At 52.5% G+C, this 69,778-nt stretch overlaps 2 protein-coding genes across 3 annotated transcripts; one reads left to right on the top strand and one right to left on the bottom strand.

Annotated features, from left to right (window-relative positions):
* The first annotated feature begins 41,795 nt into the window (after positions 1–41,795).
* LOC144274224 (C-type lectin domain family 2 member E-like) lies at positions 41,796–53,890 on the top strand. 2 transcript variants are annotated; one of them, XM_077832872.1, is made up of 6 exons: positions 41,796–41,950; positions 47,181–47,744; positions 48,478–48,594; positions 50,006–50,175; positions 51,836–51,939; positions 52,180–53,890. In XM_077832872.1, exons 2-6 carry the CDS (start codon positions 47,558–47,560, stop codon positions 52,307–52,309), a joined length of 708 nt encoding a protein of 235 aa, XP_077688998.1. In that variant the 5' UTR covers positions 41,796–41,950; positions 47,181–47,557; the 3' UTR covers positions 52,310–53,890. The 2 variants fall into 2 exon arrangements, with proteins under 2 accessions (XP_077688998.1, XP_077688999.1); XM_077832873.1 differs by lacking the exon at positions 41,796–41,950 and adding an exon at positions 45,564–45,584.
* A 1,389-nt stretch (positions 53,891–55,279) lies between these two features.
* Positions 55,280–69,000, bottom strand: LOC144274172 (killer cell lectin-like receptor subfamily B member 1B allele C). Its single transcript, XM_077832807.1, has 7 exons — positions 68,916–69,000; positions 64,510–64,605; positions 59,003–59,221; positions 57,956–58,110; positions 57,264–57,376; positions 56,510–56,638; positions 55,280–55,550 (listed from the first exon to the last, which is right to left on the bottom strand). Exons 1-6 carry the CDS (start codon positions 68,998–69,000, stop codon positions 56,515–56,517), a joined length of 792 nt encoding a protein of 263 aa, XP_077688933.1. The 3' UTR covers positions 55,280–55,550; positions 56,510–56,514.
* Positions 69,001–69,778: the final 778 nt, after the last annotated feature.

Raw genomic sequence — 69,778 nt, 5'->3', positions numbered from 1 at the left:
TGTGTCCAATGTGGCTGGTGTGCAGTTAAGTGTTGTTCTAGGGCTTTGTAAAGAGAGGCTGGATGGCCCAGTGGTTCAGGCCCTGGGCTGGCACTCAGGGGACCACGTGGAGTCAGTTCTCAGCTCTGACACAGATTCCGTGTGACCTTGGACAAGTCACTTAGCCTCGCAGGGTACAACGGGGCCCTGATCTCAGCTGGGGCAGGGACTGTCTCTCCCTGTGTGTCTCTGCAGCGCCCGGCACAACGGGGCCCTGATCTCAGCCGCGGCAGGGACTGTGTATCACTGTGCGTCTGTGCAGCACCCGGCACAATGGGGCTCTGATCTCAGCTGGGGGCTGCTGAGTGTTCCTGCAATATCAATAATTACATGAATGGTCCCATTGACTTGGGAACTACTCATGTCAGTAAAGTTACTTATGTATGGGTGTTTGCAGGATCAGGGCCTTTGCTCACACACAGCACATGGTAGGTTTCTCAGTTAGACATTCAGTCCAATAAAGAAGCTTGTATGTAAGTTATGCAGTGAATGAGCCATCTGTTGATCCCTGAATTGTTCACTCTGCTCCACAATAGCTTGTAGGAACAGCAGACGAGCTACTGCAGTAAGACTATTGTGAATTAACAAATAGTTTTTCATAAATATCAAATATCTCATGAAGAGCAAGATCAGACTGGATAAGGTCAGTACAAAGAAACTCCTCACAATATGGGTTACTAAGAACGAATGGGAAGCCTTCAAGAGAATCCAAAAGGTTTGGTTTCTACAGAAGTAAAACTGAGTAACAGTAAAACCAAGAGGGAAATAGCAGACGGCTCTGTGGTGGTGAGGAAAGACTAAGTAAATGGGAAGTGAAATCAGCTATAAAAATAACCTATAACAAGTGGGGAAAAGGGGAAGTTGACAGAAAGGAATATAAATGAGAAGTTAGGAATTGTAGAAAATTGATAAGATAAGCAAAAAGATACAGGGAGAAGTCTATGGCCAGTGGAGTTAAAGACAACATTGAGTTTTTAGAGGGGTAGCCGTGTTAGTCTGTATCAGCAAAAAGAACGAGGAGTCCTTGTGGCACCTTAGAGACTAATACATTTATTGGGGTGGGGAAGGGGCGGGGGCCATGGGGAAGAGGCGGAGCAGGGGCTGGAGCAGCACCCAGCTGCCCAGGGCACCTGGAAATTTGGTGCCCCAAATTTCCTGGTGCCCTATGCAGCTGCGTACTTTGCGTATGGGTAGGGACGGCCCCGCCGATATGGTATGTAGAGTATGTCAATCGCTATTTATACTGAGCCATTGTGCATTCTTTATTTGATCTCCACCCACAGTGAGTTGGCTGAAATGATCTCTGCCAGTTTCCAACCCAGTCCACCCGTTGACTGAGTGAGGTGGAATGTAGGAGGACAATGGAGAGTTAGGGAGTGAGGTATGATTAATGTCTGAGTTTCAAGGGGCAAAGCATGCAGTTAAATGGTGATTTCTATGGGTTTATGTACTTGTCTGCGTTCCACTTCAATAACCTTAGAGACAAATTTTCTAAAGTGCTCTCCGTTGGTCTAACTGGTCTCATTGAAGCCAGGGTGGAGAGCGTTTGAAAATCCCACCTTTGATCTTTAGTTAATAATGCTTTTCATGTGGTCAATAAGTGATCCCGCTAGTTCTGAGAAAATACCCACCTGCAGCTTTTAAATGTTCAGGGCCGAAGGGACACTGTCAATATTAACTCAGCTTCCAAGGAAGCTTTGGAAAACAAGAAGCTCTTTTCTTACGCCCAACGGCAACGTTTCCACAATAGAAACCAAATAAAAAGATGTTATGGGTAAACAGCTGTGTTTGAAATGGAAACAACGTGGAGCTAAGAACCTGACAGCAGCACGTAGATACAAAACTAAAAAAACCTGCACCAAAACAAAACACTCTACACAAAACATTCTTCTCTTGTGAAGACAATGAGAGAGACAGACACGGAACAGGTGTAAGTCACATTGCTCAATGTGACTGGAAGGTGCTCAGATACAACAGAAGGTGCGATCAAGCCCCTTTATTTGGCAAAGATAGCCGCAGACAATGGAGGCATCTGCCCAAGGACTAGGCTGCCTGGCAGGTCACAGCTGCGCCATGTGGGCTGAGGTCCCTGGATACAAACACTGGCTCTAGCTTGTGTGTGTTTTGAGCCAGGAGCAGCAGTTGTGAGTGTGATCTGAAAGGGCGCAGAGAGATAGGGCTCCTTGGGCACAGAGCTCGCTGCAGGGGGAGACTTGGGAATTTTTGAGCAAGGAAACTGCTCGCCACTGTTTGTTGCTACTGTGGTCTGGGAAACAGGACTTTAGGCACAGTTTTTGTCTTCTAATAGAAGCAACTCTCTGGGGTCCTGATTGGCTAGTAGCTTGGACCAAAGAACGAAGAATGATAACCTGTGACAGAGCCAGGAACTGAACCCAGGTCATCGAGTTTTCAGCTAATGCCTTAACCAAAGACCACGTTTAAACCACTAGATGCTAACGAAGATCAATGCCGATGAACCAGAAAAGCCAACTATTGAGCACAAACAGTGGGGGAACATAGATATTTGGAACGTTGCCTCAGGAAGGGTCTAAAGCACAGAACTGCTCACCTGTCCAAAGTGACATATGTTCGTGACTGCCGACAGAAACGTAACACAGAAGTGGTGAGATTCTTTTGTTATCGGTTAACACGTTGCCCATGGACTTCCCAGAAAAAAAGAAGTAAACAAAAATGTATAGAGAACAAAAATCAGATATACTTGCCTAATTCCCCATTTGATGCTCACATTCATGATCATATGACTATATGGAGCCATAAAGTTCCCCACACTGATGGTCAACAACCAGCTACATTCAGACTGCTGGGCAGAGAAAAAAAAGTATATAAAATATTGTACCTCTTTAATTGTATCCCCCATACACACTTGGTTCTTACTTCTTGTCACAGAGTCCCCGGGCGATGCTCTGGAACTGCTCCATACAAAGCCAGGCAGGACTCTGGGGAAGTCTTCTTTCTGTGAGCAGACTGTCTCCAGGACACATAGCTCACGCAACTTCCACCTTCCTGGGTCTGACCTTGGAACATTCAGCATCCTCTGCCCCTCCGTGCGCTTCCCACAGTGAGTCTGGCCAAACCAGAGGGTCCTGCCCCCCAACTCCGCCGTCAGACGTGACTCTCAGCCAGCCAGTAAAACAGAAAGTTTATTGGATGACAGGAACATGGTCTAAACCAGAGCTTGTGGGTGCAGAGAACAGGACCCCTCACCTGGGTCCATTTTGGGGGGCAGTGAGCCAGACAATCACGTCTGCACTTCACTCCATGTCCCCAGCCAGCCCCAAACTGAAACTCTCTCCAGCCCCTCCTCCTCTGGGCTTTGTCTCTTTCCCGGGCCAGGAGGGCACCTGATTCCTTTGTTCTCCAACCCTTTAGCTCTCGCCTTGCAGGGGGGAAGGGCCAGGCCATCAGTTGCCAGGAAACAGGGTGTCGGCCATTCTCTGTGTCCAGACCCCTGCACACACCTGCCCTCTAGGGCTCTGCAATGATCATACACCCTTATCCCACCACCTAGATACCTAAGAACTGCATAGGAGAAACTGAGGCACCCCCGCAATAGTCAGAGGAAACATTAAGAACAGTCCCGCTTCGTCACACTTGTCATCTCTCAGTGTAAGTTTTCCATGTCTTCCTAGTGTTTGTACAGTGACTAACACAGTGGGGTTCCAATCCCCACAAACACCAGCATCATTCAGGTATTTGATAATGTCTGTAGAAGTAGCATATGCGTGTTTATGCATGTGCGTGCATGCGTGTGTGTGGATTGGTATTTCTATTGAATAGTTGAGTGTGTAGAGCATATAAATTTGACTTTACTGTACAGACTGCAGAAGTGATAAGTCTGTGGTATGTGCGGTGGGTATACAGGACTGTAAAGGTGTTAGCAGTTAGGACTAGTTGAACATTTTCTACTGAAACTGTTTTTTGATGGAAAATTGGGATTTCAATTAAATTAAATTTCACACAAAAAGGGTCTGTTTCCCATGGAAAATTTAGACTTTTTGTTGAAAAGCTGAACACCCAAAAATGGAAAGGTTTTGAGTTTTGGCTGAAACCCCAAATATTTTAGTTTGAAATTCTGCTGCAGTGCATCAAGGGAGCTGTAGTTCATCTGTTTCATGTCCCTATATGGGCAAGGCTCACCAGATAGACTTCATCTCTTGTGATGCACTGCAGCCATGGGTCTTCCATGATGCACTGAGGCAACTCCCCAAGAGGGGAGACCATGGTGCATCTTGGGAGATGTAGTTCAGTCAGAGAGCCCGGACTACAGAGGAGAATGGGATCATTATTATTTGTATTATCATAGCACCTAGGAATCCTAGTCATGGACCAGGACCCCATTGTGCTAGGCGCTGTACAAACAGAACAAAATGACAGTCTTTGCCCCAAAGAACTTACGATCTTATTACATGATGGTTACAGGAACTTTAAGTATCTGAAAGAAAACATGCAGTGAGAGACAGTCCCCGCCCCAGCTGAGATCAGGGCCCCATTGTGCTGGGCGCTGCACAGACACACAGTGAGAGATAGTCCCTGCCCCACAGAGCTCACAATCTACATACACAAGACACACATGGTGGGGGAAGAAAGAATAGTGCTGCCTTTGTATTGTACAGATGGGAAACAGAAGCACAGAGCGTTCAAGAATTTGGCCATGTTAGAATAATCCTAGGATTAAATGTAACATGAACAAAGCCCGGCGCCCTTGCCCATGGTACAATCATATTAGTTAATAGCTCTAGTGTAAAACACACCTTAACATATCAGGAACCAAAACTGGATTTCTTGATCGTAGTGCACGACCTTAGCCACACAACCATCCTGAGTGATAAGAATCAGGCTTTGTCATTTTTCTCATTGTATATTGAAATACAACAGTAAATAAAATGAAATGAAAACCCAGCTTCTGTCTGAAATGTTTAAAAATCTGCTACTGTTACATGTAGTGTCTGTGCTTCCTGAAAAATAAAAATTAGAAGCAATTGTTGTATCTACATTTTCAGTTTATATCGATTCTTTCTTTCATTCATTTCACTCCTCCCACCATGAACCCTTATCTTGCAAACCTTTAAAAACACACCGGACTTTGCTCACATGGATTCAGTGTGACTGCTCATGTGTTTCAGGTTAACTAGGCATTGTTGGCCAGCACTCATGATTTTATCATAAGTGTTGTGGTACTTGGAGGCAACTGGTGCCAGGGTGTGTGTGCTGGGTGGGGGGCGGAGAGGGGTAGGGGGCAGAGTGGAGGGCACCCGGGGGCACCCAGCTTTAGCAATTAAAATTTGAGGGAGGCCCAGGGGAGGGTCAATGATACCATCTAGAGGATCACATGACCCCCCACCTCCCCCTCCCATGAGGCAGCAGGATGGGAAGGTGATGGGGGTAGCATGTGTCACCAAGGGCATGATGGGAAGGGGACGGGGGCTGCACAGGGGTCACTGGAGGCAGGAGGGGAAGAGGTCACAGGGCTGCAGGATTTGCAATACCAGAGATAATTAGGGTGACCAGATATCCTGATTTTATAGGGACAGTCCCAATATTTGGAGTTTTTTCTTATATAAGCCCCTATTACTCCCTACTTCCTGTCTGAATTTTCATATTTGCTATCTGGTTACCCTAGGGATAAGACATCTGCCAGCTCGCTCTTTCCCCAGCTGTGCTGACTTTGCAAGGCAAAGGAGAGACAAGTGTCAGCGAAAGGAAATTTTGAGCAGTAAATTCCTCTGGTCTCTCCCATAAACGCCCTAGCCCGCACCACGCACAGGGAAGATCGCTGAGCATGCAGGGGCTGGTTTTAGAGTCAGAGTTCATTGCTGTGTAAGCGATTTCTCTATTGCTGAGGCTGCTTCAGCTATGTGGCTTTTGCCTCTGGGAGCCTGTTGTGGGCTGGGGGTGCTGCGGGGGAGGGTTGGGGTCTGAGCGTGACACTGTTTGAGCAGCTCCCTCTCCAGGGAGCAAACTGCGGCATTTCCCCCTGTTCCCAGCAGGGGTCAACATGGAGCTGCACGGCCCCATGGCGGGGCTGGGAGAGGGACCATTACCCTGAGGTAAAATTACCCTGATCCTCCATATGGGGCTCTCTCTGTGGGTTAGTGCAGTGGTGAGAGCCTGCACCCACCTCCTCCCTTCCCACTTTGGGGGTGGGTCACGTGTTCCTTGTCCTGCCCCCCATCTCTGCAGCAAGACATAAGTGTCCACTTATGCAGCTTAATCCTGTGCCCTAGGGTGACCAGATATCCCGATTTTATAGGGACAGTCCTGATTTTTGGGTCTTTTTCTTATATAGGCTCCTACTACCCCCCACCCCCATCCCAATTTTTCAGATTTGCTGTCTGGTCACCCTACTGTGCCCCCTTCCCTGATCCTGCCAGTCTCAGGCAGCCAGGGAGCAGCCCCTCTGCCCCATGGTGCCACTCACTGGGGTTACTGCTCCTGCCACCACGGGGAGCCCTAGGGGAGCGTTGCATGTCACGGAGAGGGCAGAGCTCCTTGTGATGTGGGTGGGAAACAAGAGCTTCAGCGGTGGGACCAAAAGTGCCCAGAGAATTCCTGGCCCTTCCCCTCTGAGTGGGGATTTCAATGGTCCCTTCATGCCTGATGCCCTTTGTTCTTCCTTTCCATAGCAACCTTTGCTAGCCCTGCAGATTGCTAGTCTATGTTCCAGCTTTGAACTGGCCAGCAGCCAAAGGCATTCATTATATAACCAGCGTTTGAGTTTGTTGCCAACACAAACTCCGAAGGAACCTGTCTGTCCTCATTTCAGTTACCAGTAAACAGGATTACAAACTTTCCAGGTATTATACAAGTCAGAACAGATCTCGTTAGGCGAGGTCATTCAGAACTCTTATCTTTGGAATGTGAGCACCGCTGGTTTCCCTTTCCCATCGCCATGCAAGAGTCCAGGGAACAGTCAGTAAAAGTGAAAGGCAGGGCATTTAAAATGGGGCTTTTTCAACTCCCTGGGGCAACTGGCCTGTCGAACTCCCAGCCACACGAGCTCATCATAGCCAAGGGCTTTACGGCCTTCAGACAGGGCACTGGACATTTATCTGCAGAATGGGGAGATCCTGAGGTACACAGTCACTACAATGCAAACAGGTTTGGGAGGGATCTACCCATCCTGCTTCAGGGCATGAGCAGAGGTGTACTGGGGGAGGGGTTGTGTCCCTCCGTGACCCCCTCTCTCCCTCCTTTCCTGTCCAATATCCTGGGTGATCCTTCTCCTGCCCCCGTTCATGCAGCAGGACCTTGATGGCTTGTGGGGGCTAAATCCTGCACCCCCACCCCTGGAGCAAGGCAGCAAGCCCATAGCAGCACTTGCCGGGCTCTCTGCTCCTGGTGCTCTGGGGGGCACCCTGGGTGCCATCAGCAGGGAGTGGGGTTAACCTGCATCAGCCCGCGCCCTCTTTCGTCACAGGTCCCCCCTCCTGGGTAGTTAATGGCCCCTCCCTACACGGCAAGGTTAGGAATGCACAATAGGCCGTACTGGGGTCTCTCTCCAACAGGTGGGTCTCCCTCAGCTTGGCTAGTCCCTTGAGGCTGTCCCTGAGCCTGTGTGCTGAAGGGGCAGATGCTCTATCCTGGCCTCTGGCTGAGCTCAAGGGCTGCAGAGGGGAGGCAGGATGGCCCAGTGGTTAGGGCACCCGTCTAAACCCTTCTGCTAGGAGTTAGAGACATGGGTTTAATATCTGACTCTGCTACCGACTCCCTGGGTGTCCTTGATCAAGTCACTCAGCCTCTTTGTGTCTCCGGTCCCCATGTGCCAAAGGGGGGTGGCTGCATTTCCCTCCCTGGCAGGGCACAGTGAGGGTGACGTGTTGACTGCGAGGTGGCCCTGGGCACCACGTTAGCTAGAGCCCCTGTCTTCTTTAGCCTAGGGAGCCTCAGCTCAGCAGGGCTCATTGGGAGCCTTGGGACACCCAGTGCAAGGGAGGAAAAGGGGAAGGTACCCCATAGGACCCGTCCCCACTGTGAACCCTTATTGCAGGAGGCTCTGGGCTCTGCAAGCCTGAGCAGAGAGGTCCTTGGAGCAGGGCCCAGATGTTTGTACAGCACCTGACATGCTGGGGGGCTGGCCCGCGACTGGGGCTCCTAGGTGCTCTGGGGACACCCAGAAATAGTAACACAGCGGGGCTGTAACTGAGCCTGTCCGTCTGGTTCCTGCCTCCCTTGACCGTCTCCCTGCTCTCTGGAGGGATGTGATGTTTGCAGCCCTGACACAGCCAAGCTCATCTGTCTCCAGTGATTACGTTGGTTTTCTGCTCGAAGCCGTGAACTCTGGATGCACCCGCCTGTTTTTCCGGCAGATTTTATCCCCAGCTGTTTATGTTATTTCTACTCGGCGCCGCACAGAATTCTAGGTCACCGGCTCAGAGGGGCCCCGTGGGCGGCTCCCCGCCGGCGGTAGCGGGGCAATGTTATTGCCGGGAGTGGGTGGGGGAGGCTCTGTGGCAGGGGAGATGCAGGACGTCAGAGCAGAGGTGCTCCTGGGGGGTCCCTTCTGGCCTGGCGGCCGGTGGCGAAGAATCGGGGCCGCGCACCGCTGGGGTGAGGGTGGCCTGGCTCTGCTGATGAGCGCGCTCAATGGAAGAGGAGGGTCCCGTGGATTCTGTTTGCCAGGAGCCGTGTGTGGTGCCCAGACCCCCCCCCCACCCCCCCACGCACACACTCACACAGCAGATTCAGATCACACCAGGCGAAGCTCGGCTCTGTGGGTGGCCTGGGAAAGGGGCAGGGGGGCTGCAGGAGGAAGCAAAGAGCAGGGGAAAGAAGAACCGGGTCTCCCAGCATTGGGGGCTGAGGTGGCAGTGGGGAAGGAAATGCAGAAACAGGGTCAGGGGTTTGGACTAAAGGAATTAGCAGAGGGTGGGAAAGGGGGCAGGGCTCTGGGGGGTGGGGAGGAGGCAGCTGCAGATGGATGCAAAGGAGATGAGAAGGGGGCAGTGTGGGGGCAGGGCTGGGGGGGTGCAGCTGCAGGTGGATGCACGGGGTGTAGGAATGGGGGGCAGGGCGGGGGAGGGGCGGTTGGGGGCAGGGCTGGGGGGGTGCAGCTGCAGGTGGATGCACTGGGTGTAGGAATGGGGGGCAGGGCGGGAGGAGGGGCAGTGGGGGGCAGGGCGGGGGGAGGGGCAGTAGGGGGCAGGGCTGGGGGGTGTAGCTGCAGGTGGATGCACGGGGTGTAGGAATGGGGGGCAGGGCCGGGGGAGGGGCAGTAGGGGGCAGGGCTGGGGGGGTGCAGCTGCAGGTGGATGCACTGGGTGTAGGAATGGGGGGCAGGGCCGGGGGAGGGGCGGTTGGGGGCAGGGCTGGGGGGGTGCAGATGGAGGTGGATGCACGGGGTGTAGGCATGGGGGGCAGGGCTGGGGGAGGGGCGGTTGGGGGCAGGGCTGGGGGGGTGCAGATGGAGGTGGATGCACGGGGTGTAGGAATGGGGGCAGGGCGGGGGAGGGGCGGTTGGGGGCAGGGCTGGGGGGGTGCAGCTGCAGGTGGATGCACGGGGTGTAGGAATGGGGGGCAGGGCGGGGGGAGGGGCGGTTGGGGGCAGGGCTGGGGGGGGTGCAGCTGCAGGTGGATGCACTGGGTGTAGGCATGGGGGGCAGGGCGGGGGGAGGGGCGGTTGGGGGCAGGGCTGGGGGGGTGCAGCTGCAGGTGGATGCACGGGGTGTAGGCATGGGGGGCAGGGCTGGGGGAGGGGCAGTTGGGGGCAGGGCGGGGGGAGGGGCGGTTGGGGGCAGGGCTGGGGGGGTGCAGCTGCAGGTGGATGCACTGGGTGTAGGAATGGGGGGCAGGGCGGGGGGAGGGGCGGTTGGGGGCAGGGCTGGGGGGGTGCAGCTGCAGGTGGATGCACGGGGTGTAGGCATGGGGGGCAGGGCTGGGGGAGGGGCAGTAGGGGGCAGGAGAGCTCTGTGCCCAATGCATCACTCGCTGGACACAGACTCGCAGGGCTGGATCCTGGCAGGTGCTGAGCTCCTCCGGCAGGGCTCTGAGCGCCCCAGCGCCAGGCGGGGTGGGACCTGGGGTGGGAGCTGTTGAGGTTGCTCTGTAAGGGCCACGCTTGCAGCCATGGAGCTGCCCGCCCAGCCTGGGGCAGTGCAGATCCGTGGAGGGTCTCTGCTCGAGCGGCTGGATGGGCCAACGCAAGTTCCTCATTTGCAGCCGGTGGGGGGCCTGGGTCTCGTGCAGGCCCACATGTCGGCGTGGCCCACGTGGGCCCCTCCCCTCTTTTTCCAGTGGCCCACGCGGGGCCCCCCCCAATTTTCCTGTGCTGCCCCCCCCCCCAGACCCCGGAGGCGCCCTGGTTTGTGCTGCATGGTCTGCAGTTTTCTTTCCCTGTTTGTGGTTCAAGGCCAGTATTCATGACAGAGAAACTCACAGTCAGATCCGCAACCTGTGGCTGAGGCCACCCCCTTAGTAACGGCTGTGGTGGGAAGTTGGCCTCATTTTATAAAAAAACAGGAGGACGTGTGGCACCTTAGAGACTAACCAATTTATTTGAGCATCAGCTTTCGTGAGCGGCAGCCCACTTCAGCGGATGCACGCAGTGGAAAATAGGTCATAGGCAGCTTTTTATAACAGTGGCTTGTCGTTTTTTCCATGTTTAATCATTTTCCCTTTTCCGTGTGACTGTCATGCGATAATAGGAAAGAGGAAACGAACGGGGAAGCGGGTAAAATGTGATGGTGACACCACAAAACTTAGCAGAGGATTCTGAGGGGGCAGGGATGGGACATGAAATGACTTGCGAGCTGGTCAGTTTCTAGTGGATTCTGTTCCTTTGATCTCGGACAACGGGTCAGTAAGAGGGACCGAACCCCAGACTCCTCTGCTCCCTGTGGGTGTTACCAGGGAGCTGGGAAACCAGCATTTAACCAGCTGGGAACATGCCAGGCAAGAGCTGCTAGCTCCTGGGGGTGGGGGGAGACACCCTTGGTGTCAAAGTCTTCCTGCAAATTCCCACATCTGCCCCTGCCAGCGGTTGTGTGTGGCCCCCCATTGTCCCCATACCAAAGGTGATAGGACAATTTAGTTGGGGATTGGTCCAGCTTTGAGCAGGGGTTTGGACTAGATGACCTCCTGAGGTCCCTTCCAACCCTGATATTCTATGATTCTATGAATTTCCTGCAGTATTTTTTGGGAGATCTTATTGAATTCAGCATCAGTATCTTTGGAGTCCTGTGTAAGCAATGCAATGTTTATGTCTGAAATGCAAAGGTTTCATGTTACCGTGGGCCTGGATGAGCAAAGGACTGTCCTGAACGACCTCCAAGGCGAGGATGAACTTTTGTGACATAGTGTAAAGTGGATTTCCTGGGAAGTATCTAGGGGGAGGTGAATTCAAACTTCTACCTCCCCTCTGTCTCAGCCCTTTGAAGCTCTTCCCAGAGGAGAGGGCAACTGTGTGCAGAGCAATTGTTCTCAGGGTCCCCAGCTGAAAGACCCAAACTCTTTATTCACAGATTCATGGGGGTGCTCGTTCTGAGCTAACAGCTGTTATGAACTTGCACCCCCAGGAAAACCTATCTGTGGGTTTGAAGGACTGACCCTGGCCAGATCTCTTGTTGGAGTTGTGGGGTGATCTCTGGTGAGCTGGTCGCAGGTCAGGTTCTGTCCTATGTTTTCTCTGTAATGCTTTTACCTTAAGAATAAATGTGCTTGCTTGGAGAGCGCTGGGTGATAACTTCACTATAGACAATGACACTGTTTATAGCCTCTGAGGAGAAGGCACAGCCGGCCTGGTGAGCCATTCTGGCTGGCTGGGGAACTTGCAGCAGAGGTAGGGAACTGCGCAGCCTGGAAAAACCCCAGTCAGGAGGGAGAGAGACCCAGGCCTCTGCCCAAGAGAGGTGGGGAGCCGGGATCCTAGAGTAGGTGCCCTTAGAGGACCACAGAGGGGGTATACAGGTGCAGTTACCCTGAACTATGACCCCAAAGTTTCCCATTTTCCCCCATGCTAGTGGTTCTCAAAAATTATGGGCCAGGCCCCTCAAAAACATGAAACTCTTGAAAAGCACAAGATTTCAAAAAATAAATAAAAGTTGGGTTCTGTATATTTGCATTCTGATTTCTGAGCCTTTGGGGTCATGTTTGCAAGATTTTCCTCTGGTTCCACCGGGGCTAGACATGTACATTTTCCCTTAAGGCAGAGGTCCCCAAAGTGTGGGGTGTGCCCCCCTACTAGGGCGCGATGAGACATTTGGGGGACACGGTGGGTCCAGGCCAGCCCCCCAGGGGGCAGCGTGGCAAAGAAGCACAACCCAGCCCCTACCCGCCCGGGGTTCTACTCCAGCCCAGCCTTCAGCTGTGGCCATGGCTCCCAGCCCCACTACGGCCCCCGCCCCCAGCCTCAGTCCGTGGCCATGGCTTGGTCCCTGGACCTGCTCCTAGCCCCATCCCCATCCCTGCAGCCCCCTAACCCCTGCCTGCATCTCCCCCCAGCCACGCCCTGCTCCCGGCTCTTGGGGGTTGGGCACAACCCTCAAAAGTTTGGGGGCTGCTGCTTTAAGGAAAACCGAGAGTCTCTCATTATCACATGACTCCAGGAGCTGGGGCCTTAAGGAAAACATCAAATATCGTGAGGTTTGCATTAAAACCGTGAGAGTTGGCAATGCTGATTCAAAGCAGCTTTCCTAGCTCCAGCCCATGGCACAGGGTAACAGTGGGGCAGTGGTAGAAACTAGAAAAAGCAACCAACAGGAAATGATGGAAAAAACCTCTTTACCTAGCTTTGCATTAAACTATGCAGTTTCTGTGAGTAAGGCAGCGTGGCATCTAGGTGAGGAGTCTAGAGCTATTTGTTGAATCACTTTGATAATAGGTGGGGAAATGCCCTGAATGAATGAAGCCTTACAGACAACTTCTTCTGCTGATGAGTATCCCATCCGCCTTCTGATTGGGCTGCAGATATGAAAGACCCTGAAAGGAATGCCAGCAGGGATTTCCCAGAGGCCTGCTATTGGGGTGAGACTATTCCGTATCCTGTCCCAGGATGAGAATCACCAGTAATAAGAGACTTCTGTTCTTCTCCTGTTATATAGATTTCACAGATTTTATGGAACCATTAGATCATCTAGTCTGACCTCCTGTATGACCGTGGCCTGAGAATTTCACCAAGTAACGCCTTTAACGGGCCCAATAGCTTATGTCTGCCTGAAAAATCTTCCAGAAAGACAACCCATTCTAGATCTGAAGCCATCCAGAATCCACCAGTTCCCTTGGCAGTTTCACAGAATCATAGGACTGGAAAGGACCTCAAGAGGTCATCTAGTCCAGTCCCCTGTGGCAGGACTAAGTATTATCGAGACCATCCCTTAACTAGTTTGCTCCAGTGTTTAACTACCCTTAAAATGTGAGCCTTATTTCTAACTGGAATTTGCCGGATTTTTATATTCCAGCCAGTGGTTCTTATGTGCCATGAGATTAAAGAAGACTTTGGTATCAGATGTTAGAAAGTTGCCGACAACCAGATTCAAACTTACAGTATATGACTACGGGTCAGCTTTAATAGCAACGGATCATCATCTTGGGCCACCTACTTTGAAAAGAAAATATATTCCAGTGTCCCAAATTTAGGCGATATCTGAGAAACAATAATAACAACAACTGACAGGAGTTGATACAATAGGAATGGAACCTGAGCGCTCAAGAACTAAACGCATGAGCACCTCCAACTTGAGCTAAAAGGTCAGACATTTGTGAGTAGGGTTCGTAATAGTTTATGTGCTCTATGGCTCAGCAGGAGAGGCACTTGCAATACAAGCTTATGTTAGTTGCCGCTAACCCTGCGTTGTTCACTATTATGGAGAGATAGAAGTCACGCCACAGCTAAGCTTGTAACTAGAGCCGGTCGCAAAAATTTAGATGCAAGAGTTTTCCATTGTTTTGTGGGAATGTGCTGAGTTTGATGGAGTTTTCAACAGAAAAATGTTTCATTTCGATAAGACGAAACGTTTCTTTCCCGCTCTGTATGCAGCGTTGTTTGTAGCCATGTTGGTCCCAGGATGTTAGTGAGACAAGGTGGATGAGGAATTAGCTTTTGTTGGACCGACTCAACTTCAGTAAAAGTTTACCTCACCCACCTTGCCTCTCATTTCAGCCCTCGCATTTTGATTCATTTTGTTTAAATGTAAGTATAATATTCATATATCAGATTAAATATATCTACAATATTTTAATATAGCAATGAAATATAAAAGTCAAAACAAACTGAATCAAAAAATAAAGTCGAAATGTTTTTACCTGATCAAAGTGATTCAATGTTTTTAATCAAAATATTTCAATTGTCCTGAATCTAAATTTTTTCACACTTTTTATTTCATAAGACATTTTTGAAATATTGGCTTTTCATTCCAATTCAGCAGAAAAAATTCCAAGATGCTGGAATTTCAGGAATTCTAGTTCCCGACAAGCTCTGCTTACAATTGTCATTCCAATAGAAACTTGATTTTTGTGCGCCACCAACAATCCTTATTTCTAGTTTAAATTTGTCAAGCTTGTTTCAGCCGTTGGTTTCTTGTTCTATCTCCCTCAGCTAGGTTAAAGAGTCCTTTAGTTCTTGGTATTAGAAAGTCATTACGAGTAGGACTCAAACTCATAGCATATGGCAGCTGTATAGGTTTGCAAGCGACTCATTGAGCCAATCACTTTCTCTAGAGAGCATTTATTTGTTCTAGTGTCCCGGTTTTAGGCAGACCCTGAGAAATAATAATTTTACTGAGCTCCTCCTAACCCTGGATCTTTTCAGTATCATGGAGAAATGAGAGTCAATCCATAGCTAAGCTTGCAACCGAGATTCTACCTGATTTTCACCCCCACATCCAGTCACAATGGCCTCAAAATGGGTAGGTTGGGTCTGGGTCCAAGGTAGAATAGTTCTACCAAGTTTGAAGGTAATCTGACATGGGGTTCTCGGGTTAGGACTCTCCCAGACCAGTGGGCTTAAATTATTGTAATGTATTTATTGGGCAGTCACTATTTGACAATAAATGCCTGGATCCCGATAGGGCCCCTTTGCAGTGATCTAGCATCGCAAAGGGTATAAAACTGCCTTGACTGGGGAAATAAGGATTCGCTCACCTTGGGTGAATCAGATGGTCTAGAACTAGAAGAGCTGCCCTATTCCACGCCCTCACACCCTCTGCACCCTTGTGTAGGGGGCATATGGGAGCATGCCCAGGGGAGGAAGCCTGGCTGGAATTCCGCTGCTCTCAGGTGATCTCTGGCTGGGAGAACCGCCCCTTTGGAAGATTGGAGTTGTGCAAACTTACTCCACCGGTTGATGCAGCCTCCTGCAGCCCTGGATGCAAGGACAAAGAGTGCCAAGGTAGCATCTGCTGCCTGCCGGCCAGTTGGGTCCTGCAGCTTGAGCCAAGTGGAAAGATGGCCCCATGGCCAAAGTGTTGGGTTACAACTCAGGAGATCCAAGTGCCAGCTCTTCTTCTCCCACAGGTGTCCTGGGTAACCTTGCTCAGATCGTGTCGTCTCTCCATGCTTCACCTCCCCATCTGTGAAACAGGTGTTATAATCCTTCTTCTGTCTACCTTAAATAGTAAATTCTTCAGGGCAGGGACTGTCTCTCCCTGTGTGTCTGTGCAGCAACTTGTACAACAGGACTTCCCAGTGCTATTGTAATTATAACGCTCCTTGGAGTGGGCCCTTCACTTCCATTCTAGTTTTTCTGAGTATTTTGTTATTGAGTGTTTTCCCCAACTCCTGGAGTCATGTGATTACGGACGTGAACCTGCCCCTCTGAGACCAATGGGAGTTTTGCCATTGACTTCACTGCGAGTTGGATCTATTGAGAATCTCAGGTTTGTTTCGTTTCAATGTAGGTGTTCAGGGCGCACCTGAGCCCAGCACCCCACAGAGCGGGTTCGCCCTGGGTTTATGGAAAAACGAATTAATCATGAACTGCAAATAGCCACCTGGACATTATAGTCCAGAACATAAACAATAGCCTTTCTCAGAGGTTCAAGGCAAATACTGTCAAAGTTATGGCCCTGACTGGCCAGCTTACTGGGATTAGGGCAGGGAGAGCCAGCCTTCCCCATCTTGGTTTCTACCTGGATTAGCTCTTCCTAGAAGCAAATAGCCCTTTAGAGCCAGCCTGCTGGGCCCTTATTGGCCTCCCCCTGCTCCCAGACCCTCTAGGTACTGGAGGACCAACTCTTGCTGGTTCTGCCTGCGGCTGATCATGGAGACATCTCCAGGCACACACTGGAGCTCTCAGCTTGCAGCATTTCCCTTCCAGCAGGACTTCTTCGGAGGGCAAGGTGTGCCCAGCCGGTAGGGCCTCAGGTAGGCGCAGCAAACACCTGGTGCGTCCTGTCACTGTAAATTTCTACCTCTCACGTTTGCTCAGAAAGGCTTGAAGATGTGATTCAAAGGCAGAGTGCAGGGCGGGTTCTTAAATAACCGATTCCAGGCCTTCCAATATCGATTTTCTTAGAGCTTAATAACAGAGCAGAGCTTTTCAAGGAGTCTTTGGTCTCCAAAGCCACTTTCCAAAGTCCAGCTTGTTCCCATAAATTTGTGGCTAAGGCCAGGTCTACAGGGGAACCTTGCCAGTGTAGCTGTGTTGCTTAGGGGTACGATTTTCTGTGATCTTTCTACACTGGCAAAAGCCCTAGTGTAGATGCTGTTGTACCGCCATCGACGTGCTTTTGCTGGGAGAGCTTTTTTCTCTTGGGGAACTGGTGTATGCTCTGCTGGCAAATGCCCACTTTGCCGGATAAACGACATCTCCACTTGGAAGGTGTGACTCTCCGTACCCCCAACGCAGCACCCTGGCACCCCCCTATTCACCACTGTCATATGACTAGGCGACGTTTTGTGCAAAGTGAGCCGTGGGAGGTATCATTTAAGAAGTCTTCATCTGTTGAACATTAATGTCCGGTTGGGTCGTACGTACTATCATTGTGCGTGAAGTTATGAAGTATTGCTATATGCATTACTGAACTACGTTGGGAGATGCCCACAGCCAGCCTTTCAGTAGTGACAAAGGGGCAACCATCTAGTCAGACAGGTGTTGACAGCCGATCGAGAAGAATTCACTCTCCCGAGGCTCCTTAGGGAGGGCACATACCTGAGGCGGACTGCCTGACCCCCATGTCACAGCAACGATCTTTCTAGCAGCTAGACGAAAGTATAAAAGCGGGAGAGTAACATCATCACTTGCCTCCCCCCACCCTGCCCCGTCTCAACACCTGGAAGATCATCTGGAAGAGAGAGACTTTGAACCAGGGAGATTGGTCCTAGGCTGGAAGGGAGTTCAGTCTGAGTGTTGAGATCATAGGTGCTTTCTAATTTTACTGGGGGTGCTTGACCCCCACTCTGCCCCAGGCCCGACCCCCACTCTACCCCTTCACTCAAGGCCCCACCCTGCCCTGCCTCTTTCTGCCTCAATACACCCCTCCCCTAAGTGTGCCCCACCCTTGCTCTGCCATATCCCCCACCCGGCGCCTCCTGCATGCCTCTGAACAGCTGATCAGTGGCGGGCGGGAAGTGCTGGGAGGGAGGGAGAGCAGCTGATCGGTGGGGCCACTGGTGGGTGCTGAGCACCCACTATTTTTTTTCCCGTGAGTGCTCCAGCCCCAGAGAACCCACTGAGTCAGCGCCTATAAACTGTAAGCTTCCTATCAGCCTATCAGCATCTATCAGGGTAAGAGACTGTTTGATTCAAATCTTGCTTAGTCTGTGAAAGTTAGAATTTAGACTGCAATTTTATGTCTATTTCATATGTAACCAACTCTTATCTCTCTGCCTGCTACTTATCATCACTTAAAATCTATCCTTCCGTAGTTAATAAATCTGTCCTACATGTTACCTAAAACAGTGTGTTTTGGGTTGAAGTGCTTGGGGAATCTCAGCCCAGATTAACAAGGGCGTTTGCGCGTCCACTACCTTTTTGTCAGTGGTGAAGTAACTAACCAACTTGCCCTGTCCAAGGGAACCTTGAGCAGTGTAAGATGGTATATTTCTGAGGGGCAGGGCTGGGGTGATTGTCTGGTGCCTCTCTCCGTGCGATTCATGAGTGTCTCAGGGAACATCCATGCAATTTATCTGGGCGTTTGGCTCCACATGCTGATGGCTGAGTGATCAAAGCACCTGGAGGGGTTTGCTGCTTATCACTGGCATAGCTCCGTGAGAGACAGCCCAGGCTGGAGAGTTAAGGGGGCACAGCAGCCCCACAGCCCCAGGTTGTACCCCGGGGATCCTGTCACAGCGGGTTAGCCAATCTAGCCATTCTGGTCGAGCTGTACTGGCAAAGGTTTTCCAGGGTGGACCTGATCTGAGTCACCCACCCAGAAAGCCGTGGGGTAAAGCGCATTTCCTCCTCCTGTTACATGTTCAAACTTAAACATGTCCCAACTGCAGCCTATGGGATTCGTTGAATTGGAACGTACACAAAGCCAAGGCAAATTCTTAGGAAGGAGCGTTGTGCAGTTGATCGCTAAATCAGTTATCTGTGGCAGATTGCCCCATCCCTCTGCCAACAGCGGTTTTTCCTGGAAGCCGTCTAGCTGAACAAACAGACATTGTGCAGCTGGCCTGTAAAGTTGTGCAAAGTTCCCTGTTTTATTCTGCCAGCGCTCAGGGCCTGGTTCCCTGCTGCGATCCGTCTCCTATGCATTGCTCACGCATTGCAAAGGGACTGGCAGGGCTGGACTTATTGGTGGGTGCCGTGGTCAGGGGGTGCTGTGCTCAAGAGGGTTAAATGAAAACATTCCACTAGCAGCCCCGCTCTGCCCCAGCCTGGCTCTGCACCCCCAGCCCTGTCCTTCAGCCCCAGTTCGGAGCAGGACGCAGAACGGGAGGGGAACAGGGAAGGGAGCTCGCATATAGATTAGTGGGAAGACAATCAACAGGCTGTTTACTCTGTGATAGGGAAGTGAACAATTGGCACACTGCCAGATAGGGGAAGAACAAACGGATTTTGTGCCCCTGTGCCCCCTCCCCCAAAGGACAAAGACCCCTGAACACAAGGGAAGTGCTGGGGGCTAACGGCTGTGAGTTGCACGTTCCTCTTAAGTAGTTTGGCCAAAGCTTTGTGGTTGTTACAGGCCAACGGCCTTCCTATACCCCGAGCCCCCTTTCCCTGCCATTGCCCCCTTTCCCCCCGACCCCGGCAAGAACTGAAAGACGGTTCCCACCCCTGCCAACCTGTGACCGGGAGTAACGCACAGAGCAGAGAGCGACAAGCCCGGAGGCTGTGGGCTGGATTCTCGTCAGCCCGGTGTACATCCAGAGCGACCCCACTGCCGTCCATGGGGTCAGGGCTGGGTTCTGCTCTCGGTGTCCCCCCCTGACTTCAGCGAAGTGACCCCGGTTCATAACTAGTGCAGGGCAGAACAGCCCGGGGCTTTCTGTGCAGACAGACAACAGCAGCTAGTTCTGCTGGTTCATCCCACAACGCTGGGGGCAGTTCATGCTGCAGACACCTCTCAGGGGTTGATCCTTGATCAAGAGCTGACAAGCGATTGCCCAGCGTTCCAGTAAATGGTTAATCGTTCTACCTTGGACCCTGACAAGAGTGAGGAGAACTGAGGGGAGCCCCGGAGGGGGAAGGACCTTTTGGGTGTGCAGCAGCTGGGACTGGGAGGCTGAACCGGCACTGGACTTGGACGAAGGGCTGGTGCCACGGAAAACCCAGAGAGGGCGTCGGGAGAAGACACTGGCTGGGCGGCCAAGGGAGTGGCCAATTGGTGGGGGTGGGGGGGGTGAGACGTAAAGCCCCCTGCAAGGCCCCCAGAGGTGAGGATACACCCTGACTGTAGAGGGCACGGAGGAGGTGAGGGAGCGGGGAGGATAGCTCAGTGGTTTGAGCATTGGCCTGCTAAACCCAGGCTTGTGAGTTCAATCCTTGAGGGGGCCATTTAGGGATCTGGGGCAAAAATTGGGGGATTGGTCCTGCTTTGAGCAGGGGGTTGGACTAGATGACCTCCTGAGGTCCCTTCCAACCCTGATAATCTATGGTTCTATGATCTATGATTCTGTGGCTGCTGCATGGCACATGCCAGCACCCGCAAGAGATGGGCAGCCCCTTTGGGACCCAGCGTGAGTCCCAGCAGGCCTGGTGTGGCCCCAACCCCCGGGGTCAGGCAGCTGCACTCAGCCCTGTTGTGGTCTCTCTGCCTTTCGGTTCCCCTAGGGAAGTGCGGGGCAGTTGAGATCTGGTGCAGAGCTATTGCAGGGCGGGGAAGTTTTCAAACCATGGTTTCTATTTCAGTGCAATGCAGCCTTTTCTGAGAAATGAAACCTATGCGGCTTGGCGACATGACAAGTTTTTCGGTTTTGTTTTCTTCTTCTCAGCTGTTTACCAGGCAACAGTAATCTCAGAGCTCAAATGTCACGCAAAGGTGCCATTGATAAACGGGCGATGACCCCTGGATCGTCCGAGCATGTCACAGACCTGGGGCAGGCTGTGTTCCAGCTGGATATAAGCCGCCTCTGGACCAGCTGGACTCTACCAGGCTGGAACAATGATTAACCATTTACGCAATCACTTATCAGCTCTATATAAAGGATCAAGTCAGTTTGTTCTTCCCTAGCTGGCAGTGTGCCAATTGTTCACTTCCCTATCACAAAGCAAAGAGCCTGTTTATTGTCTTCCCGCTAATCTATATGCCAGCTCCCTTCCCTGTTCCTGTTTTCCTTGGTTGGTGCCCAGCAGAGCTCCAGGCTCCAGTCTGACAGGCTGGATAAGGCCAGCAGGAGCAGGGCTTCCCCCTGGCCCAGCTCAGCCGGTCCCTTGGCTGTAGCTGTCCCCGCCTGGCCAGTGAGGATCAGAGCTGCCCTGGGCGTGGGCCCTGCTGGCATGAACCTCCCCCTCCATGCCCCACCGACTGCCCCAGGGACAGGGACAGAGCCCACTGGAAAGGCTCCCCTGACTCCAGTGGGTTTGGCATCCCCCCTCCCAGCCCAGCGCTGTCACCCTGGGGGGCCTAGAGGCAGGCACCCCAGTCAGAGGGGCTGAGGCCCCGGGGCAGCCCAGGCTAACCCGCGTCTGCTACAGCCCCAGGATTATCAACACACCTAGCCCGTTAGCTCAGGGGTCCTGCCGGGTGCACTGGGAACAAACCCCCTTGGAGTCAGCTGCAGGGACTGAACCGGGGACCTTGGGAACTGAAAACAGGAGCCTTCACTGCTTGAGCTACAAGGGCCCCTCTGTTAATGAAGAGGCAGGTAGCAAACTCTGCTGTGGTGGGTCCACTAGAGAAGGGCAAAGCCCCACTGAGTCAAGAGGGGTTAGGTACCGTGTGAGAATCAGGCCACGTTCAGCTGACTGGCTTCAGGTGCCTGGGTTTGAAAGCGTCCGTCTGTCGTGTTTGCAATTCTCGGCCCACCCAGCCCCACCGCCCGAGCCGCAGAGACCCAGCAAAAGCGATGAGTTTGCAACAACGGCTCTACTTCAAGCCAAAATCGGGAACAGTTTTTCTTCTACTTGCGCAGAGGGCTCGTTTCCAGGGCCTTCCCGCAGGAAAGGGCCCTGGCCTGCAATTGTGATGATTCCCATAAAATAATTTATTCCCTTATAACTGAGAACAAATGTTCCCATGGCAAATCCCCTTCCTACGAGAAGCCGGGGGCGGGAGGTCAAAATAAGGCTCGCGATGGTCCTCTGGCTGCAGCTTTAACTAGAGGGTCGCGTCCTTTGTAGCTTGTGCTGGCTGAGCTCCTTGTACCCACCTGGGATCCTGGTGTCCCTTCGTTTCCTGGGTGCCCCCCTCCCCTTCCCTCTCTCGCAGGGACATGTGCGAATAGCTCAGCTTGTGTGATTTATTTCTTTTCATCGGGGCTGGCCTTACGGCTGGGTGATGTAGGCGACCGCCCAGGGCTCTTTGGTCAGCGGGCCCGGGGGGCGCTGTCCGAATGCTGCGTGCTGGCCGGCCTCGGCTGCTGGAGTTGGGGGCGAATGGCCGGTCAGGTGGGGGGCTGAGTGATGCCACCCAGAGCTGCCAGCTTGGCGGGGAGGCCCAGGCAGCCGGGCTCAACCCTGCAGAGCAAGCTGGCCAGCGACTGGGTTCCTGCGGGCATAGGCGGGAGCCATGCACCCACTCTCCTCCTCCTCCAAGGGGGCCAGGGGGTGTATGGCCGGGGGAGCCCCCAGGCTCGGAAACTTCTCCCTGGGCAGCCCGGCTGGGCTGTGGGGTTGCGAGCTGGTTCCCGCGCCCTGTGCCCCGTGCTGCTGTTCTCAAACTCAAAGAAAGGGCACCAAGGTACGAGTTGGCCCAAGGTGCAGTTTTCCCTAAGGCCGGCCCTGCTTTTCGTTCTGCGAGGGGGATCGGTCGTTCAGGGTGTCCCCCTTTTAAACTCCAGGGGGACGCTGGGCAGAGCTGAGATGGGGAGTTGTTAGGCTGGGAGGTTTTAACAGCTGCCATCAACCAGTTCTTTGATCCAGAGACAATTACAGACCTGGGTAGAGGTGATGGGGAGCTAACCCAGTGCCAGGGGGTCTCTGTGTGCCCCTTTCTCCCTCGGATTTTTACCCAAATCGATAGGGTTCTGCCCATGGATGCCTAGAACATTCCCCAAAACTTTGGGATCGATCGGCCGCGGTGTCCAGAAGTTATCCCGTTACAGCCAGGCAGAGAAGCCACGTCACGTTGACCATCGGGCTTTGCTTCATTCGGCCACCTAGGGCGCCTCGGCCAGCGTCTGCACAGAGCTGCAGAGAGCAGATGCCCTTCCCAAGCGAACAGGGCCGGTTTTCCAGCTGGCGCAGAGCGGTGTTGCTCCATTGGATCAAGGGGGCCCGATCTGCCGCTGATGTAGGGTGGGGTTGCTCCCTGGGAGTCAAGGGGCTGATGCCGGTTCATGCTGACTTCCTCGCGTTGTCGTGACATGTATGACATGACAGACAGGGCCCTTCCTTCCCTGAGGAATCTGTCTCATGTCGGGTGTGAACCATGCGGATTCGTAAAAATGTTTCCTCCTCCTGAGCTATTTGGCAGCTGGGAGCTTTAGCAGCGAGACCCAGTTCATGCCTTTCTCCCATACTCCCGAATTGCCCCCCCAGCTGCTCCCTTCCCACCAGCCAAACCCTCCATTTCCCCCCCGCCCCCTACAGTTCCTAGATGCAGTTCTGGGCCACCCGTTCAAACAGTCCAGACGCCTCAAAGGATGGGAATGTGGGGGCTGAGGAAACCGAGTGGGGTTTAAGAGAAACAGCTCACCAGGACACCGATGCGTGAGTCATTTTCAGATCTGATGCAATGAAACTGAGTTCTGCAGAATTTCCCTCTGACTCCACTGGGATGACTCAGGCCACCCCTGCACTATTAAGTCGGCCGAACATATGTCGGCCCACAGCCACTGGGGTAATTATGGCGGCTTTTCACGCCCACGCCATGCGCCTTGTGTTGGCGGCGGGGGGCTTCCTCGCCGGGGGCACTTTCACCAAATTAACCGAGGTGGTGGGGCACGGAGAGCCCGGAGCCCTGCCCCCCCCCCGGGCCTGACTCCCCTGACCCCGGGTGGACCGAACTACGTCGACCGAAACGCTGCGCCTCCCGCAGAGGTGGAGTGATTAGGTCGGTGTCGTGGGTGGCTCACGTCGGCGGGAGCAGCATTGTGGTGTCGAGGCTTGTAGACTGAGGTCAGTGTGAGCTGCCTTACGTCGGCCTAACTCTGTAGTGTAGACAGGGCCGGTGCAAGGAGGTTTCACGCCCTCGGTGAAACTTCCACCTTGCGCCGCCCCCCCCCTCCACCCTAAGGCGCCCCCCCTGCGGCAGCTCCCTGCCGCCGCCCCCCACTCGGCCCAGGGAGTCCCCCCTGCGGCAGCTCCCCCCCCTCGGCCAGGGGAGCCCCCACCACGGCAGCTTCCCCCACCCTCGGCCCGGGCAGCCCCCACCCCGCGGCAGATCCTCGCCGGCCCCTCCCCCACCCACGGCAGCTCCCCGTTGCCCCCTCCCCGCGCCCCCCTACCCCAGCTCACCTCCGCTCCACCGCCGCCCCCAACCACTTGGCGCGCTTGGCGACCGCCTAGTTTGCCTAGTGGTTGGGCAGGCCCTGAGTGTAGACCCGAGACCCCAGAGGCTTGGTTTAGGGCTTAGGTCCAGACAGCCATAGTTTGTTTTTATCCCTGTGTGGACATACCCACCGAACACCCTGGGCATGGACTCATGTTAGTGTCCCAGCCTCTCCCCTCTCCTTTGACTGTAGTTAATACTCCGCCAGCCCATTTCTCTGGTCAGTGGTTTGCAAATTATTGTTCTTGGGCTGAAGCAAAACAGACGCGGCTTTAATCCTGGAGCCGCCATCCAGGAGAATATGGGCATTGGGCATCTGGTTGTCTTTAAAGAGACGGGACCCTAAAAGAGTTAGCTGGGAAAAGATTTATAAGACCAAGTCCATGCCCCTGTCAGGACTGGCCTCAAGAGAGGAGGGTTCGAGGAAAATCAGTGGGGTCTGAAAGAATCAATGTTTTGTCACTGATGCGCTGTGTGACCATGACCAAGTCACTGCACCTCCCTGCCTCAGTTTCCCCATCTGTAAGTGGAGTGATAATATTTGCACACCTACCTTGTGTGTGTATTGTAAAGCTTAATTTGTTCGTGTCTGTGCACTGCTTTCAACACGCAGCATGCTATGTAAACGCTACGTTGGATTATTAACCTAGAAAGTTGGGATTTTTAGGAGGCTTTTTAAGAGACCTGGTCGAAACTCTTTTTTCCCTCCAGAGAAAAACTCTTGAGCAAAAAGTTTCCATCCAAAGATTGAGTCCGAATTTTTCACAGGAAACTTTTGCCCCAGTTCAAAAACTCTGACGGTTGGAATCACTGTCCCTGCGGGGTGCAAACTGAATAGTTCAGCTGTTCGCTGTCAGTAACAATTCTTCTTTTGTGAGTTCCTTCTGCTTATTGTCCTGAAGGCCTGGATCCAAACCAGCTGGTGTTTACTCAATGACTGGCTTTGGATTGGTGGAGCGGGCAAATCCTGTTTGGACGAGTCCAGTGCTCTAACTAATCCTCACCCATCAGCCAGGTGCAGCCTGGGTTTGGTTCTAATTAAATTGACAGTGTGTATGTGTGTGTGTGTTTTCTTTGTCACACTTCAAAGGACTTTGTGAAACAAACCCACTGGGTGGGAGCTGGGTGGGGCAGGCATTCCAGCTGCAGGAAGATCCCTGGAGGGGTCAGCGTGGGGCCGGTTTTTAGAGGGAAGGGGAAGCGGCAAGTGGATGCTCAGAAGGGAAAGTTGAGGCTGGGCCCTGCAGCCAACTGTCTCCTTAGCACGAGCTTTGGGCCAGGCAGGCAAAGGGGGGAGAGGCTGGACTGCTGCCCTTAGGCTGCTTTAACTTATCCCACGGGCTGAGCCCTGCGGGTCCACAGAATACAGAGCACAAAGGGGGCTTCAAGCTGCCTTGACCCACCTCTGTCCCTTTCCCAAGAGCAGGAGAAAAAGAATGAGGCCCATTGGGAGCTACCAGAGCAATGTGACTATGGTACAGGGAGGGCTTGTGAGAACTAGTTGTGGCTGGCAAGGCGTGCTGTGCTCCAGGGTTTAACGGGTGTAGATTTACAGGGCTGTTACTGGATTGTCAATATCTTTATAGGTGGGTGTTGGAGCAGCCTGGTAATATGCCAGAGAGTTCTCACACTTCTTGGCACCATTACTAAAAATGCCCCTTGCATCCCTGGCATATTATTTTCAGAGTGTGCAGGACCCTTCCAGGGGTTTGTGTTACTGGCGCAGGGCCTTCCGGGCTTTAGATGCTCTTGAAAATGCCGCCCATAGGTGCCAATCCTGCAAAGACTTATGCAAGTACAGTACTTCGCTTGATGCATTGAGTAGCCTTTGAAGTCAAGCTGGCTACTCGTAGACCGAAAGCCCATGGGTGAGTGTTTGCAGGATCAGGGCCGTAAGTAGCACATGGAATGTGTCTTGGTGTTAATTCCACCCCTCTAGAAATATCAGTGGGCTATTTCAGTTTTTGCATAATATTTGCCTTGTGCAATGCGTTTCTTTTACGCAGTGCAGGAAATCACAGCTGGTATTTCCCAGTGCTCCAGAAATCTGGAGTCTTTCCCCCTATTGCATAACTTTCTTTCTCCACAACTTCCCTACAACCCAAATCCCATGAACACTGAAAATTGCTGAACAGAGTTGGTTAGAAAACATTTTTTCCATGGAAAATTCAGTTTTTTGAGTGGAAAAAATTGAAACCCAAATATTCATAGGTGAAGACCAAACGTTTCAATTCAGAAATGCTACCCCAAAGCCTTGTGGGGGTTATAGTTCAGGTGCTTCATGCCTCTGTTCTTCTCTATAGGCCAGGCTCCCCAGCCGGATTACATCTTCCATGATGCACCATGGCCTCTTCTCTTGTTGAGCCACTGCAGTGCGTCATGACAGTCCTGTGGCCGATAAGCGTCGTAGAATCGTAAGACAGGAAGGGACCTCAGGAGGTCTCCTAGTCCGGCCCCCTCCAATGAGGCAGGACTAAATATTATCTAGACCGTCCCTGACAGGTAATTGTTCTTAAAAACCTCGTGATTCTACAACCTCTGTAGGTAACTTATTCCAGTGCTTAGCCACCCTGACCATTAGGAAGCTCTTTCTAATGTCTAACCTAAATCTTCCTTGTTGCAATTTAAGCCCATTGCTTCTTGTCCTTTCGATCCGTGACTAAGTCCCCAGTGAAGTGGACAGACAGCAGAGCGAAGTGCAGGATGCCGTTGTTGAAAGCAGGTACAGGAAAATGCGATGGGCCGAGCATAGAGCGAGGCTCCCTGACAATCAATGGACTGCAGCTGTCGCCGAGTGGCATCCATGGGATCTGAAACCACCACTCGGCTGACCTCCAAAGAGGGGAAGATTTTATCGTGGAAAAGCCTGGCTGCACACGGAGAAGGAAGGCCAGGGTAAGAGAAGAACGGAAGACGTGTTGTGATTGGCACAATCTATATGAGGGCTGAAGGACCAATTGATCAAGGTGATCAGGGCTACTTGTTCCATCCCCAGTGGATAAGGAGAACAATGAGAAGTCCTAAGGAATCTCCATCCTTAGAGGTTTTTAAGGTCAGGCTTGACAAAGCCCTGACTGGGATGATTTAGTTGGGGTTGGTCCTGCTTTGAGCAGGGGATTGGACTAGATACCTCCTGAGGTCTCTTCCAACCCTAGTATTCGATGATTCCGGGGTTCTATTCCCAGTTCGACCACAATCTCTTTTGTGCAAGTCACTTCACTCATCATAACAACCTTTTACGTACTTGAAGACCGTTATCAGGCCCCCCCCTCGGTCTTCCATTCTCCACACTAAACAAACCCAATTTTTTCAGTCTTTCCTTATGGGAGATGTAGTCCAGTTGGAGAGTCAGGGAGCAAGGGCAAGGGTGAATGGGGCCCAGTCTGGTTGAATCAGTATTAATTACTGCATTCGCGCCAAACAGAGCACCTCCGGGACAGGGGAAACAGCCCGAGTTAGGCAAATGGAAAAGGAGCCTCGTTTGAGATGGAAATTTCTCAGCTGAGTGGGGATTTGAATAGCAAAGAGCCTGGGACCCGCACTTTTGAGGCAGCTGATCCAGTCACAGTGTTGATAGCTGCTGACACTCTGCAGCGGTGGAATCGGGCGCGTGTGGTCCAAGTGTGACAGTGTATAAGGGTGCGAGAGGACAGCATGTGTGTGGTCAAGTAGAGGGATGAGGCTGAAAGAACACTGTGCCTATGTGCTGTGCAGCTCCCACCCCTAGACTGTGCGTGGTTGGGGCCCGGGTCCCTCTCAAGAGGCTGTTAAGGAAACTTAAGGCAGCTGATCCAAAGCTCATTGACATTCACGAGTGGCTTTGCATGAACTTCAATGAGCAATGGGGTGAGGCCCAGGATCAGAGGCAAATTATTAATATGGGAGTATCTGTGGTCACCAGCCCTATGCAAGCACGCAACACAGAGACCAGCTCTTTTGCAAGAAGCTGTGGGAGACAAATGGTGGCAGGTGGAAACCTGTCCTGTGCTCTCCATGCTGCTTTCCCCTGGAATATCCAGTCGATTTCAAGGCCTTGATCCTTATCTTCAAGGTGCTCCATGGCCCGGGCCCAGGGTAGCCGAAGGAGCTGAAAGCTCCGAGATGGGGATCCTGGGTAACAACTCTGCTTCTCAGGCACCCAAGGGATCCCTCTAGCTTAATGGTAAAGCACGTCAGTGCAAGGCGAGCTTTCTTGGGGGACCTGCTTTGAAACAGGCGTGAATTCCCCTAGGCACTAAAGACCATCACAAACCTCCCCACTTACAACTAGCTGAAATATTTCAATCAAAAAAATGTTGGCAAAATATTAGATGAGTCAACAGTGAAACAGTTTGCGAGTTCATGTCGATTTCGCCAATTTGCTCATTTCGGGGAGCGGGAACCCCCCTTAAATGCCAAAGAAATCACAACGCTTTGTTTTGCCATCTTCCGTTCAAAATATCTTTTTTTTCCATTCAGAAATTTCCTTTCGTTTTAGGCCAATCAATTCAACCCTTTCAAAAAAGAAGCCTTGAAATCAAAACCCAATGTTTCATTTCGGGCCAAGCAAAAGGCGTTAAGTTCCACCTCTTCCCGTTTTTTGGGACTTTTTCTTATATAGGTGCCTATTACCTCCCACCCCCCCATCCCGTTTTTTCACAGTTGTTATCTGGTCACCCTAGATTTAATGCACATCTGGTGACAAGGGCGGGATAAGAACATACTGAACAGAACTGATTGTCACCCACTCGCTAATCAAAAACCTCTCAAGGGCTTTTGCTAAAGCTTTCCCATCGAATGCTTCCTCTTCTCCCACGCTGACTCTTCCCTCCCTTCTCGCTAGGCTGAAGGATTTCTCATAACTAGAAAATTTCTGCTTGGTTCCCGCTCATGCTCCCTGCCTTTCCCGGCCAAGCCTCTTTCTATAGGAAGATGGAAAATGGAACAAGTTTCTCCTATCCAGGAGAAAGGCTGGCTGGCCTTTGCTTTCTGATGGGGATGAGCTAGACGTGTTCTGGACTCTGTAAAGATTTATGCATGTGATTAACTTTATGCACAAATGAACCCAGCAAGTTACTCAGGTGCTTCAAGACAAGTACATGCATAAGTCTTTGCAGAATCAGTGGCTGGTTCTGTTTCCTAGCTACTAAACTCCCTGGATGGTTTTGATTTTCCCCTCTGTATGTCACCGAATTTTGAAATACCTGCGTGGGGCATTTATATCCCCGGTTGCTTGTGGATGGGGTTCCAGTGGAGGGAATTGGGTGGCTAACTCCCTTGAGCTGTGATGCTTCAAAGAAACCTTAAAACACGTCATGATCATTCTCTGGGTGATGGCGTGCGCAGGGCTTAAATTCAGCCAGAGCTATCCGGAGCGGAGCTCCAGTAAATATTTTCAACCCTTCTGGAGGTTTCATAGCATGTTGGGCTTGGGGACTTCCAGGAAATACTCTGTGCGTGATACAGGGGAGATGTTCTAAAGTCTGTTTGGAAGAGAAAAATCTAATCTTGAATAGCATAAAACTGCACCCAAGGTTATTGTCTCATTAGCCGAGACATTCAAACAGTGCACAGCTCAAAAGCAATATATATTTTTATGATGCTGTTATTGTAAACGTTCATTCTGGCACCGAACGCGCTGGTTGATTTCAGATTCTGTGTATAACACCTAGCTTATGTTGAAGGGGCCATTCTGACCATCTAATCTGATCTCCAGTGGGTCACAGGCCAGAGAAACTCGCCCAAGGATTCCTGCATTGAGGCCATAACATGTGGGGGAGCTAGAGTGTATTTTAGAGAGATCCAGGCTTGATGGAAAGGCTTCAAGTGAAGGAGAATCCGCCAGACCCTTTTCTATAGATGGGGGGAACTGGAAGATCGGGTGGAGGGATAGCTCAGTTGTTTGAGCATTGGCCTGCTAAACCCAGGGTTGTGAGTTCAATCCTTGAGGGGGCCATTTGGGATCAGGGCAAAAATTGGAGATTGGTCCTGCTTTGAGCAGGGGGTTGGACTAGATGACCTCCTGAGGTCCCTTCCAACCCTGGGATTCTATGAATTGCACCTGGATCTCGTAAATACCTGCCCACAACCTTAAATGCAAGGTCAGCCTTGCACAGCTCAGTGTTCTTGTGCCAAAGCTTATCAGTCATTATGACTTTCTGGAATGTAGGTGACAAGGGTCAGTGTCTGGAGCTCAGAAACCAAGGTTAGCTTCCCCAACCTGTGTGTGACTTATTATCGAACAGCTCTCCCAGTTAAGGCTGCAATGGGGAGCCCATTACAGGTATGTCTGTATCTGGGAGGGCGATTAGATCCCACCTAACCTCAATGTCTTTCCTAATGCAGACATACCCTGCAGGGCAGATTTTGTTCCCTTTGTTTGAGGATGTAACCAACAGCCTCTCTCCCCCGGGTCACTTTGCATTGCTGGGGGGCTGTCAAAGCCAACCCCGAAGGCAGAGGTTCTCGCAAGAAATTGTCTGGTAGCCTCAGAGTGCGGCCACCAACTCTTGCTGGTGTCCGCTTGGACACTTTTCCCTAAAATACTTAATTATCTTTAGGGAAAACAAATAAATCTGCCTCAACACACGGCCAGATCATTGTAATTTATGTACATAGCATTTTTTAAATTTTTTTTGCAGATTCAATAATAAAAACAATGGTGGGGAAAGAGATATACGTGTGTTTGCTAATATCACTTTTCACAGCAGACTTAGTAGCTAACTGGGAAGCCCTGATAAGTGATATTAACAAGCCTACAAGTATCACTCATCAGGGCCCCCCAGCTAGCTTTGCTGTGAAAAGTCTCACTTTTCTCAGGTTTCAGAGTAACAGCCGTGTTAGTCTGTATTCGCAAAAAGAAAAGGTGCCGCAAGTACTCCTTTTCTTTTTACTTTTCTCAGTGAGCCCCAGGGCAAATTAAGCCCTGGACGGGCAGCTCAGAGCCGGAGGCAGCAGGGGCCAGGGGTGATGAGGGGGGGCTGTGGGGACCTGGGGGTGGTGGATTGGAGATTGGGGGAGGCAGTGAGGGCCCAGGGCGACGGGCGTGGTGGTGAGCCTGTGTGGCTGCAGTCAGGGGTCAGTGCCCACCACTGGGCGGTCGGAGCTGAAGCCAGGGATCAGAGCCTGGTGCCACGCGGCTGGGACCCAGGGCCAGCTTCCACCGCCCCACAGCCAGAGCCGGGGTCCAGAGCCTGAAGCCGGGGCCACGTGGCTGGAGCCAGGGGTTGGTGCCTGGAGCCCCACGGCCAGGCAAACAAAGTCCCACATAAAGCGGTATAACTACGCCTGTCTGACAAGGGCCCAGTTCTCTCCTCCTTTCCACATGTCACCCCAGCCGTGTATTGCCCTTGTAACACCACCGTGGGGCCGTGTCTGGCGTGGGATGGGACCTAAGCTCTGGGCACTCCATGTACTGTGAGTCAACAGACTTCTGGGGGAGGAGGGGCAGGGGGCAGGGCTCCCCCCAGTGAGAGGGAGAAGAAGTGAGATCAGTTCCAAATAACCTTATCTCTGACCCACCCTGAAAACTCCTCTTTCAAAGGCAAGACTGTTTGCATGGGGCTGAGTTGCCTATGGCTTATATTTGCTAAGACTGTTGCTTTTCCTTATTACATGGGAGGTAGAAGGGTTATGAGACTTGGATCGCTTTGTTTTCTTGATTTTTTAATGGCCTGTTGCTGTTGTTTTTTTTTAAAAACTACTAGAGGATAACTGCGCTGGTGTCACTAAGCAAACACATGCCGTTTGGGGTGGAAGGGGTCAGCTCTGTGACTCTTTTAGAGGCCCCAGCATGGTGTATTCTGTGCATGCCGTCTGGGGACCAGGAACGCTCGTGTAGATATGATCCAGGAAGGATGAGGACATGCATGGGCGGTGGGTAGCATAGGCAGGGGAAGGCTGTACCTCTGCAAACAGCCCTGTGAGGCCCCGCTCACGCTCCGCCCTGCTTGCCACGAGTTGGCCCCAGCCGAGGCAGCCGGCTCCTCTTCCGGGAAGCCTGCTGGGGCTAGGGCAGCTGGGGCTTGGGGTGGCCCCCGGTCCACTGGGGAGGCCCCCGGTGCTGGAGCTGTGCTGCCCAGCCCTCCGGGGCTGGGGTGAAGGGGGTGGGAGGCCATGTGGCGCTCACCCACCCGCTCAGCGTTCTGGGGCTGGGGCAGGGGGCCGTGAACCGCCTGTCCACTCGGCACTCTGGGGCTTGGGGTGGGGGGCACGCCATCCACTGGGCGCTTTGGGGCTGGAGGCGCTTAGGTGGCCCGGGGCTGGCGGCCGTGTGGAGGGGGCCTCTGGGCTTCTGTGGGGAAGGGGGGGCAGGCGGAAAGGGTGGACCGGACCGGGGGCTAGCCTCCCCGAGCCTGGGGTTCACCCCCCACCCTTGAGAATGTGCTGTGGATTCTCTTTCTATTCCTTTTCCTGGAGAGGTGGACGCTTTAGTAGCCACTGAATCCAGCTGAATCGGGGGCAGAGAGGCGTTGTATGTCTGATATTTTAGGAACCACTGACAATGATCTTAGAACTCTCCCATGCATAAAAATGTCATGGCTCAATAGTCAAATATTCCAGGTCCCGCAGGCGTAGCATTGCATGCTGGGAATCGCTCGGATGCTGTGTGAAATTCCCATTTCTCAGGCTGCAGGCCTGTCCCTCAGTCAGGACAGAATGTTATGTTAGGCCCTAGGGAGAGGAGAGGAGAGGGGAGGGGAATTTGGGGGTGAAGGATGGTGCAGAGGTTAAAGCACTAACTTGGGAGACCCCCAGTTCAATTCTGTGCTCTGATACAGACTCCATGTGGTGTAGGTTAAAAAAATCCCTTCGTTTTTTTCCACTGCCTGTAAAATGACCATGATACAGACTTTCCTATCTCAGGGGCTGTCCTGAGGCAGTTACAGTGCTGGGGGCGGCATCTGTATCTAACACAGATTAAGGGAAATCCCACCACCTGTGGGAAAGAACAAAAGAATTTCCACAAAGGTCAATTACAAAGGAAACGCTGATGGGAGAAGCAGAGCTGGGAGGGGACTAGTTTTCCTACCTCATGAAAATTTTTGCGATTTTTGAAAAAATTTCCTGTTTCTCATCAGGATGAAACCGAGCCCTTTTGGAATTATTTTCCAAAAAATGAAAGAAAAGATTAAGAACATAAGAACAGCCATACTCGGTCAGACCAAAGGTCCTTCTATCCCAGTATCCTGTCTTCCGACAGTGGCCAATGCCAGGTGCCCCAGAGGGAATGAACAGAACAGGTCATCACTGAATGATCCATCCCCTGTCATCCATTCCCAGCTTCTGGCAAAAAGAGACTAAGGACACCATCCCTGGTCCTCCTGGCTAATAGCCATTGATGGACCTATCCTCCATGAATTTATCTAGCTCTTTTTTGAACTCTGTTATAGTCTTGGCCTTCACAACATCCTCTGGCAAGGAGTTCCACAGGTTGACTGTGCATTGTGTGAAGAAATACTTCCTTTTATTTGTTTTAAACCTGCTGCCTATTAATTTCATTGGGTGGCCCCTAGTTCTTGTGTTATGGGTAAATAAAATTTCCTTATTTACTTTCTCCACACCAGTCATGATTTTATAGACCTCAATCATATCCCCCCTTACTCGTCTCTTTTCCAAGCTGAAAAGTCCCAGTCTTATTCATCTCTCCTCATACAGCAGCCGTTCCATACCCCTCATCATTTTTGTTGCCCTTTTCTGAATCTTTTCCAATTCCAATATACCTTTTTTGAGATGGGGCGACCACATCTGCACACAGCATTCAAGATGTGGGGGTACCATGGATTTATATAGAGGCAATATGATATTTTCTGTCTTATTCTCTATCCCTTTCTTGATGATTCCCAAGATTCTGTTTGCTTTTTTGACGGCTGCTCCACATTGAGTGGACGTTTTCAGAGAACTAGCCACAATGACTCCAAGATCCCTTTCTTGACGGGTACCAGCTAATTTAGACCCCATCATTGTATATGTATAAAGACAGATGGAGAGAATACCCCATATGGCCGGTGACCTGGGCTGTGGAAGATCTAGTTTTATGTCCCTGCTGCAATAATGATTTAATTATTTATACAAAGTGGACAAGCTCCCACGGGAGTGCGGGGGAAGGACACACCCTATAGCCCAGCAGTCAGGACGCTCACCTGGGGTGTGGGAGACCTTCACTCGGGCTGTTGCTCCCAGTCAGGTGGAGCGATTGGGGTTTAAACCTGGGTCTCTCACACCCAGCTGGGTGCCCTAAGCAGCAGGCTATAATGAGTGGGTGGGGGGTGGGAGGTGGGGGGGTGTCTTTCTGACCAGAAATTCCATCCTGGCCCTGATGTCCCATCTGCCTAAATGTCAGGGTTCAGTCGATTCTTCCGGCCAAACAGGAGCAGGGAATGGGAAACCAGCCCTGCTGATGTCAGTGGAAAAGGAGCCTGATTTGATATGGAAATCTCCATGCCGAGACGGAATTTGAATTGTAAAGCACCCACTGAACTAAGGGTCCTCAGCCTGGGACCGGCACAGTTCTGCAGCGCAGGGGCGGGTGGATGGTTGTGTGTTCAGTTGGGTAGGGTGGGTTGGGGGATGGGGTGGCCCAAGGCACAGGGCTGGATTAAGGTGATCCAGGCACACCAGAACCTGTCCTGCCCCACAATGGCCATTGTGCCCTTACCCTGACCCCTCTTCTGTGACAGGGACTAGGTTCGCAACAGCGGTGTGCTGGCTGGATTGGGGGGCCCTGTCTGGTCTGGTTTTGGGGCAGGCTGGGGTTCTCTGCCTCCCCAGAAGGGCAGGAGCAGCTGCAGGGATCACTATCCCATCAGGAGAGCAGGGGTAGCAAGGAGTTCCCACTCCACTCCACAGATGCCAATCTGGCAGTGGGAGCCCCCAGTACTTAGCCCAGCAGCTGGGGTGTCTCTGTTTGGAGGAGGGGGACATTGTAGTCTTCCCCATCTGCCACACACACACAGCCCCATGCTGGAGTGGGGTCGACAGGATGCCCTAAACAGTGGGGTTGGGAGTTAGCACCCTATTGAGATGAATGGTCAGTTGTTCCCCCCAGGTCACAGAGCAATTGGTTCAGGCTCTCTGCAGATTTAGGCAGCATTGCTGCATTGATTATACTCAGAGCCAGTCCACTATTTCAGAGCAATCAGTTCAGGCTCTCTGCAGACTCAAGAAGATGTCACTGTGTTGGTTACACTGAGGATACTCTTTTAAGGTTTTTCACACAACCTCAAGAGCTAGAAATTGACTACTTCATTTAATATGAACTGAGACACCCGACAATAATTAATTGCCAAAATTAGGCTATCCCATCATACCATCTCCTCCATAAAGTCACCAAGCTTAGTCTTGAAGCCAGATAGGTCTTTTTCCCCCACTTCTCCCCTTGGAATGCTGTTCCAGCGCTTCACTCCTTTGATGGTTAGAAACCTTCATCTAATTTCCAGTCTAAACTTCCTGCTGGCCAGCGTATAAAACTATATACAGAGGAGTTTACAAGAAAACGTCAGTTTGAAGTTTAGCTTGGGAAACTGCAAATGCTGAGTAGTTCTCTTAGAATGCGTCTACCGGGAAGAATAGCTCTGTCCATTGGTTTATTTTTGCCACACTCATCCTGATGGCATGTGAGATCTTTATATAGTTGTAAAATCCACCCTGGAATGTCATCCTCTCCCACTGTCCTACCACTAGGTGGCACCGTGCATAACATACCTTATTGACGCTAACCTCCCTCATACCTGGCTGGGCATTAAAGGCATGTATGGAAAACACATCTCTGGTTTCTCTCTCTCTAAAGGGAGCTCTGTAGCCCGTCCGGAGCTAATACAGATGACTGACTTGCTAGGAGCAGCCCCATGCCCTACTAAGTACAAGGTGTCTGTGACGGGGCGGAGAGCCGGGTCGAGAGGAGAGGAAAGGGGACGGTCCTCATAGTGGAGGCTGAGAAGAAACGGTCCTTCCTTCCCCACCCCACACCCAAAGAATCCCAGGACTTTGAAGCCATTGTGAGTTCTGGCTTATCTTTGTCTCTTGATAATTTTTTGGCCAAGAGGATGACTGATGCTGCGGCTGGTCAGCTGGGCTGGGGGATGGAGATATCAACCCCCCCACCAAATCAAAGCCCCCTCCTCCAACCTTGCATCCCGTCAACCCATGTTGCCTCCCCCAAAGGTCAATCCATGTTCCTCCCCCCGCCCCGATTCCCAGGCCTCCAGCATTCCTGGCGACAGCTGCGATACGTTTATGGTTTAACTAGGGGCATGTGAATAATCTGGGAGCAGCCTAAAATAAATTCTCTTTAAAATCCCCTATGACGCATACGGGGGCCACTGTGCTGACGGGCCCATATGTTTTCCATTTTAGGTCTTTAAGAGCCTCTGGGTCTCAGTTTGATTGAAGCTCTCCCAGGATCCCCAGCCGGCTTCACCACAGCAGAAACCAGAGAGGGGCAGCGGGTACAAAATGCAGCCCCTGTCTGGAGAAAAACACTCAGGCCCAGAGCTGCACTGGGACGTAGGCGATGTGACACTGAGCATCCCAACGCCTAACTTTTTGGTGCCTAGAAAACCACAGGTACAACCTTGGCGACCCACCAAGCCTGAAGTTAGCTGCTTCGGCTCCCTGTATGACACATGGGGAGAGATGGGCACCTAGGAATGGAATCCACAAAAGCCAGTGTGTTACGTGGACAGCTGCTTAGGCCAGCCCATGGGAGATGCGGATCACAGGGGGGTGTCCTAAGCCCCACCCCTCTCACCCAGTTAGGCGCCTATGTCGGGGCGGCTGAGTGGTGTCTATGGCCAGGTCTGACCCATTCTGGGCAGCTCTTGTCTTAACCCCCGTCTGGAATCTGCTCGCTTAGGTTCCAAAGTGGTGTCTTGTGAGAATGAGTTGGACACCTACCGCGCTCCACAAAGCCCAAGGGAGGAGGCATAACTTTTTGCCTGGGCAAGGCACTCACCTGGGACGTGGGAGACCTAGATCCAATCCCACCCAGTGGGGAGAAAGGATTGGAGCAGGGCTCTCCTACCCTTCAGGTGGCTGCTCAAGCTATGGGATATTCTTCTTTCGGGCTCTCGCAGGGTACGTCTACCCTGGAATAAAAGACGTGAGGCACAGCTGTGCCTGGCCAGGCTTGTGGGGCTCGAAACTGACCCCGTGAGCGGGGAGGGTCCTTGAGCTCAGGGTCCAGTCCAAGCCCAAATGTCCACGCCATAGCTTTGCAGCCCGAGCCCAAGTCACCTGACCTGGACCAGACCCAGGGGTTTAATTGCAGTGTAGACGTACCCTCAGGTTCTTCCCATGCAATTGGTCCACACCGTATAATTACTGAAAGAGTCACGGGGGGAGGAGGAGACAGAGAGCAAGAGACGGTGCGAATGTGTCTGTCGCCTGGCGGTAGGGCGCTCACATGTGAGATCGAAGGCCTATGTTCTCATCCCCCTGCTCCAATGATCCCACAGACATTGTCATGGCCACGCCAGTCAAGGAGAACCAACCAGCAGAGGTGCCGGGGCTCAAGCCATTTTTTTACGTTCATAAATGACCCGGCAAGCCCAGAGACGCTGGGGCAATAAACTGCTGAGCCTAAAGAAGGCGGGGCCCAGCTCTGGCACAAATTAAGCAGTGGACCCAACCTGGCTCTGGGAATAGAATTTAAAAGGACAATAGGCATCAAGCTGATTTAAATGCAGGTTCTCCATGTGCTGATTGAACTCATGATTCAATTGGGAGATTTAAATCACTCCTCCCTGCTTTAGTCAGTTTCAACACCGGTAGCATAAAGTTTTGCTCTAGGTCAGGGATCGTCAACCTTTGGCCCACGGCCCGCCAGCAGCAGCCAGCACATCCCTCGGCCCGCGCCGCTTCCCACAGTCCCCACTGGCCTGGGACGGCGAACCGCAGCCAGTGGGAGCCGCGATCGGCTGAACCTGCGGATGCAGCAGGTAAACAAACCGGCCTGGCCCACCAGGGGGCTTATCCTGGCAGGCCACATGCCAAAGGTTGCCGATCCCTGCTCTAGGTGCTCCTTGACCCATTTGTAGCATACACTTCTACAAAGAGAATGTGCTAGGTCCTGCCTTCACCCAATCATTAGCAGAAATCATAACCCAGCATCTGACAACACGTCTGCAGCATTGCACGCTCACAGTTTTACTGCGAGTCTCATCGTATTTGGAGTATTTTTTTAAAAAAGCCTCAGCTCCTGGAGTCAGGTGATTGAGGTGAGAAATTCAGCTTCCATTTAAAAAGGAAGGCTCTAGCCCTCCCGGTTGTAGAGAGGGGCCTGACAATGTGGCCTCTACATTCACAAAACAAGATGCAATACAAAGAGAGAGCCTGAGAGGTGAGGCCTGGTATGAGGGGCCTGAACTGAAGCAGTCAGGCCTTGGTGATATAAAGCAAAGTTAGCAAAAATCAGGCTGTGAGCAGAAGTCGGGCCTTGCTACAAAACACGCTTGCTTGCAAGCTCACAGAACCTGGCCAGAACAGGACTGGTGTTGCAAAAACACAAGCACTCCTAGGTACTAAGTATTCATGTAAACGCATTCAGAAGTGTCAGGACAGAACACCCCGCTACACGATCATGGTGTAAACACACTCCCAGAAGGTGATAGGGGGACACACTGACCCCTCTGAAAGATAAGGTCAGCATGATGGATACAGCTCTCTTAGCAAGCCAACATGTACAAGGTGAAGGTAGTTCCTGACCATGTCAGAGAGTGGTAACGAACCATGTCGGCGGGGCAACATGTAACTTGTTTGTATTGATGTATAAAGAAGGGTTTCAGAGAAGCGTGTCTTTGCCTGGCCAAGGGGGAAATGTAAAATCCCACCATTGACTGAGCCGAGGCCATTCTCATGGGCATCCATGTCCCAGTATCCCCATAAAGTCTGCCGGGTGTTATTATGGGGCTTCGTTGACAATAAACCCGGCTGGTAGCCTTCGCTACAGAACTGAGTCTGTGGTTTTTTTGGGCCATTGGATCGAGGTCTGCTGCGTACCCGTGCAGAGCTGGGACAGCACGCACTGAGAACACTCCTGCAGCCAATGACCGATTACGCCAAATGACAAATAAACGGAACCCGGACTTCATCCTCGCTTTAAATCTCCTGCTTTTTAAGCCAATCCGCTGATTTGGAGTTGGCTCAGTTCCAGCCGACCTGTGGGTGCTGAGCACATTGGCAAATCAGGCTAAAAGGGTGACAGCAGCTGAATCAGTAACGTGAGATCCAGAGGGGGTTTTCATCCTGCTTTCTCTGCCAATATCAGCCCAGTTGTCTCTAAGGAATCGTTACGGACACATCCAAGCCGCAAAGCCTGTTGTTCCTGATCCCTGCTGAGACCTTGGGAGGGTTTGTTGTATTCACTGTGTCTATTTAACTACCACACAGCAGGGGAGCAACCAGTCCAGTTCATATAACTACACATTGTGCATTAGCAATGGAAGCTGGGATGTGGGGTGGGTAGGTGGGTTAGAGAGACCTAGGGGAGGAGGGAAGGTTTCTGTTGTGTTGTGTTGTGTTGGTTGGAGTTGCCGGTTGCCAGCTCAGAGGTGGCACATATAGGGTAACAAACTGCTCCCCAGCACAATTAGCCACTGGCAGCAAATACTGACATCCACCTATTAGCTATCCCTGGCTATTAGTGTTTGCTACCCCACACCTTTCTCCATCCCCTGGTCCAGGGCTAGGAACAGCGCTTAATTTGCACCACTTGTAACGCCGACAGATTCCCCCGTCGGCGGCAGCTGGGAACAAACCTGGGACGTCTGGAGCTTAAGGCATAAGCCTCTACTGGATGAGCTGAAAGACGCACCTCTCTTGGCCAAAGTTATAGCAGGCTCAACAATCGCTAGCTGGCCTAGCTGCCACAAGAGGGGGACAGAGCCCCACACCAAGCAGGCCTGGGTTACATATGGACGGGGAAAGGTACAAGGGAGAGCGACTGAATTAGTCCAAAGGAAAAGGTCTGCTGATGTAATTCAAGGACTGGGTTAAGATCATGCCTGGTCCACACAAAGTGTGACCCAAAGTTGGTGTGTTGGAAACTAGGCCTAATTGGTGACCAAAATATCCCATGCCGCCCACCACGCCCCTGTGAGGGCCTTAATGAAAGAGACTTTGAGACGAAAAATTGGCTCCTGGAGTGACTGACTGGCCTGACTGCCCCATCGTCTGCTGGGACCCCAGACCTTCTGCGTCCTACTGAGAGACGTCCTGCCCTGACCAGACCAGGCCAGAGAGAGGGATCCGGATAACATCGGCATTTTCTGCTGAATCCCAAACACCACCCCGGGATGAAATGGGATCGGACTTTAACAGCAACAACAGCAGCTCCAGCCCATCTCAACTAACTTCTTCTCTCTTCCCCCAAAGGACAATTGTTGCCATCTGTGATACCGTCTAAGGGACTGTCTGACCAGGGGAGGGGCTTCCTTCTTTAAAAACTCTCTCCAGCGAAAGGGGACAAGGGGAGTTGGTACCATAGAGGACTTACTAGAGTTGATACTTTACATTCCAAAGGCTTGGACAGTTTTTCCTTCTTTGTCTTTATCTTTAATTAAAGGTTAGGAGGAGGATTTGTAGTGGGGGTTGCCATGGTCCTGAGCAAGCTGAAGTCTCCATGTACCAAACCTCAGACCTTGTTTGAAAGTGTCCAGAGCTGGGCAGTGACTGGGGCATGTTAACCCCGTTGGCCCATAGATTCCTTCTAAACCATACAACCTCACTCACCTCCTCCCCCTGGATACCCCTAATGTCCCAGTAGCAGGCTCATCAAAAGATGGGGGGGGCGGTGAAATCCGGATCCACTGAAGTCAAGGGAAAACTCTCACGGACGTCCATGGATTTCACTCAGGGAGTGTAAAGGTGCCTTAAACTTAAAATCACTTTAATTGCCCCTCCGCTCCCCGCACCCCTGCACCCCGCACATGGATGGAGACACTGTGAATTAAGAGCTGCTCCACACTAGAAGAGTTATCCCGCTCTAAGTACCTTGGCTGGGGCTGTGAAATATTTTTAGCGCAATAATTACACTGGTGAAGCCCTTGGTGTGGACAATGGGTTATACTGGTAATGGTGGATTAGCCACTGGGCCAACGGGGCCTGGGCCAATTGGGGGGCCCCCAGAAATATGGGTGCCCTGACCCGCTCTGCCCAGCACTCCTGCCAGTAGGGTTAGGGTGCAGTGGCCCCCACTCCCTGGCAGGAGCGCCAGGCGGGTGAGGGGTTGGGGGGGCAAGGCCCCGCACCCTGACCCTGCTCCCCAGCAGGGGTACTGGAGGGGGGTTGGAGGGGTCTCCATCTGCTCTGGCCCAGGGCCCCAAAAAACAGTGATCTGCCTCTGTATAAAGGTGCCCTGCACCTCTACAGGATATTCCCTCCCTGCCAGGGGATCTGGGTACCAATCTGAGCCCCTTTATCCAAGTACACCCCGGGGAGCCAACCAGGACAGTTAGGGCTGCAGGCCCCTGTAGTGCAGACAGGCCCCGAGTCCAGAGTGGCCCTCAGGTTTCAGCGCCCGGGGAAATCTGCCCCCAAGCTGTGTTGCACGGGGAGACTTTAGCCCGGCCTGACCTGCCTGCCTCAGTGACCCTGCAGTGCTCACTGGGCCACAGAGTCTTTGGCTCGGGTCCCTGGGGCAGCTCAGCTTTCTGCCACCCGGGCATGTTTCTGTTTCTGAAAGACGTGTCAAGAAGTGGATTGCTTTTGATTTGAAATCCTCTCCAGGATGCAGTTTTAAAATTTGTTTTGTTTCAGCTTCTTGGAATATTTATGACTGACGCCCAGAGCAGGGAGGAGCTGTGGGGCCAGTGTATAACCCGCCTGCTCCAGCGAGGGACCGACACAGGACTGTGAGTGTCTCACAGTCCAGCAAACCCTCCCTGATTGGAATTAACCCTTTCGCTGCTGTTGGTCCTCCTGCGGGGAGCTGCCTGGCTGCTGCCCAGGTGAGCAGAGAGCAGCAAGAGCTGGGGGGTGGGGTGGGGGGGGGCAATATCTGCATGGGGAGCTCTCCTTGGGCTGCCTCCATTCTGTCTCTCCCCGGCTTTGTCCCCACGAATCCAGTTTAGCTCCCAGCTCAGTTGCCCCAGCGGGTCTCTGAGGGGCTGGTTGCAGGGGGCTCCTATGGGGCAGGGTGAGCGGGGGGACAGATGCAATGCCCCTGGGCAGGCTGTAGTGAATGGCCTGGGATGTGTCCGCCCCGCAGAGCCAGGTGGGATCTGATTGCTTCACCCCACTGCAAAGCACCCGGATTTGTGCCCTGGGGTCAGACCCTTGGTGCCAGCTCCATTGGATGCCTTTGCTGGGGCCGGAGCTGCCGGATTCACTCCCCGGGCTCCTGCCCCGTTGCTCTGCCGCTGGCTAGCCCTGCAAATAGGGACCCTCCTGCAAACACCCTGGGCAGCAGCTGCTGCTTCTCTCCCTGCCAGAGCAGATCCACAGAGAGACCAGAGAGCGCTTGTCAGCTGCTTTGGCTGGACTCAAGTTACCGATTATTAAATTCATAGGCCCTGATTTTTCTTTTTGCTGGCGGGTGCTTTTGAAGAGGTTGTGTGTGTTTTGGGGGGCATTCTGCTAGTTTCGGGGGGAGGCTATTTTCAGCATATGTATACATTTCTTTCATATTCTAGTTACTGGATGTGTCAGTCATTGGTATCTTTACTATTTGAATAACGATTCAGTTGTTATGAACTACCTAATGACATTCTCATGAATTACAGTATATTCAGATCATTGCAGTCACCTAGAAGCTGTGTTCACTAATGTCCCAGTTTCAAGACATTATGTCTCCGGCCAGCAATCTTATTTACATCTAGTTCCCTGGTATGGTCTTGATGCACGTTCAGGACAGCTGCATTATCCAGGAGAGAAGACTGGAGAGAATTTTTAAGTCTTCTGAAGCTAGAGAATGAGTTGGGGATGATACAGACACAGTGAGATGGATTCAATTTGCATATACTTCCAGGGTCCTGCAAACGATTCCAAGGTCTCTTTCTTGATGGGTAACAGCTAATTTAGACCCCATCATTCTGTATGTATAGTTGGGTTTGTATTTTGCCATGTCATCGAATCCTAGAAGATTAGGGTTGGAAGAGAGCTCAGGAGGTCATCTAATCCGACTCCCTGCTCAAAGCAGGGCCAATCCCAACTGAATTTGCATTACTTTGCATTTAACATTGAATTTCATCTGCCATTTAGTTGCCCAGTCACCCATGTTAGGGGGCTTATTCCTTCACCTGCTAACTTCCCTGGTCCTTCTCGCATGAACAGAGAGCAACAATACCCAAAGTCCAAAGGTGCAAACAATTCGATGTTTATTGGGCTGAACTTCCAGCAAGCATGATTCCAGTTTCCTTCCTTAGTGTCCCCCTTCCCAGCTCTGACACCACAGAGCCTTACCTGTGTCCCTGTTCCCATTCCCCACCCCCCTTAGCAAAACATGATTCCAATTCCCCCCCTAGCAAAGCATGATTCCAGTTTCCCCACCTCCATTCCCTGTTCCCATTCCTGCCCCTCTTACTTCCTGATTGACTGCAGACTATATAGTAAAACTTGAGTTCTGCTTAGCTATACCTTAACCAATCATTTTCCTGAAATTTAACTAACCAATCCTAACATATTGTAACACGATTATTTAACCATTTTATATCCCACCACCTTAATTAGTTTACACCCAGCAAAATTAATTATCCAGCAGACAGAAACAATCACAGAACCAGACAGAGACCCTGCAAATAAACAATAGCAAAGTGGGAACTATAATGACAAAACAATACAGAAGTGAGGATTTCACAAGTACACCTATAAGGACATAAGGGTTTCCCAGCTGTGTCTATTGGTGAGTTCTTACCAGACAGAAAACTATCAAACTAAACTTCCTTTTACATCCTCTAGGCCCTTCCCTTTCTCTGGAGGTGATAGATCGGATCACCTTTCCAACAGCCCCAGATTGCCTTATTTCAATGTGACTGGTTTGGGATGTGAGGAGGTGACCAGTCGCTTCCCAGCTTATGGCAGCCTCTGTTGCTTAGCCAAAGGCCTTAGCCTAAGAACAGGGCCTCAGACCGTCGCCGTGAGAGAAGGCCCTTACACCGGCAGACAGTGATTTTGATTCTTTCTTTTGTACCTCTATAACTAGCCAAGTGACAAGAATACACCTAAATTCTTAAAGAAAAGGCCTTTACAGACAGGCCTGAATAGCTATATCCTAACAACCCAGTTTTCAGAGATCCTTTCATAGCTCTTCGCAGTCTGCCTGGGTCTTAACTATCTTGAGTAGAATCATAGGACTGGAAGGGACCTTGAGAGGTCATCAAGTCCAGTCCCCTGCGCTCATGGCAGGACCAGCACCAGCTAGACCATCCCTGACAGGTGCTTGTCTAACCTGCTCTTAAAACTCTCCAATGATGGAGATTCCACAACCTCCCTAGGCAATTTGTTCCAGTGCTTAACCACCCTGACAGGAAGTTTTTTCTAATGTCCAGCCTAAACCCCGTTGCTGCCGTTTAAGCCTGTTGCTTCTTGTCCTATCCACAGAGGTTAAAGAGAACAATTTTTCTCCCTCCTCCTTGTAACAACCTTTTAGGTACTTGAAAATGGCTATCGTGTCCCCTCTCTGTCTTCTCTCTTCTTGTATCAACTGCAAACGTTGGCATCTCACTGCTTACCCCTTTTTCCAGATCACTGATGCATTTTGCACAGTGCTGGTCCCAGTACAAGCCCCTCGGGGGGGACACCTCTATTTACTCCTCTCCATTCTGAAAATGGACCATTTATTCCCGCCCTTTGTTTCCTACCTTTTAACTGGAGTGCCTGGCAATGCTTTCAGGATCATCTAACCTTCATTTCATTTAATGCCAAGACTTTTGCTATCTTAATCCCTCTGCCTCTGTTTCTAAACAAACTCCCTGCCCCCGGGGCAGAACCTGTTCGCAGCACAGAGCTCATGAGAGCTCTGCCTCCATGGTGCTGAGCACCCCGCTACTTCTCTTCCATAGCACCCAGGGAGTCACATCGGTGATTGAATTGCTGCCCCAGCTTGTGGGTGCGTTTGTGCGTGAGCGGCGGGTGTGTGTAGGTGTGTTGGCTATGTGAGTCTGTCAGGATGTCATGTATCATACGATCTGCCAGCCCCACTGTGTAAGCTGGATCCTGTGAGCAGCCGGGGACAAATGCCCACTGGGGCAGATGGTGTTGGGAGGAAGGCGGGCAGGGCTGATCCTATAATTGTGCAGGGGGAGCGACATAGGAGAGGGTGGGGGGCAGCTCTAGACAGAAGCTCTGCTGTGGCAGAGATTAAGATCTCAGCCGAGAATGCTGCATTCCTTATTGTGATAGTTTCTTGCTGACTGGTGGAAAAAAGTGACTCTAGGGTGTGTCTACACAGCGCAGTGAGCCCAGCTCAGACTCAGGTTTGAGACCGCGCCCCTTTTTGTCCACACACAGATCAGTCTGACTCCGGTCAAGTCAGGTCCTAGCATCCTGCTGGGGCGAGTCTGAGCCTGCGTCCTGGTGTGACTCCGGTCCGAGCTCTGCCATTTTGCAATGTGGACACAGCTCAAGCTGCAGACCCATCAGAAGGTCTGTGCGGTGCGGTGTGGACCATTAGCACAGCTGAGAGGCCCCGGGCCAGCAATCATAAGCCCAGGTTTGCAGTGCAGTGTGGATGCAAGTGGCCACAAACCTGGATCCCACAGAGCTGGGTTGACCATGCCGTGGAGATGTAGCCCTAGTGATTCACTGGCACCAGCCCAGGCCAGGTGTAGTTGCCAGTGGGTTGGTGATGATGCAAGTGTCTAACAGAGAGGGGAGAATCCTAATCCGGTGGCATTTTATACCCCACTAGGCAGGGGGCAGAGATGTTACAAGGTGCCGGGCAGGGGAGACTCTGAATCCCTGTACGAGCACGGGAGACTCTTACCGGGGTGCATTTTCTGTCTCCCGGATTCCTGCCCTTGTAGCATTTTATGACACACAATGGGACTATGGGGCAATGCCCAGCTGGCTGAGGTAGCCGTTACCCCCCTCCCCCATAGCTCTGCTAATACCCTAGAGGAGCTGTGAGAGGAGGGGGCTGTTTGTTTAGCTGCCTTTTATTGTTTCACTGATGGAGCTGTTTATTGCCTGACTGGAATGACTTTTCATTTCCACTCAGGGGCAGGTGTCATTTTGCAGCAGCTCTCCTGAAACCACGCCCCTGACTTGAAAAGGCGGCAGATTCAAATCTAATGAAATACGTTTTCACCCAAGGCACAGCTGGCCTGTGGAACTCACTGCCACAAGATCTCCTTGGTCAATCTCCTTTTCTAAATCCTGCCAAGCTCTTGACATTTATAGATATAGTGGGACTGTCCAGAGTTATAAACATCAATATTACAAAATAACCTGGAGTGGGAAGGGCTCTAAACCCTCCTGGGCAAGGTATAAGCCCCAGCTTCTAAGCAATGGGGGTGAGGGAGGAATCTGTCCCCGGGGCAGGTTATTCCATCACCGTCCAGTACAGGGGTGTCGTGCCCCTCCCGCTGAAGCAGCTGGTGCTGGCTGGTGTTGGAGATGGGGTGCCCCCTTCAGATCTGCTCAGTAACAGCTCTGCTGCGGCCATAGGGTGCAGCTGGGACTGTCTGTCTGCTGCTGTTCTCCCAGGCCCTGTCCCACCAGGGGTGCAGGGACTTCCTGGGGCATCCCCCAAGGGCAGAAAGAGGGAACTGCCCCCGGCCCCCCGTGCAAAATTCCAGGCACTGCAATTAAACCATAACGACTTCTTGTAAACTATTTGCATAAGGGGAAGTGATCATTGCTGCCAGTTCAGGTGTGGCTGTAACAGACATATACACAGACATCACCCATCAGAGCTGGGGGTCAGGACCCATTGACTGCAGTGCAGCGATGGCTAATTTCACCAGCTGGGGATCTAGGTTTAGTGATTTCAATGGAGCTGCCCCAATTCACACCATCAGATCTGGCCCCACTCTCTCTACATGGAACTGACCCCAGTCCAGCGCATGCCTCCATGGGTTTGTCGAGTGCTTTGGGATCCTTCAGATGACAATCGCTGTAGAGAAACCCGGGCAGTCCTCGCTCTGTCAGCTCTAACTGCCCCTGCTGTGCAGGGCTGTGGCTGGGCAGATAAAACCCCGACACAAGCCAGCCAAAGTAACCCGACAATTCTCTCCACAGGCAAACCTCGAACCCAGACCCTACAGAAACCAGTAAGAGGAAACAGAACCAGGATGATTCTGCGACCTGGAATTGATTTGGTCAGCGCCTGCTAAGGCCTAGTTGACCCTGGGGATAAAAGCCGTGCCAAGGATACCTTTGAAACAGTTCATTCGAACACAGCTCGGGCCCAGCCTGGCTGGTCGGGGTCTTCAGGTAAAACTCACAATCCAATTGTATTTGAAAGGAGCTTTTCCTGATCACCCCACATAGCCAAACCGCACCTGAGCTGTAATCCAGTGAGCTGCTTTGAAGATCTCCTTACGAAGGGCTCTGCCGGCACTGCCAGACCCACTGTGAACAGGGCCGTAGTTACCACTGGCCGTAGAAAGGTGAACATGTCCCCTGTTTTGGAGTCCGCAATTCTTTCGGAGACAGAAAAGATGTGGAACGGGTTGTATCCTGCTGAGAAGATAAAGCCAAATCCACTCCTGGCTTCCCATGTAACCCAAATGAAACCAAACGGAACAACTCATGTGACCATCCCACCAAAGGATGGAGAGAGCAGCAAAATTTACCCTACAGGTACAGCTGCCTCTTTGGGATCTTCTTACACTTTAACTCAGGAGGGCCTTTATCTCCCTTTAGTGGCTGGTCCATGTAAAATACACTTAAATTAGCCACGGCCTTCAATGTACTGCAGCTTTTAGCTCTGTGTCCAGAGATCCCTGCTTCAGTCCCTGCATAGTCACCCCACCTCCTCCATCAGTGCGAGACAGGCTGGTCAAATGTCCATCAACGTCTTCTGGGTGGAAAATGCTTTTTTGAACTAGACAGATTTTTCCCCACAACTCTTTTTGCTCAGAAGGTTTCTGGGTTTCAAATGGAAACAAAGCCAATCTTCATTTCTAATGGGAAGGGTTTTTTTTGGTGGTGGGGGGGAATTTTGTGTTTGAAGTAGGAAAAGAATCCCTTTTTGATTTAAAATGTTGGGGTCTGTCCCCCCCCCCACTCTCTCCCCTTTTAGATAAACACTTTCACTGGAAACAGTTTGAAAGTGCAGGGGGAAACTCCGAAAACCTCCAGTTGAAACCCCTGTTTTTCTGATTTTATTTTTATTTTTAAGTTGAAAGGACTCCCCCCCCCATTTGGAATGAAAATTTTCACTTCATGCTCTCTAAATTTCTCTCTGTATATTTGAAAATACCACCCCCCCCTTTTTTTTAAGCCAGCTCCAGCTGGTGCTGCTGATCAGTGCAGGGCCCATTTCTCCCTGCTCTAGCCGCCCCGTGAGCCTTAATGGCTGTTTCTATTACAGGTTTGCTCTCTAGGTTGAAATCACAGGCACGTCGCAGGGCAGTTCTGAACATGGTTCTTGTTCTCATCCTGACCATCACTGTCATCACCCTCATCGTCGCCCTCATCGCCCTGTCAGGTGAGCGTGGAGGCTGCACTGGCCCCGTCTCTGTGTCTTACACTCCGTGCTGGAAATCTCACAACACCCCCCAACTTCTCCCCTCTCCCCCCCTCCCCCCACAGCCCACCCCTGCTTCAACAGTCACATCAGACTCTGCTGAGCCCGGGGTGTTTCTGTGGGGTCTCTCCCCCCTCACCCGCCATAGTCCAGCTCCCACTGGCTGTTGGCTCGCTCTGCCATGTCACCCAAACGCACCTGGTTACCCAGGGCTGTGAGTCACCGTGTTACCCCCCTGTCTCCAGCAGGGAGACACCTGTCTCCATCTTTTCCCAGCTGGCTGTCAGCTCCCTAACCCCACCAGCCTCTCAGCCTCGCAAGCCCTCTCCTCCCGGCTAGGCCAGCCCTGGCTTTACCTTGTAGATAACAATAGCTGCACCCCAACCCCTGTGTCCCTTTGCAGCGTGCCCCTGTGACCTCCAGCCCTGGCACCGGCTACTCACTGAAATCCCAGATCCTCTGCCCCAAAGGTGCAGCATGCCCGTATTTACCAGTTTTACCATAAACCACCGCTCCTGTATCACACACAGCCCTTGTGAGCATGGCTAATAAACAGGAGAGGTTTGTTCAGGAAAGAAAAACGATTTAACTAGAAACGAGAGAACGAGGTGGGCACAAATGATAACAACACAAAACACGAACCTGGGTCTACACTCACCTTTCCTGTCTCATGAAGCCGCTTTCCCCCCGAGTCCAGCGTCTTGCCGCGCTAGCCGGCTTCACGGGCACCTAGATCCAAGCCTTCATGAAAACCCCCCCTGCTCCTCCTCAGTGAAAGGATCCAGAGGGTCTTTTCCTCTCCTCTGGTAGATTCAAACTGAGAGACAACAGCACCCCCTGGTGTCTGGTTGCGTCTATTCTATACCTAGCATCTCACCTGTGGGTGTCCAGCTCCACCTGGCGGCTGATTATAATTATCTCATCTTTTGGTTGGTACCAGAGGAGGCCTCACCACTGGCCTTTTTTCAGAGCACGGTTTTGTGCCCACGACACACGGCTCCGGGATTGCTTCCCCCGCAGACCAGCCCTGCCATGCAGAAGCCGAAGTGCCTGACATGCGGGTGCAATCACCGGCACCGGCTGTGCCTGCAGTTAACTGCAGGGGGGCAAAACTGGGGCACAGCAAAGGAGACCAGGGCTGGAAACGTGGCTCCAAATTCACAGCCGGTGTCGCTGTGGGGAGCTGGAGGGTGGGCGCTGGCCTCTCCCTGTTGTAAAGGGGAACGTGTCCCGGCGCAAGACCAGCTTCCCCTGGGGTGCGTGCACGGTGTTCCATGGTGTGGTGTCGCTGGGGGGGGCGGGTTCCCTTGGAGGGAGACCACTACAGAGGGAGACGGGCAGATCTCTCACCCTGCTACTTTCTCATCTCCAGCAAGGAAATCTGAGCCGTGTCCAGCTGGTCCTGCCTGCCCGGACGGCTGGCTCGGGTACCTGGGGAAGTGTTACTATTTCTCAGAGACTGAAGGAAACTGGACCTACAGCCAGAACAACTGCTCCGCACTCGGTGCCTCCCTGGCCGTGATCGACACCCAGCAGGAAATGGTGAGCCCCAGATTCTGGGCTGCACAGGGTGGGGGTGGCAAAGGCGGCTTTCTGCTGGGTTTGTCCTGGGGCTGTCAGGGCCCCAGATGCTGCTTGAATTTAGGGCAACTTCTCACATCCCAGAATAGCCAGAGTACAGAGTGCTCCACCCACTCTCCATCCTCCCCGTTCACCAGGGATTGAGTCTGAGCAGTGTGGGGCTAATGTGCTGACCTCCAGGGGAGTTCCCAGTGGGGGAATCTAGATGCTTTCCAGCCCCTTTTATGTGACAGGAGCAGCATTGCCAACCCAGGCATTTAAAAATCAGCAGTCAGGACCCCCAAAACCATGAGATTGACTGAAAAATAACAGCTGCCAGGGCTTCTAATTTGTTTTCTGGTGTTGTAGCTTTTAGGGGGTCACATTTTCAAGTTTATCTCTGCAACCATGAGAGTTAGAAACTTATGAAAGATGAGAGTCTCTTGTAATCACCTGACTCCAGGAGCTGGGGTGTTAAGAAAAGCACCGAACAGCATGAGACTCTCAGTAAAATCAAGGGATTTGGTCAGCATGTAGGAGTGGTAAAGGCCTGGAGTGCAGCTGAGAGCAGAGCCAGATGGCTGCTAACTACCGGAGCTGGATGAAAATCAGAATTTCCAGCCTATGGGAAATGTAGGATAAAAACAAATGTCAAAATGTCGGAATCGGGACAAGAAGCTGAAATGACTCAACTTTTAACTTTCCTTTCAGTTCCAGAAATATGTGACAATGTCTGGTTTTGACGTTTGATCAAACCAACTTCTTTTGACACTCACAGATCAGAACAGTTTGATTTGTCAAAGCAAATCAAAACATTTTGTTTCAGCCTGGTTCAGCATTGAACAGCAGCTGTGGTTCCTCATGCGAGTTGTCCTTTGGGTGCCTTCTGCCCCGTTTTGTGCGTTGAGATCCCGGGTTGGACTACTTCACCCATGATGCCCAGCAGTGGCTCAGCCAATAGGGAAACCATGGTGCTTTATGGGAGATGTAGTCTAGGGGGAACCAGCCCATAGTAGAGGGAGGTGGAGGTGTGAGGCCCAACTATAATTCCCACAAGGCACCCTGGTAGCTCAGCTGGCTACAGACTAATGCTGAACTGACCCAAAACACAATAATTGCTCAGTGGAAATGGAAAAAAATCAGCAAAATTTACTTTTGAAAAAATTCATTTTTGCAGGAAACACATTTTCTGTCACAGAATATTTTGATGGAAAAGCTCCAGCCAGCTCTACTAAGCGCACTAGACTAGTTGCAAAAAGAAAAGGAGGACTTGTGGCACCTTAGAGACTAACAAATTTATCTGAGCATGAGCTTTCGTGAGCTACAGCTCACTTCAAATAAATTGGTTAGTCTCTAAGGTGCCATGAGTCCTCCTTTTCTTTTTGCGAATACAGACGAACACGGCTGCTACTCTGAAACTAGACTAGTCTTAGCACAATGTCCACACATGGACTGACTTCCCCGTAGCTCATGGAGCGGATGGGTGCTGCCTTCGAGTCTGGATTGTTATTTCTTGGTGTCGAATTCCCAGCCTGGACCCCCTGCCCAGCACCCCGTGTCGTAGCTCAGAGAATCAAGGGCAGGTTGTAGGGGGCCCAGAAATGGTGTGTGACGCATATTTACTTTTATTTTTCTAACAAAGAATTTCATGATGCGTTATAAAGACATCCCCAACTATTGGATCGGCCTCCGGAGGGACCTGAACCAGCCCTGGAAATGGGTCAGTGGCACCAAATTCAGCAACTGGTGAGTCCCTCTGAGTTCTGTTCACTCAGTGAATGATGCAGCTCACATTTAAAACAGAAGACTGGCCCTGTGGTTAGGGCCTGGGGCTGTGATTTAGGAAATCTGGTTCAATTCCTGGTTTCACCCCAGGTTTGCTGTGACCTTGGGGAAAATGGCTTGGAGCCAGATTATGGCTGCTAGTGGAAGCTGCTTTCAAAGTTTTGTTGGATTTCTGATTATTATTATTTGTTGCTGTTGCAGGTTTATAATAGCAGGAGAAGGGTTGTGTGCTTTTCTGAACAGCGGGGATATTTCCAGTTCAGGCTGCGCCAGGGAGGGACGCTGGATCTGCAGCAAACCAGTGGAGAAAACAGAAGGCAAAGCACAGTGACAGTGACCTGGATGAGGCTGGGCCTTGTCCTTTTAACGGGGCTGTCCCAAGCTGCCTCAGCAAGTGGGGGACTGGATGGGGCTGGCGAAGGGGGACAGCCCCAGCAGCAAGAAAGAGAGACGGTCGCTGAAAGACAGCGTATAGCTCCTCCCCTTGGAGCCTCTGGCACCCATTGGCCCATTTGGGAATGTGGGGTGCTCCAGGGATTTAACAGGGAGACCACATAATGTGGGTCTTTTATGGCTCCATTCCAGCAGCCCCACCCTGAATTAGGGGCGAGACTCCGTGGCCCTCCCAGGCTGAGGGCAGCCCCTGTGTTCAGGTTTAATAACATTTGGAGCCTGCCGCTTAAAAACCATCCTTGGGCCTGTGCTTACCTGGCTGCTGTGTCCTCATCCATGTTCCTTTTCCTGCCCGCGTGCAGCTACCCCCGGCCTGAGTGAACCCCTGGTCACCAGACAGCCAACACCCCCAACAATCGGACAGATGGAACATATAATAGCCACGAGACCGTACGGGACGCAGCTGCCCTGTCCTTCACAAGCAACGTGCTGTGACGGGCTGTGATATAAAGGCCCTGGCTCACTCTGTCCTACAGAGAAAGGAATCATTTGGAAGGGGAGCCCTGGCAGCCAAACCTGCAGCGTCCCGCCTGTCAGAGGCTCAGCGTAGGAGCCTGAGAAGAGCTGAGTGATCTGGCCAGGGGAATGAAGTGGCTGGGGTGAACCCCTGCAGCCTGGCGGAAGGACCCCTGATCTCCTGCTGTAAGGCGAGAAGGGCTGGTTTGCAGGCCCTGCTGCGAGAGCATGAAGAGAAGCAGCGAGCAGGAGGGGATGTGAACCGCTGCTCCCAACCCTGTAGGGAAACTGAGGCAACAGCTGCATCCTGCCAACAGGGGAGTCCCCACAAGGACTAATAAACTGAGGACAATCCCCTCCATCTGTCCTTCTCTCCTATCTAATGCCTGCCTTTATACCACACTCTTCACTATAATGTCCTGCCTTGTGTATGTCCCAGTGCTATAGCTGGAAAAACAAGAGCACCCCAACAATCGGACAGATGGAATACACTATAGCCATAAGACAGGACATGGCAGTTGTTTGTACTTCACAAGCAGTAGGGGGTGAAAAATTGGCAGCAAATCCTGCTGGGAGAGGAAACGGGTATAAAAGCCAAGGCCCCGTCTATGGCACAGAGACAGAATCTTTTGACTAGGAAACTGGAAGGGGAGCAGCCAAACCTGCAGCGTCCCTCCCCTCAGAGACCCAGGGCAGGAGCCGGAGACGAGCAGTGGTTGGACTGATCTGCCAGAGACTGTCTCTGGAGGTGTTGTGGCCCCTGCAGCCATGGAGTGAAGGGGCCGGGGTGAACCCTGCAGCCTGGGGGAAGGACTCAAACTCCTGCTGTAAGGCGAGAAGGGCTGGTTTGCAGGCCCTGCTGCGAGGGCTGCAGGAGCGTGAAGAGGCACCGCGGACAAGAGGATTGCTGGCATGTGCTAGGATAGACTCTGTATGTGTGTACATGTACAACATTTTTATAATAATAAACCAGCTCCCAGAAGGGACATTTTTATTCTGTAAACCTTAAATCCTCATGTGAATGGCTCCTCCCACCCCAACAGGGAAACTGAGGCAGCAGCTGCGTCCTGCCAACAGGGCTGTGAGCACCCCTCCCACCAAGGACTAATGAACTGACGACAGTGTGTGTGTGTGTCTCTCTCTCTCCTTTTTCTGCCCGATCCTCTTCATCTTTCCCTCTGCCTGCCAAGGGGTGATGTTCTCTAGGGGAAGGGCTCGCCACTCACTAGGGGAAGGGCTTTTCCCTGGTCTCTGCATATAAAGGGCAGGGCTCAGCCTGACGTCTCTTCCCAGGGAAGGAACTTGTCTGTCATGAGCACAGTGGAATGTGTGTGTGTGAGAGAGAGAGAGATCAAAGACCTGAGCTGTTCTCTGTCTAGCCATACACAATCCCCAGGAACCATTACTGATAGACAAACTGCAAACAATTACACACGAACCCACACCACCATGCTAAGCATCAAGTATGACACCAGTGGTTAGAGGCTCCAACTGAGATCAGGGCCCCATTGTGCCGGGCGTTGCCCAGACACAGCGAGAGACAGTCCCTGCCCCAGCTGAGATCAGGGCCCCGTTGTGCCGGGCGCTGCACAGACACAGGGAGAGACAGTCCCTGCCCCAGCTGAGATCAGGACTATATTGTGGTCTCTTCACCATCTGAACAGACAGGACAGACAAAGGGTGGGAGAGGAAACTGAGGCACAGATTGGGCAAGTGACTTGTCTAAAGTCAGATCCAGGGTTCTGTCTGCTCTGTGACCCATCAACAATAAACACACCCAGCTTTCGCACGGTTTAACAGAAAACTTTAATGTCCCCATGATCATGATGAGCCCTAGCTCCGATCTCGAGCTTTGCATCTGTAGATCTCAAAGTGCTTCATGCAGGAAGGTCAATATCAATATCCCCATTTCGCAGATGGGGAAAGTGAAGCACAAGGGCGATGTTTACACGGCAGTTGGACACCTGCGCCTGGCTCATGCCACCTAACCCGGGCTCGAGCGAAGGAGCGGTTTAACTGCAGGGTAGATGCTGGGGTTCTGGTTGGAGGCCACACCGTCTCCCTCATGTGACAGCACCTTCAGCATGTTGCCTTCTTCCAGCCCCAGGACCAAACCCTGAACGGGCCAGCACTCGCCAGCCCTGTCTCTTCCGCGGACTGGACAAGCTCTGTCCTGTTGCACTCACAAGCCCAGTTGTCTCGGGGGGCGGCTCCTAAAGACACTTGGGTCTGTTTGGAAGGTCACCTCTCAGCCTAGCCAGCCGCCCTGCCCTCCAGCTTTGCCAGGCCATCTCCTCCTGGGCTGCCGGGCCACAGGGTAACAGGGCGTTGGTTAGCCCCCAGCCGTCCCCGTAGTGCCCCCCTCACTGCCACGGAGCACCCCAACCCGGCTCATCTGACAGAGACAGTGACCCCGGAGAGCGTCAAATAATGCACAGGGAAAGCTTCCATTTGGGATCGGGGTTGGGGGCACTGATCTACTTAATGGTGCTCTTAGGAGGTAGCAAGTAGACAGCACATCCACACAGAAACCTCTGAAGCTGAGACCCCATCGTTAGTGACAGGAGTTAACGATCCGCTAGGGCAGGATGGGCAGAGGTGCGTCAGGTCACAGGCTGGACGGGAGCAGTGGGTGCGCCGGGGAAGAGAGCGGAGAGCGGAACCTGGCAGAGAGGTGAAAGGAAATGAATCGGGTGAAATCCAGGGGAAAGCCCAGATCCCCAGCTGGGGTCAATCACTTCTGCTCCATTGGACACCGAATCGGGGCTGATTTACGTGACCTGGGGCAGAAGCTTCTCTCCCAGTCCTGGGGGGGTGAGGGATAAATTGCCCCAGGGCTCTGCAGAGCCTGATACCTGCAGCCCAAGCCCTGGCCCCGCAGCGCTCTCCAGCCCCTGCTGCAATATGCAAAGCCAGAGACTGGAATCACTCTGCTCTAGGCTGAGGTAGCATTGGGAGCCAGGACTCCTGGGTTCTATTCCCAGCGCTGGGCGAGGAGGAGGGGCTGGGAGCCAGGACTCCTGGGTTCTATTCCCAGCGCTGGGCGAGGGGGAGGGGCTGGGAGCCAGGACTCCTGGGTTCTATTCCCAGGGCTGGGCGAGGGGGAGGGGCTGGGAGCCAGGACTCCTGGGTTCCATTCCCAGTGCTGGGCGAGGGGGAGGGCCTGGGAGCCAGGACTCCTGGGTTCCATTCCCAGTGCTGGGCGAGGGGGAGGGCCTGGGAGCCGGGACTCCTGGGTTCTATTCCCAGCGCTGGGCGAGGAGGAGGGGCTGGGAGCCAGGACTCCTGGGTTCCATTCTCAGTGCTGGGCGAGGGGGAGGGCTTGGGAGCCAGGACTCCTGGGTTCTATTCCCAGCGCTGGGCGAGGAGGAGGGGCTGGGAGCCAGGACTCCTGGGTTCTATTCCCAGCGCTGGGCGAGGGGGAGGGGCTGGGAGCCAGGACTCCTGGGTTCTATTCCCAGGGCTGGGCGAGGGGGAGGGGCTGGGAGCCAGGACTCCTGGGTTCCATTTCCCACTTTGTCACCAATTCTCGGTGTAATTTGGGCAGGTCAGTGTCTGCCGCGTGGTTTCCCCTCGTGTGACACGGGGATAACGGTGCCGCGCTCTGAGGTCTCCCCCGTACCCTGCTCAGAGCGGGACGGCGTCTCGCTGGCAAATCCAGTGCAATGCAGAGCCGCAGGTGTCAGAACCAATCCGATTCCCTTTCACCGACCCACAGCTGTTCCCCTCAGCCGGGCCTGACACCGGGAGCCTGCGGGACAGAGGAGAGGGCCCCTGTCAGCGCGTGTGGGTCCATCACACGCAGTCGGTAGCGGCTCTTCCCTGTTCCAACGGGATCTGCAGCCGTCGTCTCCTCCAGCTCTGCCCTGGGGGCTGCCCCCTCTCCCCACTGTCAGGGCCCTGGCCAGGGTCTCGAACGGCCTCTCCCTGCCCAGAGCCCAGGGACCTGCTCCAGCCTCATCCTCCCTGCTGGGCTAGACCCTGTCCATCTCCCTCCCCTGCTCCGCGTCCCCTCCCCACCCGGCTGGGCCGACGCTGCCCCCTCCTGCTCCCCTCCTGCCTCTCTGGCGGCTCTGTGTCTCCCCCTCCCCCCTGCCCCATTGTCTGGGGGATCCCCAGGGCTCTGGCCTGGCCCCTTTGCTCTTCTCCCTCCACACTCCGACTCTGGGCCACCTCCCCCGCCCCCAGGGCTCCAGCTTCACCTCCTCTGGGGGCCGGGGGGGGGGAATAGAAGGGTCTTTGTCGTCACCTTACTCTGAAAATGACTTCCCCCAAAGTCCTGACCTTCCCCCAAACATCCCCTCCCCCCAACTCTGTCCCCAGCCCCTGCTGCCCACGGAGGGGAGGGAAAGGGTTTGACTCAAGGAATCACTCACAGGGTCTGATCCGGCGGGGAGCCGTCCAGCCAGGTCCAGGCCTTCTCCGGGGAGGGGCGGGACAGTCCGACCCAGAACTGATACGTGCCTCGTGTCAGGGCCTGGAGGGACACCTGCAGGGAGTGTGGGACAGGCAGCTGGGGACCAGAACCTGCTCTCGGCTCTTTTCTTGCAAATCCAAGTTCTCAACAACTTTAGCCCCAGAACTACTGTCTGGCTGTCCACCTATCCCTGTACACACCTATCCATCCCCACGCATACCTGTCCATCTCGCCAAGTATTCCCCATGTAGACTCTTCTGTCCACCCAGCCCCACACCTACCCCCTCTCTCTGTAGCCCTCAAGCCTCATAACTCTCTCTCTCTCTCTCTCACACACACACACACACTCAGCCCCTCTCTCCAGCTGAGTTGTGTTGGGCACATCCCAGAAGAGGGAGGGTACCGGTAGCTTTAAGCCACCATTGTGTGTCCCTGATCTCAGGGCTGGTGATTTAGGCTGAGATTTGTCGTAGCTGCCTAGGGGATTTGGACACCCTGATATTAACAATTCATGGGAATGGGGTGTCCAAGTCCTTTAGGCAGCATTGACAATCCTAGATCTACCATGTAGCATATACGAGTCCTCGGACTCTCTACCCAGGGCCCAGGCCTGCAGGGGCAGCTCCCGCAGGATGTTACCGTCCCCTTTACCAGCTCCTCCTTGTCCTGGATCACCAGCAGCTGGGAGCCCCTCGCTGAGCAGTCGGAGCGGCTCTCACTCCACGTTTTACTTCCACTGCCGACCCAGTAGCACTTGTCCCCATGCAGCTGCCAGTCCATGGGGCAGAGTTTGCACCCGGAGCCCCCTGTAGAGAGACAGGATTCATTAATGCTCTGAGCCCTCTGGGCCTCATTCCCGGCTACTCCCTTCCTGTGACTGGGGCTGGGATGGGGATAAAATGGGCTTGAGTCCCCTTTGTGCTCCCTGAAATCTGGGGATAGGCCAGGCCCTGCCTGGCTTCTGGCATCAGTGAGAGGAGTCTCGGGGCTGCTCTGCCTTATCCATTGCTCCCATATGGGCCCTGGGGAGCAGAGAATACCCATAGTGCACTGCACTCTAGCCACCCACGCCAATCTGCTCCCTACTTTGGGGGTTGGGAACAGAGTGTGTGAGGGGCTCTTACTCCAGTCCCACCCTAGGCAGGGAGGTCTCCAGGGCAGAGGGGACCTCTTGGGGCTATTTGCATCCATTTTAAGGCTACATTATTCTGCCAGAGTGGCCTAGAAGGGGCTTAGGACAACTGAAGATGCGGTGGGGGCTGGTTAGTGGAAATCTAACAGGATATGGGAGGGGAGGTGGTAACTGGGGAGCACAGGAGAGAAGGTGGGATCCCAGGGATGGCTGGCAATGGGAGGGGGTGAGTCCATGAGACCGTCTCTGCTGGGATCTGTCCCTGCTCTGCAAGCATTTGTCCATCCTGGTATTAGATTATTTTAAGACCCCCCCCTTGAGCAGCACCGGGAATGGCCACTAGATGTCGCTCTCCCCCACGCCCCAGAGCCCCCTCACCCAGTCCCAGCTGAGGCAGGTCCATTCCTCGCCTGGCACCCAGCGGGGCTGGTGGCTAGATCGGTGCAGCCAGCAGGGGGCGGCGTGTCCCTGCCCTGCAGGATCCCCACGGGCTGGGACGGCCGCTGGGTTTGCACTGGCCGTGCCCGGGGCGGAGGGCGGCTCAGAGACACACGAGCTGGGGTTACCTGCTGGGCCGGGCTGGGCCGGGGGGCACAGCTGGGATCGGAAACGCTCCAGGCGGGCGCTGCATTCTGCCGTGCTGGGGTCTGCGCTCCCAGGGGGTGTCGCTGTATCTCTGCGCCCGGCTCCCTCGCTCCCAGGGGGTGTCGCTGTATCTCTGCTCCCGGCTCCGTCGCTCCCAGGGGCTGCCGGGGTCCGTCCCTTCTCGGGCATCAAGTGGGAAACTGCAAAGCAGCGTCGGTGAGAGTGAGGTGGTGGGTCAATGTGATGGGGAGTTGCTGGGGAAAAGCACCGGCTGAGACACAGGGCCTGGCCCAAAGCCCACTCAGCCCCATCTCCACTGACTCCCATGGGCTTCAGAACAGCCCCAAAGGGCCACAGTCCAAAAGAGTGGCTTGGGATTGAAAATCAGTGGGAGCTGGGTGCCTAAATCCCTTGGGCCTCTTTGCAAACCCACCTCATCTTTGCATCTAAGTTATCCAGCCCCCATCAAAGCAGTATCAAAACACCTCAGAGTCTTTGCTAGATTTTGCCTCCCAGTCGCACCCTGTGAGGCAGGGCACAGGGCTGTTATCCCCATTGTACAGGTGGGGAAACTGAGGCACAGAGCTCTTCACAGTGGTGTGGACCAGCCTGGGTTCCGAGCCGGGACAGGCCACCTCAGCCGCCCCTCTGGGGCTGCAGGTTCAATACAGTGTAGCCCTCCTCACTGTGCGTCCTGCCCTGGAGAGAGGAGGGTCCGGGAGCCACGTGGGCGGGGGTGTGAGATCGCACAGGCAGCCGAGACTCTGGGCTGAAGCTGTGTGGGAGTCAGGGCCGGGGTCACAGCGTCCGGCGTCAGGGGCTCTCTGCTGCTGTGGAAGTTGGCTCAGTGAAAACAGGCCTCCCAGAAGCCTCCCCCTCCAACGCAGCCACCCAGAGGGGCGCAGCCTGTCTGTTGCGGAGTTTATCTGACCCCTGTCACTTGCTGTCTCTGTCCTTCACCCACATTCCCTATGAAGAAGGGGAGGATCATGGGGACAGATTGTTCAAGGGGTTTAGGCACTTAAAGCTGCAAAGAGACTCCGAGTGGGGTTTTCAGAAGCACCTAGGCCCAGATCCTCAACAGGATTTAGGTGCCTAACTCCCGTGGGTGTTGGGCACCTAAATACATTTGAGAACGTGGGCCCTAGGAGCCCAATTCCCATTGACTTCAATAGGCATTAGTCACCGAGTGGGTTGTTTTTAGGCGCCTAGATGCAGTGTTAGGTACCTAAACCCCTGTGGAATTCCAGCCTTAAGGGACCAGCCCAGGGTCACACGGGGAATCAGTGGCAGAACCAGGAACAGGTCCCAGAGCTCCTGAGTCCCAGATTAGCACCAAAACCAGTGGCCAGCCTTCCTCTCGGGATGCCTGTGAGCTCCTGCCCCGTCCCACCATCCTGCGGTGAACAGCCAGCTCTGTCTGACACATCAGCCTGGCGATGGGAACACGACCTTCAGGGGGAAACATTCCCAGCCACATTTTGGGGACGCCCCTTCTCCATTTTATCCACCAGCTACATTTCCTCACTATTACGTGTTGGGGACAGTTGTATGGAAACGCCCACGGCTGATGAAAAGCTGGGGGTCCACTAGGATCATTTCCCCCTGCCCCCAGATTTTGAAGCAAGTGGAAATGTTTCAAAATTTGAAATTACAACAATCCCTTTACAACTCCCCAGCCGGTGGTACAGTCGAGTGCCCAGCGTGATCAATGGAAAGGCAGCGTGAGGAGGAAACCGGGATTCAGACTTAGCTCTGCCATATGACCTTGGCCAAGTAAATTCAGCTCATTTGCTTTGACTGTCTTGTCTACTGAGATTCTGAGCTCTTGGAGGGGCAGGGACTGTCTCTCCCTGTGGGTCTGTGCAGCGCCCGGCACAACGGGGCCCTGATCTCAGCTGGGGAAGGGACTGTCTCTCCCTGTGGCTCCGTGCAGCGCCCGGCACAACGGGACCCTGATCTCAGCTGGGGCAGGGACTGTCTCTCGCTGTGGGTCTGTGCAGCGCCCGGCACAACGGGGCCCTGATCTCAGCTAGGGCAGGGACTGTCTCTCCCTGTGGGTCTGTGCAGCGCCCGGCACAACGGGGCCCTGATCTCAGCTGGGGAAGGGACTGTCTCTCCCTGTGGCTCCGTGCAGCGCCCGGCACAACGGGGCCCTGATCTCAGCTGGGGCAGGGACTGTCTCTCCCTGTGGCTCCGTGCAGCGCCCGGCACAACGGGGCCCTGATCTCAGCTGGGGCAGGGACTGTCTCTCCCTGTGGCTCCGTGCAGCGCCCGGCACAACGGGGCCCTGATCTCAGCTAGGGCAGGGACTGTCTCTCCCTGTGGCTCCGTGCAGCGCCCGGCACAACGGGGCCCTGATCTCAGCTAGGGCAGGGACTGTCTCTCGCTGTGGGTCTGTGCACCACCCAGGACAATGTGGCCGTGATCTCAGCTGGGTTACTAGTGCAATGTTAATAAAACTTTCCATTGACTTAGATGACCTTTGAAGTTGAATCGCCCCCTCACTGCCCAGTCTAGTGTGGAAACAGCTCCTGTCCTCATTTTACTTCCTCTCCTGTACCACAAAGAGAAACCACCTATGTTGCTCCGGCCACCCAAGTAAACAAGGTTACAAACAGGGACAGGGCAGCAAACGGCATCTTCTGCCCAGAGCCCAGCTGGCTCCTTACAGCCCAGCACAGACACATTCTAGGCTGCAGCTAGGCCGTAGCCCCTCCGACCAGCCTTCTCTTACTGGTATTATATCTATGACTGTGGAGCCGAGAGGCCCAGCTGTGCCCAGACACCCAGCGAGAGACAGTCCTGGCCCCAGCTGAGATCAGGGCCCCGTTGTGCCGGGCGCTGCCCAGACACACAGCAAGAGACGGTCCCTGCCTCAAAGAAGTTGCAATCTACTTAGATGAAGGAGGCACGATCTCCATTTTTTCGATGGGGAAACTGAGGCCCAGAGCACTTGCCCACAGTCACACAGGGAATCTGTGGCAGAGTCAGGAATTGATGCTAGAGCTAAGAGCGGCTTACAGCCAAATGGAGGGTATTTAATGTCAGTGTGAAGGTCATGCTCCTAAATTCCTTAAGGGCTTCTGAAAATGTCCCCATAAATGGACAAGGCAAATCATTCGGCTGGGGAGGGAACGGAAACTCAAAGGCAAAGTGCCTTGTGCAAAGGTCACCCAGCAGATGTGGGAACAGAACCCAGGTCTGTTAAAGACAATATCCTCTTTCTACAGGTCTGGTGCGCTCCCTGTGTCTCCATTGCTGTGACTATCTCTGGGGCTGTGTATGTATTAGAAAGAGTCGGTCAAAAAATCCGAATTTACGTGCCACAGGCAATTCCAATATTTCAACATTTGTTTTTGCCCTGAATTGGGACGAAAAGTCAAAGTATCAAAAGCTTGTTTGTGGAAGGAAAAATTCAGAATCAACCTGATTGGGAAGCATGACATGTTTCACTTCAGGTGGGTTCAATATTGACCTGCCGCTGCCTAGGCTGCTGGGAGTTGTAGTTTCGTGCCTCATGCTGCTGTTGCTCCTTATGGACTAGGCTCCCTGGCTGGACTACATCTCCCATGATGCACCGCAGGCTTGGGACTCCCAAGGTGCACTGCAGTGACACAGCCAGAGCGGAGATATATATACATGTGTAAGCCCCAAGGTGCTTCCCTAGGTTCCTGGGGCTCTGTGTGCCAGTAGCTGAGGGAGAGGCGCTGTCCCTGGGAGGAAGGCGACTCCCAGGTTAGAGACCTTTGTTGGGAGGGGGGGTTTGAGCATTGGCCTGCTAAACCCAGAGTTGTGAGTTCAATCCTTGAGGGGGCCATTTAGGGATCTGGGGCAAAAACTGGGGATTGGTCCTGCTTTGAGCAGGGGGTTGGACTAGATGATCTCCTGAGGTCCCTTCCAACCCTGATATGCTGTGTGTGTGAAAACTCCCCCCACACAGCCTGGCTGAGTTTAGCCCCCATCTCCCTAGGGAAAATCAGCCACCCCATGGCACCACTGCTCTGGCTGCTAGCCCGGGGCTGCCGCTGGCGGGGAGTGTGGCTGAGTGCTGGGGTGGGAGACTGAAGTAAGGATTTTTAGGCTAGTTTAGTAACCTGCCCCCCGGAGCCGTACACCCCTTGGAGGTGAGGAGAAATCCTGGGAGCAGCAGCAGCCTGACCCCTGCATGAAGAGGACGCCTGCCCGCAGTGATCATCAGCCCCTCTGCAGTCCAGAGCCATCTCTGACCGTGAGGATCCGGCGTGGAGTTGTGAGTCGCCATCTTTCCGTTAGCTAGTCAGGGAGATGGTTCGGAAGAAACCCCCCCTACTCCTGGGAAATGTGCCCTCAAGCCAGCGGGTCCGGGTTTGGGGATTTTATAACCTGCTGCCTATTAAACCTGTGGTGGGACTGACGGCCTTATCCCACGCGTGAGTCCTTTGGGCTGCACTGAGCCCAGTCAGCCAAGCTGCTAACAGGCACAGATGATATCGTGGTCACAGGTCGTCAAGGGCCCCTACAAGTACGCACCCCAACGGGGCACTAATTTCACCTTTGCTAGATCAGGTCACGTGACTGGGGAAATTCATGGGTATTATCAGCGTGGACACCGGTTTCCCCTGGAATAGTGTTATGTTTATCTCCTGTCTAATATAATGACGGTGTGGAATATATTGTATGTGTCTGTGTTATTTCTTGGGAGTCTCCAGCTAACTGGCAAGTAAGTGGGGGTTACCCTGGGCTGAGAAGTTTCCTCCCAAGCTGCCCTGGTGACCCTGCCAGGCAGGAGTGAGTTGGGTAGCGGCACCGGCAAATAAATTCATACGAGAAGCAAATAAAAATGTTACACCCTGGGGAGCGGGAGGCGGGATCCAGAAGAACCCAGGCCCGTCCCTCAAAACCCGTCAGGGGATTGGTGCTAAAGAAGGTAACCGGGGGGATAGGGAGCACACACATATAGCAAAATCCAAATTTCCTTTTTTAAAACACACATTTGGCTGACGAATTCTCAACCAGGGCTAGTATTGGAGTTGGCTGAAATTTTTTGCTAATTTTAAAATGTTTATGTAAATTTGAAACGAAAAATGAGGAAAAATATTGATGAAACTGTCACATAATTCTCCTCAATCCCTCCCATTTTTCAGCCAACTTGCAGAGCTTTTCAAATTTTGAACTTTCAAAATTTAGGGGGGTCTTTTGAATTTTGAAAAGAGGTTACAAGGTTTTTGTTTTTTTCTTTTTTAAATATATCAGTAAATTCCCCCCCTTATTTTTAACCAGTTCCAGTGTATGCCTGGATCTATCTAGTTTTCCATCCATCCCCATGCACACCCATCTCCCTATATATTTAATTTTCTCTCTACGTTACCGTCAAGCTCTCCGGAGCATCAAAAAAATGTACCAGCTAATGGGAGGGGCTCCACAATGGAGTGCTGGAGGGACAGGCTAATCCATGCTATACACTGATGGACCCGCACAAATAAACACGGAGCTGTCAGCTACTCACCCCGAATCCCCAGCGCTATCACAGCCATCACCAAGACAACGTTCCCAATCCATCCGACCCACAGCGCTGTCCGATGCCACCGGGGACTCGGGGGACCTGTAAGAGCCAACGTCTGGTGAAAAACAATCGGAACCTGGTGTACGAAAGACCGTTTCAAAGAAAAATGCATCCCCAGCGTGGGTAGAATCCGATGCCCACAGGGAGTTGATTACAGGATTGGGGCCTATACACTCCCCTGTTCATCTGGTTTCCCTTCGTAGGCCAGTCTGGGATGTCTGGAGAGCTGTCTGACTTTTAATGTAAAGGCAATGGGGTGAAATTTTGGCCCTTTTCTTGAAAATGGGAATTTTTATGAAAATATGAACATTTTCTCAATATTTTACATTTCCCACATTTTTAAATGACCCCCCCCTTTTTTATTCTTCACCATATTTGTTTGTTGTTTTTCAAGTTCTTTTTCTGTTTGATTGCATTATTCTTAATTATTGTCTATTGTGTTCATTATGTATATTGTCAATTTGCATACCTTGGCTGTACCGTGCACGCCAACGGAAAGTCCAGGAGGAAATAATGTCACAAATTGGCAAGGTAGCAGCTGCATGGACCAGTTTAAACACGATTCGGTCATTGCAAATCTACAGTTTAAAGACCAAACTATGAGTATTCAGCTCAAATGTTATTTCCACCCTAATGTATAGATGTGAAAGCTGGAAATCCACCAAAGGCATAGACAGATGTCTAAATACCTTGGAAAGCAAATGCCTTAGAAAATTACTAGATATTAAATGCAATTAATTAATAACAAATGCCAAGAGTCCAACATCACCTGCTCTCTAAAGTTATCCAGAACAGAAGTTGGAAAGATCTGGGATGTGTTTTCTTTGGCCTCTGTTGGCAGACAGGATATTGGGCTAGATGGACCATTGGTCTGACCCAGTCTGGCCGTTCTTAGGTTAAGAATGAAGCAGAGCATTGGCCATCGGGCAGCTGGAAGAACATGCAAAGGGGGCCTAGCAAAGGATCCCTCCATCGAGCCGTCCTCTGAGAGACAGAGAACGTACAGAACATGACAACCCCAAATACAGGCAAAGAGCAGCCCAGGTTAGCCAGGGATGGTGGAGCCTGGGTCATGCCCTGAGCAACCTACAATGGCCCGGGCAGGATTCGGCATCACTATTATTACTTTGCTTTCCCAGCTTTGATTTTCTCAAAGGTTTCCCATTTGCAACTTTTTTGGCTGGAAACATTTTCCCATTTGTAAATATCTCTAGTTCGGTGCTTTCTCTTTGCATTTTCAAGGTTTAATTACTATGTTGCATGGCCAGCTTAGCCAAATGACATTATTATTTCAGACTTAACATCTTTCAATCTTGAAGACAGAGAACCACAGAAATGTAGGGCTGTGGAAGGGACCTCAAGAGGTCATGTAGCCCACCTTCCCCCTCCCTCACCCCTCACGGAGCTAGGACCATATTTACCCCTAGACCGTCTGTGACTGGTGTTTGTTTAACCTATTCTTAAAAACCTCCAATGACTGAGTTTCCACAACCTCCCTAGCTAACCTGTTTCAGTGCTTAACTACCCTTAGCGTTAGAAAGTTTTTCCTAAAATCTCACCTAAATCTCCCCTGCTGCAAATTAAGCTGATTACTATTTATCGTACCGTCAGTGGCCATGGAGAGCAATTGATCTACACCCTCTTTATAATAACCTTTTTCATACTGGAAGACTGGTCTCATTTCCCCCCTCCTCCGTCTCTCCTCTAGACTAAACACGTACAGTTCTTCAACCTCTCCTCGTCGATCATGTTTTCTAAACCTCTTCTAAACACTTCTGTCTTGAAATCAAAACATTTCAAAATGATGATGTTTGAGAACAAAAAATGGTGATTAAAAAGATTCCATGGAAAAGGTCCAAGAACAAGAATATCTGCCCTTGTCACAAACTGATTGAACTAACCACAGTTTAACTACGAGCTACTCAGAGATTCCCAGGCCGGAAGGGATCATTCTGGTTGTTTTGTCTGCCCTCCGGTATTACACACGCCAGAGAGTATCCTCAAAAGAATTCCTAGAGCTGATCTTATAGAAGAATCATCCAGGGTTGATTTAAAACTTGTCAGTGATGGCGAATCCACCATGACCCTTGGTAAAATGTTCCAATGATTAATTCCTCTCCCTGTTAAAAATTTACATCTTATATCCAGTCTGAATTTGTCTAGCTTCAACTTGCAGCCATTGGATCTTGTTAGAACCTTTCTATGCTAGATTGGAGAGCTTGTTATTCAATATTTTTCCTCATGTAGATACCTATAGACTGTCATCAGGTCACCCCTTAACCCTCTCTTTATTAAATAGATTGAGCTCCTTGAGTCTATCACTACAAGGCAGGTTTTCTGATCCTTTAATTATTCTTGTGGCTCTTCTCTGACCCCCTCTCCAATTTAGCAACATCCTTCCTGAATTGTGGGCACCAGAACTGAACACAGGATTCCCGCAGCGGTTGCAGCAGGGCCAAATCAAGAGGTAAAAAAACCGCCCTGCTCCTATTCGAGATCCCCGTTTATGCATCCCACGGTCGCATTAGCCTTTTAGGCCACAGTGTCGCACTAGGAGTTCATGGTCAGCTGATTATCCACCCCCCCCCGTTCCTGAATCCTTTTCAGAGTCCCTGCTTCCCAGGACAGAGTGACCCATCCTGTAAGCGTGGCCTGCATGCTTTGTTCCTGTTGGACTCAATCATGTCAGTTAGGGCCCAGTTCAACAAAACATCCCTATTCAGCAAAGAACTTGGACGTGGGTTTAACTTGAACAGTGTGCTCCGGTCCCATTGACCGTAATGGGGCTTAAGGAAGTGGTTAACGAGAGGCACGTGTGTTAAGTTCTGTGCTGAATTGGGGCCACAGCATAAGGAAGAATAATTCTAATCAAAGACAGCATCTGTAGGTGACAATCTCTGGCCTGGGTTACGGGGGGGGGGGGCGGGGGGGAACAGACTTGACGATCAGAGTGACTCTTAGACATGCAACGTGTATGAATCACAGGCGCCTAGCAAGAGACATGCCCTGCCTTGAAGACGCTGGGTGCACGGGATGAAATTCACCGCTGTGTAGAGAACCCCCACAAAGTCCAGACACCACTCTAGTCCTCTTTTGCAGGCTGGAAGTTGGGCATTGGCCTTTGCACTTGGCCCTCTGCAGAGATGTGAATTTCCCCCACCGAGGTTGGGAGAGGAAACAATAGCTTAAATATAGCTGCTGTGAAGTCACGGCTGCCCAGAGCGAGTTGAGAACCGTAGCTTCTCGAAGAGTTTCTTAAGAAGCGTGCTAATGCTGTGCATTGCAGAGATTCTGTGCAGCAGGGGAAGTGCAATCCCGGGGCTTGTGATTCTGGGCTTCTCCAAATCAGTCCCAGGTGTCAATTAGAGCAGCCCTGGGGTTGCTTTAATTTATGGACAGTCCCGAGAAACTCGGATTATCTGGAGCAGCAGAAATTCTCCTTACTACTCCCAGGCCCACCCCTGCTGGAAACTGTTCTCTGCTAGGGTTTTTTGGGGGGGAGGCACTGTAGCATGTGACTGCCCTACGCTGTATCTGCAAATTCTCCTCTGGCCACTTGCAGCAAAATCCTGCCCCTGTGTGCTGCAGATGTGGGGTATGAGGGCCGAGGCAGGCTGGGTGCTGAGCTGTGTACGGAAAACTGGCTCCAGCTCTGGGGGGCTGAGCACCTGACCAAAATAAGGACCCACCATGTCCAGATTCCCAGTGCAGGGGCTTACCCCGGAAGCTAGCCTTCCCCGCCCAGCCAGCGCTCCTCAGCTTTCGAGTAGCAGCTCCGTGGACCATTACAGAGGATGCCCAGAGGCAGCATTACGGTTGTGTGTACTGGTTTTCCTCGGAAGGAAGAGTCAATTACGGTAGCACCCTGAGAGGCTGTGTGAGATCAGGGCCCTGTTGGGCTGGGGGCTTCAGGAGCATATAGCCAGAGACAGCCCTCGCTGTCTCAGTAGCACGTAGAGTTCATGTTGTTCTTACAGCTCATCCCCACTCCAGGGAGGTCTCTGAGCAGTGCAAATTATTCTTGCCAATGCCCTAGTAGCCTGAGTCCGTCATGCAACCATCTATAATTCCACAAGCCCCCAGCGAGAGCTTGGTGGGTCGTAACTGGAGAAGTCTGATGCACCACCCGGGCAGGCGAGTGGGTGCATGGACTTCCCCTTTCCACCCCAGGCTTCTGCACCGAGAGAGCCCCGCACACAGAAGTGAGCAGCTACAGAGAGCTGATCAAAAGTGTTGCAGCCACCTCCCCCAAAGCCAGAAATTCCCCTGGCACAGACCTGCTCTGGGCTTCCCAGCAAAATCCATCTTTGGGTTTACAGCGAACCCCCCGGGAAATAAAGGTCACTTACTGAGGGGCTGAGCTGAAGGGGGCGTCCTGGAGCCAGGAAAGCCAGAGGGGAGGTTCAGATCAGCATAGACTATCTCCCCAGCCATGATGCGAGCAGCTGATACGAGCACCTGGCTGTGCTCTCAGGGCAGCCGGGGCTTGGTCTGTGAATATAATTGACATCAATCCCATGTCAGGAAGTGCCGCCTCTGAGAGCTGAATTCCGCTCCTCTCACATGTGACTGCAAAGGGTCCTGTCACAGCCAGGGCTGTCTGGGTCCTGCAGCCTTAAACCAGTGCAACTGGCCTTGAAATGTAGAGACTGGTGCAGCCTTGGGGCCAGGGATTTCAGAGGCACCGTAGCTTTCAGGTAGCTGTAGTAGGGTCTAGTCACAGGGGCTAAACTCTTGGGCTGGGAATTAAAATTCCTGGCTTTGTTCTCATCTCAGTTCTGACCTGCTGTGTGAATTTGCACAAGTCACTTTTTTCCCCTGTGCTTCAGTTTCCCCGCCTGCTTCGTATGTATTTCAATTGTGAACTCTTTGCAGCGTGGATTCCCTGTGTGTCTGTGCAGCACCCAGCACAATGGGATCCTGATCTCAGCTGGGGATCAACTCCCATTGAAACTAGGTGCCTAAATATCTCTGAAGGTCTGCTCCTAAGTGACTTTCCAAGATGACGCACTAAATTTGTGGCAGAACTTTGCAACCCAGGTCTCCTGGGTCCCAGTGCAGTGCATTAACCAGAAGACCATCTTCAGTTCTCTTTTTAACACCACTTGAGGACATTGGTTCAGCCTGGGAATGATTTACCCAGTGCCGCTGTTGTGCCTGGCATTTTGCTGGTGAAAGGTTCACTGTGATGTAGCATTAGAACGGATCAATA

The sequence above is a fragment of the Eretmochelys imbricata genome, chromosome 14 (genome assembly GCF_965152235.1).
Source record: "Eretmochelys imbricata isolate rEreImb1 chromosome 14, rEreImb1.hap1, whole genome shotgun sequence".
Taxonomy (NCBI): domain Eukaryota; kingdom Metazoa; phylum Chordata; order Testudines; family Cheloniidae; genus Eretmochelys; species Eretmochelys imbricata.
This window is presented reverse-complemented; position numbering and strand designations above follow the sequence as displayed.

Coding starts and splice junctions, on each gene's coding strand:
- LOC144274172 (XM_077832807.1), bottom strand. CDS start 69,000: ATGGCTGGGGAGATAGTCTATGCTGATCTGAACCTCCCCTCTGGCTTT. Junction 64,606..68,915: donor CCCTTCAGCTCAGCCCCTCA/GTAAGTGACCTT, acceptor TGGCTCTTACAG/GTCCCCCGAGTCCCCGGTGG. Junction 56,639..57,263: donor TCCCCGCCGGATCAGACCCT/GTGAGTGATTCC, acceptor TCTGTCCCGCAG/GCTCCCGGTGTCAGGCCCGG.
- LOC144274224 (XM_077832872.1), top strand. CDS start 47,558: ATGTCCCCTGTTTTGGAGTCCGCAATTCTTTCGGAGACAGAAAAGATG. Junction 47,745..48,477: donor CAGCAAAATTTACCCTACAG/GTACAGCTGCCT, acceptor TTTCTATTACAG/GTTTGCTCTCTAGGTTGAAA. Junction 48,595..50,005: donor CGCCCTCATCGCCCTGTCAG/GTGAGCGTGGAG, acceptor TCTCATCTCCAG/CAAGGAAATCTGAGCCGTGT.